Source organism: Ylistrum balloti, unplaced genomic scaffold, assembly GCF_031769215.1.
Source record: "Ylistrum balloti isolate Yb309-2 unplaced genomic scaffold, AGI_CSIRO_Ybal_v1 Utg370128, whole genome shotgun sequence".
Lineage (NCBI taxonomy): Eukaryota > Metazoa > Mollusca > Bivalvia > Pectinida > Pectinidae > Ylistrum > Ylistrum balloti.
Genome location: NW_026782141.1, coordinates 51,559 through 115,222, shown reverse-complemented (window position 1 = coordinate 115,222; position 63,664 = coordinate 51,559). Strand labels below are relative to the sequence as shown.

The 63,664-nt window shown below is 34.3% G+C and overlaps 3 protein-coding genes and 1 pseudogene across 3 annotated transcripts; 3 read left to right on the top strand and 1 right to left on the bottom strand.

The window, feature by feature from the left end:
• Nucleotides 1-14,633: 14,633 nt before the first annotated feature.
• Nucleotides 14,634-20,916, top strand: LOC132550554 (uncharacterized). Its single transcript, XM_060214642.1, has 7 exons — nucleotides 14,634-14,753; nucleotides 15,684-15,817; nucleotides 16,602-16,719; nucleotides 18,227-18,533; nucleotides 19,476-19,624; nucleotides 20,083-20,179; nucleotides 20,552-20,916. Exons 1-7 carry the CDS (start codon nucleotides 14,634-14,636, stop codon nucleotides 20,914-20,916), a joined length of 1,290 nt encoding a protein of 429 aa, XP_060070625.1.
• Nucleotides 20,917-22,676: 1,760 nt separating this feature from the next.
• Nucleotides 22,677-30,557, bottom strand: LOC132550560 (thialysine N-epsilon-acetyltransferase-like). The gene is made up of 5 exons (XM_060214649.1): nucleotides 30,492-30,557; nucleotides 29,787-29,838; nucleotides 26,091-26,150; nucleotides 23,686-23,837; nucleotides 22,677-22,841 (listed from the first exon to the last, which is right to left on the bottom strand). Exons 1-5 carry the CDS (start codon nucleotides 30,555-30,557, stop codon nucleotides 22,677-22,679), a joined length of 495 nt encoding a protein of 164 aa, XP_060070632.1.
• Nucleotides 30,558-30,907: 350 nt separating this feature from the next.
• LOC132550568 (1-deoxyxylulose-5-phosphate synthase YajO-like) lies at nucleotides 30,908-37,038 on the top strand (annotated as a pseudogene).
• A 4,296-nt stretch (nucleotides 37,039-41,334) lies between these two features.
• LOC132550553 (uncharacterized) lies at nucleotides 41,335-50,479 on the top strand. The gene is made up of 4 exons (XM_060214641.1): nucleotides 41,335-41,813; nucleotides 43,559-43,652; nucleotides 44,232-44,381; nucleotides 50,076-50,479. Exons 1-4 carry the CDS (start codon nucleotides 41,394-41,396, stop codon nucleotides 50,477-50,479), a joined length of 1,068 nt encoding a protein of 355 aa, XP_060070624.1. The 5' UTR covers nucleotides 41,335-41,393.
• The last annotated feature ends 13,185 nt before the right edge of the window (nucleotides 50,480-63,664 follow it).

The window sequence follows — 63,664 nt, the reverse complement described above, 5'->3', positions numbered from 1 at the left end:
ACGTTTCAAGCTGATGGAACAGTCTTTGCCTTCTTTGGCGGGGATGAGCTAGGACACTTCCATTGTTTGGACTCTGAATGAAGTGAAATGATGGACCCATGTTTCATTCTTAGTCACAAACTTCTGCAGAAAGTTAGCAGAATCTGCCTCTAAAAGGTTCAGATATGCACGCGACAAAGTCGGCTTGATATGCTTTCATTTTATTTTTCATTTCAACAAATTTCAACAAAAACAGGAAACATAAATTTTGTCAAAAGGATAGAACATGCAGAGCCTATTTAAGTTCTACTCGGAGATGACTAGAGTGAAGTAGATTATATAAAGAGAAATAACTCGTACAAAAATACACGCACTTTCACACATTACACCCACACATTTTACAGCTATAATTATTAGAATACATTATATAAACTATCATCATAACACCATATAGTTATTGGCAGACATTGACCTAGAATCCATGTGCAAACATATATAGACTGGTCATAGCTGACAATACTATTTAGTTATATATTGAAAATGCTGTAATTGAAGGCAGAGAGCTTATAAATACAATAAATTTCATTTCAATTTATTAAGATATATACTGCAAAAAAATCCACATCAGACAAGCATGCACAACTGGAAACTGATATGTCTTTAAAAGAATACAATTCGATCTATATTAACATACACAGAAGTACAAAGAGGCTTTTTCAGATGTTTTGATATTCAAACAACAATACAAAACGAAAGTAGAAAAGTGTCTTGAAAAGTATCATGGCATGGCTGTTTAGTTAATATAGAGATTAAAACGACTTGTCTGAACAATAAATAACTGAACATCATTCAGTAACATTCTGTTTGTATTTCTGTTACAGTCAGGATGTTTGTATCAATATGGTTATAATATCAACAGAAGTAAACAGAAAGAGTCCAATATCATTGTACATAGTACGTTCAAGTAAGTAATGGGAAACAGGCACAGGATGGACTATTAGTTAAATGGCCATTGAAGGAATCAATTTCAATTCAATCGCCCTTCTATCACATTCAGTCTTAAAATTAAAGTTGACACATTTTTAGTAATGATATTGAGTTTTTGTTTTAATTTGCCAGAGTTGTGGAGTTGAGGTCATTAGCAGTATTGTTAATAGTGTGACACATTAGGGGAAACAAACCGTCAAAGTAATTGTTAGTTCTGTATATTGTTGGATTGAATAGTCTTGGTTGTGTGAGGGAATGGTGGTTATCATTTAGATTGTTAATAAAAGGATATAGGACATCTTGTAAGTACTGCCCATCCAATATTGTATACATTGTTTTGTGTTTATGTTTGTTTCTTTAAACTTACAGAGTTTTCCAACAAAGTTTTAAGTTTATTGTGAGATGTTCCATATTGAAGACCTGTTATTATTCTTGCTGCTTCTAACTGAATAGATTCTAGAAGATATTTTGACTAGTTAGTGCAATTATTTAATAAGAGACTGAGAGGTAATACCAGGGAGTTGCTCAATTTGATTACAACGTTTGGAAGAATATCATAAAGACCACGTGGATTATTTATATTAAGAATATCAATCTGGTCAGTTACATCTTGTTCAGTAATATGAACATTAGCGGATAAGTATGGGGTATAAGGCTGTGCTGACTGAGGTAATTCAAGGTCAAGTGAAGATATAGAGATATTAGTAAATATTTTCCCCCATACATTTGATTTCGGGCAAGCGTTCTTATACTTAAAATTAGACTACTAAAATTATTATCTCCAAACTATCACTGGTTAACACTCTCTGTTGTGTCTACCGCCATTTGCTGTTTTGATAGGAGATAGCCGAGTTCATCATATGGCCTTTCGAAATCTCGTTTTAAGCCGCCTAAAATGTAATCCGAGGTAAGTGTAGACACTTGTCACTTATAGTCAGAATAAATGATTCATTTGAACACGCATGTATGATCTCTTGATTATCTTTCAACTGATGCTACCTGTTTGTCATATCCACAAGTATACCTTCGTCTTCGCATATTTCACGACATCTTTTTCCTTTATTTCCTACTTCCAGTTTAGTGAGATCTAGGACCTCTCCGCTTCGATTTGGAATCCATCATCTTTATTCCCGCATCAAGCATGCGCAAAGACATTGTTTATACTTACCGAACGTTCTATGATTTTGATGTTTTTCATAAAATGGCCCAGCAAGCTTTTACATATTGTAATTAACTGAAAGTGCTAAAATTTTAACATGTATTTAGATATTATAATGCTTTTTATCAGTTATGTAATGAAAATATAACCATTTAGTACAGTTAAGAAGGGCATTGATCATACTTTAAAAATCATATTCGTGATATTGTAGTATAGTTTCTTTTATGACATGTCTGACTGAATACAGTAAAGAAAATATGAGCATGAAATGATAAACGGTCACTAGAGAATGGTGGTGATACATAAGTGTTTGAAATTAAGTTTATGTTGTAAGTAAATGTAACATCAATGGAAGTGGTACTTTAAAGTGTTATTCTTGTAGGTTCATGTATAAGGCTTGTTAGGTTATGCTTAATAAGGAGTCTGGATAGATGATCTTGTGGTGGTATATTTAACATTTTGATATTAATATCACCTGTATCTTTTGTTTATGTTTCATCTACTTTATCCGAATAGTCAATATTGCTACCTGGTCTACATAGGCAGTCAAAGAGAAAGTTATGTTTCTGTATTAAAACCTCTAGCCAGAGTAATTCGATATCACCCCTTTCTAATTTCATCTTTCTTTTTATTACAATAGCATTTTATAATAGACCATAATCCCACCCCTCGGACCAGTGTTTCTATCGAGAGACATTTGCTTCAGTGATATGCAGTTGTACAAACAATATCGTTAATTTCCATCTCAGCTTCAGTCAGTGAGGTTTCATTTCTGAGAGATCGTAAATTGAGATAAACAGTGAAAAATAGACCCTCATTTACTTTTCTTTTAATTATGTAATGTCAGCTTATTAGGTTGTGTTTATAGGCAGCAGTGATTATGTGTGGATTACATGTAGATTTTGCAAATTTTACCAGTGGGCAGAATGCCAAGGTTGTGCAGCTTTAAATTAGTAAACGTCCTTGGTATTCCCAGTATCCAGTAAATATAACCTGGCATTCAGCCAAGTAACATCAATTCACGAGACGTTTATTTCCATGAAAACACCCAAAACCTCGTATCACGTTGAAATTCCCACAACAGTGGATGAAACGTATAGCATATTCAATTATGAATATCAATAAGATATTTTTGAGATACTGCCTTTAATATATTAGGCTTTGTAAATTTACAGTCAAGATCATTGTACAACATGACTCTTTATATGAATCTAGGAAATATTTCAATCATGTTATTCTGTATTATTGAAACTTTATGAAAAGAGATACCTCATTGTTATCATCATGGTTAAAGAAAAACCCTTCATACTTAAGTTTTATAAAGTGAAATTTCAGAACAGCACAGGAACATTGATCTTTTGGCACCAAACGCAGAAATGAGCAATATCACACCCAGTGGGAAAAATTATCTGGATTCTAAACATTTGAAAAATACCGAAAGAGATAGCGATTTTCTCAAAATAACACGTATATTTACATACTAACGTTTACTTCACGTCATCAGTATTATTCTGAACTGCGTGACTATTGAAATGGTTAAACCTTTGTGTAAAGTGTACAGCCAATCTCTTCGACTGAAAATCCAATAGCATTTTCTACCATCTGCAATCTCGAAGATTGTTTTAGAAAAGTGCTATACTTATACCCAGTGTACAGTAATCAATGATGGAATGCGGAATGATATTTAAATTATATGAACAGAGGAAAGTACAAAAAAAAAAGGGTAAATCCCAGTTATAGATAATATTGTCAAAATGTTTATAAATAAATATGTTTGTGAGCAATTGGTGTTTTTACTACAAAACGTGACAAGTGTTTTATTTATAATATCTAAGTCGATTCTATATATAGATCTAACGTAATTAAACATAAGGAAACCCCATATCTCTCATGCACGACAATGACAATACCCGTATCTCTACATCTAGTAAGGTACACTTTGTCATATCCAGAAATAGGCGGACTTTAGTGAACGGTTTTGGCTGAACGTAGTTTAAACTTTACATATAGCATTATTATATAAGCAAAGTAAAGCCAGAGAGTTATTCGTTATTGGATATTCGAAAAGACGAATGACTGTTTTAGATACATACACCTCTCTCTCTCTCACCACCACCACCGCTACCACCACAACCACCAACACACACAAACACACACACACCATCAACACCAATTATGTCAACCGAACTATAATTAAAACTCAAATAAAGAAAGTAAGTCAAAATGTGAACAAACGAAAGATTTAAACTAAAACTCCATGAAACAGATACTAAAAACAGAAGACTAGGTTTTTGTCCACACGAGAGCATGCATGATTACAGCAGAACTACAGGTATACTAACAAGAATTAATTTGCACCTATCAAAACCATGTGTTGTGAATCAAAAATGAAAACAGCATATGTTATATGACAACAAAAACAAGTCAGCCGGAAGAGACGCAGGTTGTTCGCATTGATTTCAGATAAGCTTTCCGGAAAGTTTTCCGGAAGAAGAAGCGTTTTCTGCTTTATCAAAGACACCCGCAATGTAAACCTTGGTCAATCCAAGTAAGTAATGTCACGTACTCAAATAAGAACAATGTATACAACAACAGAACCAACAGACAAACTAACAAGCATCAAACACATGCAGTTTTATATGGTACAGAGAGTTGAAAATTCAAATGATTTAAAAGAGGAATTATTTGTTAGAGAGTGTGTTCTCTTTTGAGCTCACACTATCAAATATGCAACCCCACTTTTTGAGTTATTACAATATTAATAAAATTAGAATGCAGCCCTGATTTGACAGTGCTAGGAATGATAAAGATTTGGTAGAGCAACAAGATTAACCTGTAATAAAATTTTGTTTATATGGCTACTTGTGAAGTAAGGAACACAACATTTTCGTTTTTAACTAAAGGTGGACAGTAATTTCTTATTTGCAGCAGCCTATTTTGATGCGTTTGATACAAGCAATCTTTTATATGAGGTATACATCTACAATATGATTTAGAATCATCATCTTAACAAATGTTTCATTCATTACCGTAATGTTTAAAATTAATCCAATGTGTTGATTGGGTATCATATAAACATGTGACAATTCAAATTTTTTTAATTCCTCTCTCCCTACCAATCCTAGTAGGCCATTTGAATAGTATTCTCGGAACGGCGATTCCAATGGACTGCATATAATCTGGTACATTTAAGTACAAAATAACCATGTACTACGTTGTAATTACAAGACAAAAAGGTTGACGTGGAACTTATATAGGCAAATTTGAACTTGTGGGTGTACCACATGGTCAATCCAAAACAATTTTTATTAAGTCCTTGACCCCGAGCAGGGATAGTGAAAAAAAAATGAAAATTCATTTTTCATGGATTTTAAAAGTCAAGACAGCATGACGATGCTCTTATTTGGAAAGGTACCACCTCCGCAGCATATAACCCACTTATGTCAAAACAAGGAATGTTTACCAAATTCAGTTTTCATAGTCACTTCTCACGGCCAAGGGACTTTTCGCTCTCTATAAAATTCGATTCGGATAGTCTATGCGGTGCCCTTACAAGTGGCACCTTTTGAAAGTAGAACCCACAAGATTTCTAAAATCCAAAGCTCATATCTGCCGAATAATTTTTCATAATCCATTGACAGATATTTCGATTTCACTGTAGTAGCTGTATTATCTATTTCATTTCAAAGTAACTTTTAACAATTTTACCCTTTCATAATTATCATTTTAAAAAGCGATTCTGTCGATTTCTAACATAATCATCATAAACCAGATTACTCGAGGAATTTGATGAGAATTTGAAGAAATTTGCCGCTTCCTTCGACTAGTTAATAGGCGCAAGGTAAACTATGTTTTAGGACGTCGTTAATCTCTTTACTTTTTAAACTATTCCATTTTTTTTGGAAACATATAATATATCAAATACTGATATCTATATATGATCAATAAAGAAATAGCAACAGTACGGACAAGCGAATTGTCAAATTTTCGAGGCAACCTGCCCCTTTACCAATACACAAATATAACATGAATTACATCACATACACAGACCATAAAACAAATACAAAGTTATAAATCTAAATCGAGAACGGTGACGTAAATTCAGGTGTCTTGAAAATCCCTTTGGCCGATGACCGATATTGCTATTACTTTATTGATCATACCCCAGTAATATATATTCTTTACAGATATTTCCAAATTCATAATCGTATAACCCGTCAAAAATACTAACATGTCATCATAATCCTAACATGAATATCCATAAAACTAATGAAAAATATGAGATATTTACACGGAGACTCCTGAAAAAGTTCAAGGAGAATAAGACCAGGTGTTCCAGAGGAGTAAGCATCTTCTGCTACATCGACGACACCCTCTATGTAAACCTTGGTCAATTCAAATAAGTATTACCACGATATCAAATAAGAACAATTTATACAAGAACGGAATCTACAGGAAACTAACGAGCATCAAACACATCCAGCTTCACATCAAAAAACAAAAATCAATGAGATCACCATGGCAACCAGAAATCTTCTCCATCATTTGCATCAACCTTCAATTTTCCAACTTAAGAATTTAAAGTTAATTTTTTTCGTAATTATCACATAACCAATATTTATTTCCTCAAATGACATTTTGGAATTATATTGTTATGCTATGAATTTGTCAATCAGTTGATAGCATCTTGCACAAACAACGTGATATTGGGAACAGGTCGTGGAGTATCGGAATCAACTGCGACATGTAAATACCATTGGTTGAAGATGTAGATTGTTGAGACTTTTTATTTAATTTGGACTTAAATTGCCCTATCATTACAGATAGGTTTTTGTGGACATGAAATAGTCAGAGTCGAATGTAAGATCACCATAAATCTGAAACTAATGCTTGCCAAGTTCTACGTTTTCAAAATACTATATGTTGATTAATTCGACCCTTATTAAAATACAACCAATTTTGAGATTGTTTAATGTCAAATTAAGATGATCATGAAATGTGATTAGTTATGACGTAATATGCTAAAATTCACCCTCTAGGAGAAAGAGGAGGGTAACTTCAATTTGTATTATTTTTCATGTCCCTTTGTCGTTTGCAGCTACAAAGGATTCGTATTGAAATTTGCATAAAATATGGGATTATAGCATCTCATCTCTTTATCATATCAATTCCGATCAATTTTCACTCCTCTTTGTGCATGTTTAGGCAATTAAACACAAACAACCTCGGGAGAAATATCGTGGGAATATTTGATACTCATGATATTGCATAATTATGTTTTAAACTACACCTGTGTTAACATGTATCGTTATGAGTAATGTTTTATTTATATATCTTATTCCGAAATAGGTCATGGAATTTTCCAAGTCGCGTAGTATATCATTACGGTGAAGGTTTTGACCAACTCAGTACATATTTTTCTACAACCAGACCATATCCTACATTTACCAGCAGCACACATGGAGGAAACAGTCGTAGCAAGGCGGGAGATACCAATCACGGGGGACGTGACGGATGTGACGGATGCACCTGATACTGGCGAAGTAAGTAGATTTTATAGAGAAATTTTCCTGTTTTGTTAACCAGCCAAATCAATAATACATGTACATTTTCTTCTCGAATGCGTCCCGGTTGATTCATTTGAGTAAGTTTAACTGAGGTCAGTATAATGTGTTGTGAAAAACGTTTTCAAGATTCAACACCTTAATAGTATTATTGATTATCTATTTGGTATCAATAATGGTCCTTTATCTATCTCTAGTCAACTATGTCATCAGCGAAAAATAGATACACATTGATAGTAAACTCAATTTCCTATATTTTCAGTATCTGGACTATATGTTATATGCTATCATTGAGGGGATGAATCACTTCAAGTGGATGACAGTAAAACAAAACGCACAAGACAGAAACGGAGGAATTTACATTTCTGAAGTACACACCAATAAGACATCAGAATTTAAGTGAGCACAATGTCCCTTCACATTTCTTTTATATAAAGTAGAAATAATTACTCCGTAGCGAAAACACACAAATACAATTCATTTCATTATTCGGTTCTACTTTATTTAATTCTTCATTTGTACTGAAAGGTGTTATTTGCTCGTCCTCTTCTCGTACAGTCCTGATATATTAACAACTGTGTACGTCGCACATTGCGTGTTAACGTCTCGTTATTGTATTGTTTTGCTGGATTCACTACTACGGGGTTTTAAAGAATTTTCATTTCTATATATAACTTAAGAAACTTCCATTTCGTAATGGCTATTTATGGTATCAAAGAATATAAGTACTATAGATGATAAACGTGTGCGTTTCATTTACATTCAAGGTTACCAAACTAACTGAATTATTTATAAACACTGTAAACTGGTTTAGAAACGCATATATTACGTTCTAACAGTAAATTATACAAAATATAAAAAAAATACTCCGTGCGGATTTTGAAAGTCACGGATTTCCAAAGTTATCATGTTTGAACTCTATATTCATAATCGTGTTTAAACTCGTGCACAAAAATTTCCAAAAATGTAGAGAACAAAATTGACCTACCTACATAAAGCATTCAAATGTCGTTATGTAACATAGCATTAGCAAATTTTACTAGGACAATTGTAATTCGCAATCAATCATGCGATCTTCATTTTGTGATATCGCACATTTATATACGTTGTCTGGTCACAGCTCGTAGGCTTTGCATGGTGTTAAGAAAATATTCATATTATCTCGCTCCGTCGAACAAAATTTTATCTATTGTGCTCGTGTATTAAATAATCATTACCTGTGCTCTTTTACCAGAACTGGCGATAAGCTGATGAAATCAGATGGTGAGCCTATCACCGATCTCACTGAACATAAACAGAGACTCTGTTCTTTCCACGCTGATGCAAATGGAAGACGATGCAAAGTTGTGGTGAGATATTCTTGTTATTATGTTTCAAAGATCAGTGAATGATTAGAGCTAAATGATACCAAACCCAATCTAGTAGCAGGAGAGAACACAACAACAAAAGCAATGTTCCCAAATCCTTCATGTATCATCCGTCCATCATTAGACTGTTCATAACCAACTCTAGTATTGCATAAATACATTTGATGTAAGACTCATTTCCACGTCTAACACTTTTCCAATTAAACAATTTTTCTAACTCGCCTTCTTGATTGACCCTAGGTTCTTGTTTTAATAATTCCTTAATACCTTTAGACAATACAACGGACAGAGTTATCGGAAAATGGAGCCAGAAAGATAATGGAAATGGATGTGGAACTCATCATTATTGCAGACGATCTCATGATGAGAGTTGATGTACCAAGAAGCTATGTATTTCGCCAACTCCAACAGTATCAGAAGCGACATGTCCAACGGGTGAATCGGATGCCTGATAGGGAAGAGAGAGTGTTCATCAAGACCAACAATGAAAAGTACTTGACAGTCAGGAATGCCGCCATCATAGGGGATACTCTGGGTTCATTTAACCAGGATGCATGTAAGTCGCTGTACCCTCACTTTCATGTGATATATTGTCATGGTTATTCATTGCTGAATTCGCGTAAAAAGAAACTGTTGATGGTGTACCTGGTAAGCTAGAAAAGATCATGCTGGATATATAAACATCAACTAAAAATTGTAGGAAACATTAGTTGATTCGCACTAACAGAGAGACAGCGATTTCTTTACTTATTAACCATGCAAATAAATAACAACTGCATTAAAATCTAAACGTACAACACAGCGAAATACACACGATGAAGTAATCTTCCAGAAAAGCACACTCTTCTGTACATCTCTACGTCTTCCGTTTGAATTCCCCTTTCCTCTTTTTTCGAACATTTTCTGTCTTAATTTATGAATATTCCATTTTAACTTTCCTTTTGGCAGAGTGTAGTACTAGCGCAGTAGATTACAGTATCCAGCAACTTCGAAATAAAATGTTGAATCTTTTTTAAAGAAAAGAGTCCGTTAATAAAGTTGAAATATTAGGATGTATTTGAAATTAGCTCTGGGTAGTTCATATTCTTATGACATGACACAAAACCGTTCGATTATTCAAACCATTCAAATGTCATTTATCTTGAAATACATGACATATGGAATTTGCTTAGCGTTCAAATGATTGTCTTTCAGTTATATTTCATCTGGTGCCAATGGTAGCAGCATACGGCAAAAAATATCGATGCTTTAGGCCAAAGGTAGTGATATGCTGCAAGATTCGATGGAATTCCTACTGGGTAAAAATGAGCAGAGGAAGAGGAGGGGAAATTTCTCTGGACTTGGTAAGACATGGCGTATTTTTCTCGTAAACACATAGGGACACTTAAATGCATGCGAGATATTTCTCTTGGTTTACAACATGGCGATATTTCTTTTACGAACATTTCTTAAATTAACATTTTATCCAGTTTTTGATCATTAGTGAATTCCAGATCAATAACTTGATAAATTGATATCTTAGAGTAGCACATTTTTCAACCCCTTTATGTCAACTATAACCCCTATGTAGAGCGAATATATATTGTTCGCAAACTACGTGTTGTGTATATTGACAAAACCAAAAAGCGTCCAAATAACAAAATTTCTTAAGCAACGAAACTTCGAGTGTTTTCTATAACAGGTTATTGGTGTATTGATAAAAAAAGCCTATATCATATTCAATATTTACCATTGTTTCTTGTTAGAATGGATGTTATATGTCATATTGTAAACGTCTATTGCCTTCCCCGACATGCACCACAAGAACTTATATACAATTAAAACGTCAGATTAACGCGCTCATGGTTGATGATCATTTATTAGCATGCAAAGGAATTGTGGTCATTTCAAGGAGAAAACAATTTCGATACAAAAAAAGTTATAAACGATCAAGTCATCAATACTAATCCTTCACATTTCCCGCTGTGATCTTGTTACTCATTTGAAAGAGTCCCTTTTATTACAAATTAAAAAGATACAAAAGAGTCAAATAACGTTTGAAGCCAGGAAGGCGACGAGGAAAATCCTAAGTGATCGAAAGAATAGTCAAAATCTAGACGGGAAGTTGCATTAGCCCCATGATTAGATAAATTTCCTTTATCAGATAATTTTAGAACAACGTTAATTAAACGTGTTGATTCAGTGCCCTTATACATACATAATACATATATGTTTGCAGAGTACAAATGACGCAGACGATCATACGACTGTGTTTAAACGTCGCAGGAACTCTAATGGAGACAATAGCACCCATTTTGAGAGTCTTTTGTTCAGAAGTAAGTATCTGGTTGATGTAAGCAATAATGAAAGTTCTATAACCAGTCCAGGTCTTTTTCCCATCCTAGTACTTTTAATTGTTGTGTAAGTTTTTGTAGATTTTAATGAAAAATTAGTAATTAGCCTTTTAACTCTCGGTTTTTACTATATGCCTCTCCGCAGTTTTATAATTTAAGAAAATATTGAAAACAAACAAAGCAAACCGTAGAATATAAACATCGAACAAACCATGCTCCTCTATAATAGTATCTATTAATAACTTGCTACTCCATGTATAACATGATAACAAATATAAATATGATAAATAGTAAATGTTAATATAAACAATGAACAATTCTACTTGCATATGAGGTAAATTAGCACCACACATTTCATCTGATTCATGTGAATTTTTAAGGATGATCGTATCTACTACTGAGAGAACGGGTCTACTTTAATAACAATTGTTTTTTGACAAATTTTACATTTACGTTCTGCTTGCTAGACCGGAACCATGTAATGCTATGTATTTTAATCTTTTCCAGATACGTACTTGCTGTTCGACCCTCAAAGTAACAAGGTGACCATCCGAGGACCCAACAATAATAAAAGAGCAACTGTGAAAAATGCTCCACCGTCTACAAAGTTCTATTTGCTGAACAACCCGTGAGCTATCTCGCCATACAAACATGTATCGCTAATCCCCTTATCATAAGATACATTAAAGCAGGTAGTCAGCATTCAAACACGACACAAGATGCCACGGGACTAATGGATATTAAATGTTTCTGATGAAGCTGTAAATAACTAATGTAACGATCCAAATATGTATGGCCTGTATAAAGTTGTATATGCGCCTATCCGCCTACCGTTGTGAACGGTGATCTTGGCTAATTCCTTATTACCGTACCCTTTCAATGTCGCACGTCAGAGAGGGAGATGTAAATTTAAGTGAAGTAACAATGTATCTATTTGCCCTGTACATTGTGAGAAGTGAGAAGTACACTTCGTGTGTATAGCGTTTGGATAACAGTGTGTTCCGAGTAATATGCACCATTCAAAATGATTCAAGTTGGTAGTGACCGGAAAAAATTACTTTGATTGGTAGTTTATTTGGTAATATACATGGTCGTATGCCAAATATAGAATATATTTCAATGCCGAAGTGGTGAACTTAACAACTGAATCAGATTAGTGTTATACGAGGAATTATTCGAATATGTATTTTTTGAAACAGGGAACGGTTCCAGCTCTACACACCGAAGCAACGTCTATCGAGTGATTAAGAACTTTTCAAATGTAGTTCAAGTGAAGTTCATTACGATGAAAACATACACAAATGCAGTTTTTGTACATTGTTACATAAGTGTTAATAAAATATTTTCTCCGACATCCATTTGACTTAGTTGTGAATTATAACCCAATTCTTGGCGGCAAAAGTGTCCTTACACCACAGTCCACAAAACATTGTCTCCTGTAATTGTGATTGATCATTGGTTATTTATGAATAGGGTTATTGCAAGATTGCAAGAAAGACATACACGTGAATAGCACCTTTTAATAATTTTGTTAGATATAGTAGAGCCACACAATGAAGTAATTTGCATCATATAGCTGGTTTGTGCTTCTAGGACTTATCCTTGATGCTAAGGGCCTAAATTTTGGAGCCTAGGAAAAGTGATCAACAGCAAAGTGAAAATCAAGATTGGGAGATGTAGCAGCCAATTATTTTAGACCAGTGCCAAGTACATGTGTATATACTGAACCGTGCAACTAGGCGAATAAATTGAAACGTGGTATGTAGGTTACAGCAAAACTTATCAAAAGAGTACCAACATGTCATCAAAATCATAATCCTATTTCCAATTCCATATAAATAGGGCAATTAAAAAACAGACTCTTGAAAACGTAGAAGGAGATTAAGACTAGGAAATCCAGAGAAAGTGTCTTCTGCTTCATCGACTACACCCGACATAAAAACCTTGGTCAATCCAAATAAGTAATGTCACGTTCTTAAATGAGAACAAGGTGTACAACACCGGAACCAACAGGCAAACTAACAAACATTAAACACATCCAGCTTCATATCACACAAAGAAATCAAATATTTCTCAATGAGATTACTATGGCGACAGTAAAAAGTTTGTCCGTCAGTTGATGACTTCTTGCTAAAATCGTGACAATGGGAAATGCCCCTTGAATATCGAATCAACTGTGACATATAAACACCATAGGTTGGGGAGGCAGGAATATTGCTATTCAGAAATTGAAAATTCACAATACTCGGGGACGTAGAGTTCACCAGCAGTGCCTGCCACATGTTGTATCAAAGACCGTACAAAAACACATACGTAAATAGCGCCTTTCAATAGGTTAGTTAGATACAGTAGAGCCGAATCAATATAGAGCTTACGTCATATATTATTTAATTAACTCATTTTCGTACTATTAGGTAGAAAGCACGATGTTACCTATATCATTTAGTCTTTTTAGGGAATAATCTGAATAAAGTCGAGGATACAGTGATATTTAAACTAGTGTGTTTGCAATTCGTTTTGCCGCGTTTCGTTGCCAAATACTAAGACATCCGATATAAATGTTATACTATTTAAAATTAAATTCAAAAACGGGTAAATCATGACTTAATATTAATAATGTAGTTCTAAACTGCTTAATAAGGGTGCAACTTTCTGTGTTGCGTCATACTATCGACATACACAGTATGTACATGTATTTATATATACATAAATGTTACCAAACGTTTAAAAATCAACCATGGATTACCCGAGTCTGGATTTAGCATAAATTTACCTAAACAAATAAAGAACTTACTTTATGATTTATACATAAAGCAGAAATCCCTATACCCGTCTACTCATCAGAATTTTTATCATAAGTGTAGATAAGTGTAGGTCGGTCGATAAGATTTTGCTGAGTGACATTTTTGTTGAGTACACCTTAAAGAAATTTCCAATAAACAGGTTCTTTGAAACCTTACCATGCAAGTTGTTGTTCTTTAATTTTATCAATAGTATTTGCACAATCATTTTAATATTCTCTCATATAAGATTTGATGCTACGAATGCCTACCTATGCATGACGATGTTACGTTGGTTATATGTATAGAGTACCTAATATAGTAACCGTACAACAAAGTAATGGGTATTTCCTTAAAGTTCTATACATAGTAACATCACATCATGATTAATTCTAGGGTACTTCCAAAACTAAGTTTATAAAAGAGGATTTTTCACTCATCGTAATATTGTTCAAAGCGATATCATGGACCTTCCAGACGCAAATGTTGTGGAGAGGGTGCTATCACGAAGACAGATACCATACAATGTGCCAGGTTCGCTAAGTAACAAAAGACGTGCCGACCTGTACAAAGTAAAGGGGGAAGTAGGTATATAATACTCTATGTTCAACCCTTATGTTAAGATGGATGGAAATGTTTTTTTTTTAATCTGCTACGCATACCTGTTAAATGATGTTTCTGTCTGAATCTGGTCTTACTAACATATTCAAAGAAGCCCTACTTTGTTTTAAATGCCAAATCGATGACGACACTGTCAGGGGTAATATCTTTCGGCTATTATCATTGTGCATCAGACCTGCACCTTGTAAGTAAAGCTGAAATCAAGGCGTATAGTGAAAGCTGATGTATTCTAAACAATACGGTAAAGAAAAACAAAAAACAACGATGAGGCTTATAGCAGCATCTCTTCATGTAAATTGAATCTCCACCGAGTCTTTCCATGAATTTACAAACATAACTTAATATTTCCAAGTAAATTGGATTTATCATCTAGATCAGACTGCATTATAGGACACATATTAAACGGAGGGATATTACAATAGCCAGTGAGTTTTATCCTATTCTCGAAGCAGAAATAAAGCTCCAGAATACAGGAAGTTTCAAGGATTTAATCTAAGCAAGGCTTGATGATTTAGGGCTTTAAAAAACATTTTATCATCCATGAATGAGTGAAGCCAGCATACTGTTTTATGACAACAGACGTAACAGTGTTATGAAATTCATACACACATTTAAGGTCGATGCTTGACATAATAATACTGTCATGTATCTGAATATTACCATGAACATATATATATATTAAATAGACAACACTTGATATTGACTAATTTGTAGTATTCTTTGCAATGGGAGATGTGTTGTCTACTATTATGATGTTCCATTTCCTCTTTTTTAACCCTGTTAATTGTTTAGTATTGCATCATCTCTGACATGTTCTGATACCACATTCTATTTGAAATAATTATTGACCTAATTTTCTACTCAATGCTATTTTATCTTTGTTATTACTTCAGTACCAAGAAGAGATGATACCAATATATATTGAGGAGATGGCACACTTCAATTTTTTGACAGTTAAAAACAGAAAGGATAAGGATGGGGATATCTACATAGAACAAATACACACCATAGAGCCATCTGTGTTCAGGTAAATACAATGCTTTTCATACTAGTCTTTAATCTTAGTCCTCTCGCTTTGCTTTTAAGGGTTTCATTTAGACATACTAGTAAGGAAACCTACTGATGTCAGCAGTGTATTCTGGATATGAAAACAATCTACCATGATTTAGATATACATTTCTGTGAATAAATCCATTTACACCTGACTGGCTCCTACTTTGTGATGTGGTTAGTTAAAAATAGTTTTAATGATAAATTTATCTCATTCATACCTTTAACGAATCATTTCCAATTAACAGCAGCCATTAATCCTATGTTTTAAAGTTTCCATGTCAGCCGGTTTGTCACACGAGGCCAATTCGAATGTTTTTTAATTTTCTTACATGCAAACACCTAAAAACCTTATACTGCACTGCATCTGTACAGGCACAACAAATCATGTAGTCTATTCACATACGATATCTCAACCAGTTACATTAAGTGTGGTTGATATGCATGCACGGTATTTAAACTATAATCACACCCTTCCCAAAACATCAGATACAAAAACGACCTAGCTACACAAATTATTGACAGCTTTCCAACGCAATGTATTATAAAAGCCTGTAAACCTATACGGTCCTGTCATGCTAACCAATAAGCTGTCCTCTGTCATATGTGTAGTCTGGTTACGGTTGGTATCATTTTCATTGTGTTTTACCAGGGTATAAACCTTGATACCATCTTTCCTCGTTCATTATAATTCTATTCGTTATTTACTACTTGTGTACTACATGTGTATCAAATAATCAAGAATTGGTGTGTTATTTCAGACCTGGAGATGAACTCGTTAAGTTAGACGGTCAGGTAATCACTGAATTCACTGCCGAAAACAAACTTAGGCTTTTTTCTTTCGAAGCGGATGCGACTGGAAGACGGGTTAAAACTGTGGTATGTTTTTGTATCATTATGTTTAATAGATAAGTATTGTAGTGAACTGAAGACTAACAACGATTATGCCTGTATATAGTTGATTTTATTGTTTGTATGTGTGTTATTATACAGTGTATATACCATGGTGTGCTTACATGGATAACTATACACGGTCTTTACTGATTATACCAAAGCAGCATGAGACTGATGGCATTACAATGATAATATCTATCGTTCTTAATATACATTTAGCTGAACTAACATATTATCAATGTATTCCCTAATATAGTTCAAACTATTCCACAGGACAAAGTTAATTTTTGTGCTGGTTTAGCTATCAGTACATCAGAACTAAACACACACGGGATTCTCCATAGCTGGAAATCAAAACAAATAAATATTAAACAATGAAACATTTATATTTAATCTTCTTGGACGTGTGAAAATCCCTATTATTTCAATCTCCACAAAGAATTTCTAATCCATGTTAATGGCAATACAAGAAAACTATTTTGAATTGCCCTTATGAATTCACATTTCAGATTTTGTAGATTACGGAATTGCTTGACACCAAACAACCCAGGTATTTTAGAATACAATTAATTGAGCTGCTACAGCTAGTTAATACCGTTGTATGTTTTTGTCTGAGTATGCAGCAGACTTTTGAAACTTTTATTCTATTCCTGTTCGTCTGCATTTTGTAAATGTGTTAAACTAGCCCTTAAAAAGTATTTTCTATCCCCTTTTATGCCGTTGATACATATATCCATACTTGAATCATTTTAGTGACGTGTCTAGATTGGATTGGAATCTACATCCATTAGTTTTGTAGCCACTTTGAGATGTTCGTCAAAAAAAATATTGCCTCTTTATTTTTTGTATTCATGCTGTTTTGGTAATTTATTATAGTCCGGGTGTTTGTACATTTATATCGTTGAGTGTAGAATACCATGAAAGATAATTTCGATAAAATGAACTAAACAAACAACTCTTTATGGTATACTTAAAAGAAGTGGAAAGATAGTCATATGCAAATTCGATGTCATGTTTCTTTCTTGCACAAAGTAATCAAATCACAAAACTAAATCTACACCGTTATATCACTGAAAATTACAGCTACCGATTATACTGACATTTAGTATCGGGATCCTAAGTAATGGCAATATGGAAATTTCTCATACATGTTCAAACGTACTCAGAAACTAACAAACAGATGTTCCTTGAATGCATGTTACGTAGATAGATATGATTATTGAGTAGTCAATGATAAAACAACAGGCAAGCATATAAAAATATTCTAGACTATCAAAACTTTGACAGCTTCAGGGAGATAACTCACTCTCTTCAGGTTTACTGTACTTGTGTAGCGACATTGAGTCAATATAATTTATGCAAATATATATCCAGTGTAAAATGGAAGCATTAATATCAGCTACTTTGGGGGTTATATAGATATGCGAAAAAAGTTAGATGATATTCACATTTCAGTCAGCATGTTTACTGGGTTTTAAAAACATTTCTTCAGACAATAAAAAGGACAGAGGGGGTAGAGAATGAAGCCAAAGAGACAGAGATTGACGTTGAGGTCGCCATCGTGACAGATATGAATTCGGTGAAGGATAAAGGACATGCAAGACGCATACAGACGAGATTTATATTACCGAGACGCCAAAGACTACAACCTAGACACCAAACACGAAATGTGCAGTGGGTAGTTCCAAAATCTGACCGAGTTGAAGAAGTGTTCATCCAGACCAACACTGGAAAGTTTCTAACGGTTAGAAATGGCAGCATCGTAGGGGAAATGATGGGAGAAGAAAACCAGGAAGATTGTAAGTTAATTAATTCAAACATAAATGCGTTAAGTCAGCTGACAATATTTTAAATGCTGCATGATATCAGGAAACTGGTTTGTTTTAAAAGGTTATCATGTATTGTTATTCTGATTATTCATTATTTTTCTCATCTCGTTTCTACATCAACATTCTGTATTTGTGAATTAAATTCGTTAAAAATTATGTAGAAATCTGAATGCTTTTATTGTTCTGCTTTTAATATATTATAATTATTTATTCATTTATTTATTTTATTTATTTATTATTTTTTTTTTTTTGCATCTCAGATTATATCAAAAGTATGCAAAAAAAAAATTTATGAGACTAATTGTTTTTAAAAATGAACGAATTTCTGGTGTACAACATCTTTGTTACGATTGGTGGTCTTCACCCAGATTAAATTGACATCCTTCTGGACCCCAACGATGCTTCTTTCTAGGCTCACTTATAGATGATATTATCAAAGTAATACACAAAATCCTAGTCATGAACTACGTGACCCGATCGGCGGCCATTAACTCTTTAGCCATAGCACCTTTTACTTATGTGAAATATATATACCTATATATATAGGATCTAGTAAATAATATCGACGGTATGGTCCAGTATTGGTTCTGGAGCCTAAAAAACCAATGTTCGTTGGATGCGTATTACTGGAATAGATATATGATCAATGCCTTCAGTATACTTATCTATATTCAAATAAATAACCAATTCCCTAACAGTAACAAAAAGGGGCTATTTACGTCGATCTGTAACATACTCAACAGCGAGCATTCGGAATTCGAATTCATGTTGTCTATTGTCATGTGTTATGGTTGTCGTCATGATTTTTACTGTGAAATATTGTTTTCACTTGTGCACTTTTTGCGTTTTTCCCCGTTTCATCGATTTTAAGTTCAGATTACGCATCTGTCATATTTCAAAATGCTTTTTCAGTTGTTTTCCAACTGGTGCCAATGACCGCAGCTTACTCTAGACGAACAGCACGTTTTAAACCAAAAGTGGTTGTGTGCTGCAAAATTCGTTGGGGATCGTACTGGGTGAAAACGAGAGTAGGAAGTGACGGGGAAGTTGAAATGGAACTGGTAAGATATTACTAACTTTACTACTTAATTTGCATGTGTGTTAGTGATTATTGATATACGAATGTATAAATTACTTCACGATATGTATATAGATCTGACTCCGGGGTTCGATTCCCGGAATGGATGTGAAATGGTATGGGGTCACCTGCCCGACCACGTGGGTTTTTCCCGGGTACTCCGGTTTCCTCCCACACTAAGACCCCTCGCGCGCTTCCATCCGAGCCAACAAGAGTGATTGGCATAAGTTGCAAAAACTTGCTTTGCAATTGCTGTAAAATAAATAAAGTTTATCATTATTATTACAGCTCTGATTTCATTTGTTATTCCTATCTATACATCTGAACATAAACATTAATCAAATTCTATATAATTACTGGTCTTCCGTTTCATGATTATCCCATTTAAAAGCTATCGATTCACATTTTGAAACAAAAGTTTTACCTATATACTATTTTTAGAATGATGACGATATGGATGACCACAATACTGTGTTCAAACGACGGGTGAAGTCTAACGGACGGTATGGAACAGGGTTTGAATGTCTGTTATACAAAAGTAAGTACATATTAAATGTGTATTTTATATATCACAATTAAATGCTAAGAACTTCATATTAACTATGACAGTTATAAAATGCACATAAAAAAATCAATTCAATATAAAAAAAAACACTTTAACAAATATCAGGGTTTTAAAAATAGAAATAAATATTCCTTCTGTCATTATCGATAAAAAATAAGGTTGTACAAAAGAAATAGTAATATGCAGGTAACAATGCAAAGACCTACAGTTTATTCAGGAAAGCTCTCAGTTCGATTCCGTATCCCAATTGTTAGAATGTTGGGTCCACTTTTACAATTTTGTTGCACGCATTTTGCAGACGTATTCAATCATCCAATTTAGTACGATCAAATGTTTTTGTTTCAGATGTCTACTTGCAATATAACCCTCGCATCAATGAAGTAGATGTAAAACCTTATAATCCGAGAATAGACATAGGAGCAACCCTTAAATCTGTTCCGGTTTCTACCCTATTCCGAGTGGTACAAACAACCGGAATGGTGCGACTATCAAACACAAATCTTCTTTCAACTAACGATAGGTCTCCGAGATTCAGTGAAAACATAGATGAATTTGAAGATGGAAAAACAACCAGTTGCTGTTTCAAATGTTTCGGCTTTTTCAAGAAAAAAAGTTCACATTCTGTTACCAATGAGTCCTTAGACAGTGATCCAACGTTTCCATCAAACGATACTGCTAGCAGGTTGGATACCGATGATGGCACAACCTGACATTTATAAAGGAAAAAGACTTTCCATTGGGACACAACTGAGTCCACAGATAGTGACTCAGCATTCCGATCACAAACCACTGCTAGCAGGGCGACACTGATGATGCAATATATATTTCTGACATTTGTATTGTAACAATTGTGTTCTCTTGTGGAACTTGATGAATATAAAGAGCATTTCAAACGCTTACTTTGAGATATTGGAATATAATGTGTAGCGAGGTACACACGAATTATTGATGTATTAGCATCGTTTGTTTAAAAATGAAATAGATAAACTGTATTTTAATAGCTTCACCAGCTAGATATCCACGATATCGATGTTAGTGTTAGTTCTTTCGCAATACATTCATTTATTATCTTTTTCATTTTGTTATTTTGTTTTCAAATTTAATCTAAAATCATTGTTTGTGATATAATATACCAGTCTTATTAACATTTCGATATTTTCCAGTGTTTAGTTCCAATTTGTTTTGGTTAGGATGAATACATATGAATATTATCCCTAATGAAAAGGGGTTGTTGAAAGTTTTTGGCTGCGTTTTATAATTCCGATGGCTTTAATTTAATATTTCGGGTAAGCAATACCTGGAATCGTATTTTTTCTTCGGGAAGTTTGTAATCCCTAGCTACATCCAGTCTTCGATATGCTAGTGTATAATCAACAAAACCCGCTTATTTCACGACTGTAATGGTAACGTTGTATCTCAAACATGGTTTTAGTTTATACTATAAAGTCACCTTAATCTTTTCTGTGTATTGAAAGCACCATGTTTTTAACATGTTTTGACTGGATGAACCTACGAGTGGTACTGGATTGTTTTTTCATGTTAAGTAATTTTTAACGAACAAAATATAGATCTACGATCAGAAATATTGATTTAAAATCAAAAACACATAGTGATGGTATTTGAAACTTCATCGCTTTGGTAAAGTTAATTTCTTGTTGGTAATTATAAATCACTAATTTAAGATAGAACTGAATTATCATACTTTCTCCTTCTACATTGTTTACATGTGATATTTCAAGGAAATGATTTCAATGTTTTATTACCTGTTCATATCATGATACACCAGCACGTAATCTCATATTTTGAGAAGATAATTGTTTCACGAAATTACCACAAGCAATCCTTAAGGACATGTGAAATTAGAAGTACTATCTACTTCTTTATCTCAAACTCAAATAACTCGAAAGACCCCGTTTAATTCGAAGCATTTACTTGGTCCCTGCCTGAATTTACAAAAGCATTCCTACTCACTTAAACAGATTACTGAGTTATCTCGAAGTTATCCCATGGTCTCGTCGAGTTCGAGAAAACGAGGTTCGACAGTATTTTGTATGTAACGCAATATATATCTTACCAAAATGGCCTTTGATAAGTATTGATATTTATTATTTTCGTCACATAAATGTTTGTCATGTATTTACCTACTGGAGTATTTGTGTAATAGTTGTTGTTGTCGAATGGGTTTGTTGTTAAAGTGAATAAAAATGAAAGTACATTAGAGACATGAATTATTTATTGTAACAAGAAATTAATTAGTGGTCTGAACATTTGTAAATGAGGTGTTGAGCGTGCAGATAGTTTCTTTAGATAATTCCACAATTCATCACTACATATGACCTCAACCCACATCCTTCATGGTATAGATATGAAAACATGGCGGAATTAAACCCACCTTTTGACGATCAAAATAGAAACAGATAACTGAATAAAATATTCTAGTTTAAAGTATAGATAATTTATATAATAATGTTTACTTTGCTAACTGTTTTAAACTAGAATTAGGCAATCTGTATAGATGGATACGGTCCGCTTCTGTCAGATCAAAGGCACCTTTCGATTTGTAAAACTCGATCGCGTCTATATTGTACTCGAGAACACACCATTCCATTAATATACATCCATTCTCGACGACATCCTAGAATGAACAAAAGTAAAACATATTTGAGTTAGGTAACCTGTTCAAATACAAACACATTCGTCTTAGTGTAATTAGAGTTTGTGGGTGATGTTAAAAGGTAATTTATCAATGATGTGTCGTTCAATAACAAAAATGCAAAGAAATTCCAACATGGGAACAAAATCATAATCCTAACTCAGATTTAATAAAACAAGGGGGAAGTAGAGACTGTTAGAAAAGTACACGGAGAACAAAACCATGTGTTCTGGAAGAGTAAGTGTCTTCGGCTTCACCGTTGATACCTGCTAAGGTAATATAGTGAATAGTTTTGAACCATACACACAGAACATTAGTAAAACACACTTTGTATATCATATAACTGCAACCAGATAAGGGGTGGGATTATAATGGGTGGGATTTAACATGTATGACTAATAGAGAGTAAAGGTGGTGAGTCACATGCAGAATTCATGCATCGTCTATCACAATTGACATGTTTCATTGATCACATCTGAGCTTTGTCTAGCTACTGAAACTGTTATGTTACTTGAGGAAAGCAGTGAACGACAAGTCTAGAATCTACATTATTAAAAGGAATGTTCCATTTTAAGGAGTACATTTTTTAATACTGAACATATTTTCAAATAAAATCACTGTTGTAAATAACAATAACTACTTGGAAATATTGCAGAATCTATTTTTGTTGTTGTTTCCCGTTCTGATTGGCGGAGAAAATAAATAGGAAAATGTTGTCGGAGAGAAAGATGACAATTAAGATTTAAAACTGTACCTTAAAAGCGGAATGAGTAAAATGGCATACATCTATCGTATTAATCATGTAGATGGAAAATAATGTCTTCACCTGGGCCACTTTCTTCAGAAGAGCGGAGCCTATCCCCTTGCCTCTGTGATTGGGAGACACGTAGATATCATTTAAGAATGCTGATCTCCCATTCCAGGAGGAATATGTGTAAGAGTACAAGGCATACCCAATCAATGGCTTGGGCTCAGAGTCTGTGGAGGACAAATTTAAACAGCTATGCGGAAACAACGTCAGAATAAACAAAGCTATCGATTTGTACGAAACGAATCAGAAAATATTTAACAATCACCTTGTAAATATGTCTGACCGAAAATCGTTTTAACAAAAAAAAAAACAAAAAAAAAAAAAAAAACAAAAAAAAAAAACAAAAAAAAAAAAAATAAAAAAAAAAAAAAAAAAAAAAAAAAAAAAAAAACAAAACAAAACAAAAAAAAACAAAAAAAAAACAAACAAAAAAAAAACAATCAAACAAACAAGAACAAAACAAAAAACTCTTCTATCATAATAGTTCGCCTTCATTTTAATAGAATTAATCTTATAATCGACCGCCGTTTGAATAGAAAATAAGTTAAACTTCCATTGCCATCAATTCCCCGCGAAGGTTATGTTGTAACTTTACTATCGCTTATTATAAAGCTACATTGTAGTTTCCTTGACTTGTAGTACCGCGCGAATAATAATGCAAGAATTTATTGAAAAACCAATTGTCAGTTGTCTTATAGACGTGACATACACAATTTAAGTCAAAATAAAATCATAAGATTCTACCAAAGCATTCTTACCATTCAAGAGCTCAAACATGGTACTATTTCCATGGATACTTTCAATAGATTCTGGAATGACATTGTTTACGCGATAAACACAAGATGCGGCAGATGTACAAAAGTAAATGATCATCATCAGTAGACACCATCTATATTGTAGCCAGATGGCTTATAGGGAAATGATGTTCCATCAAATTATAAAAAAAATATAGCAGAAACAAAATCAATTATTGGTTTCATTGATGTGGCAAGACATTGAACACTATAAGCAGGTGAAGTAGGATTGCTGTACAAACTGACCAGAAAGATTTCATTACATTAAATTACGCAGTATACAATTGTATGTGTATCTGTTTCTATATACGTATTATCTATGTAATATTCCTATATAAAGTTAGTATGTATTGATTTATTGATTGTGTTGGTCAGCAATAATTTAGCTAACATCAGTGTAAATTCATGATTCAAGATACATGGGTTAAGTGGGGTTTGATCAACGTTCATTTTTGGCAGTGGGGTTAAATAGCCGACAGAGATTGAGGTTTGTCGGAGAAGGCCGGGGAGCGCTGGAGAAAGGAACACCATCTCTCACAAACTATGACTCTGCTTGTACCAAATTAAACTACATGAAAGAAGAAACAACGCCTTTGTGCTTATACTCAATAAGGCCATATTATTTAACCTGTCGCGAGGAACTTTGACAAACAATATATGCAAAGTTATTATCAAAGGCGTTACATAGAGGATATGAGATAGTATAGTCAGTAAAAACAGGTCTATTTCACAAGCGTGTCTAACAGTTTAGTATCTTTCACGCGTGCGTAGACACACGAGTGGGATGTATTTGTAATTATTAAAGGAATATTATATGTATTACATATTCACAATCAAAATAGCCAAATTACTGGCATATTAAGAACAAATATAACGAAAGGAATCTAGAAAGGCTTTTTGCAGGCACTACTTACCCATTAAACCTTTGCAGTATGCTACAAAATTTAGTGGGTTTTTTTTTTTTACAAAATTATTGAAAATATGTTCAGACAAAAATATATTTCAATGAAAATTTATTTCTATGTTCACGCAGAAAATCAGAGAGAGAGAGAGAGAGAGAGAGAGAGAGAGAGAGAGAGAGAGAGAGAGAGAGAGAGAGAGAGAGAGAGAGAGTTCAATCTGTAACAAGTTACTAAGCGGCAAAAAATTATGATGGTAACCTATAGCTTTCGCTGTTGATGACACGGATCCTCTTAAAATGTCTAACGTGTTAGCTCCACATTTAAGAATTTCGTTTGGGGACTGGGTTTGATCTCTCACAAGGTAATTTGAGTTGCATTGTTTGCTGAAAGTATAACATGAAATTGAAGGTCGTGTTACTGGTAAATAATCGATCCAGGTTTCCGGTTTTGTGGGTTTTTTTTGTACCACGCTTTATGATTTGTCAATGCTATAAGATTATTTGTGTTCTCTCTTTTGATTGGTGTAAGTCCGCAAAAGAGTTATATTTCACACTAGTGAAAAATAACACTTATTCAATGAGATATTTCTTTTTGTGAATAACAAAAAATATTGTGAATTTGATTTTCTTGGCATAGCAGACTCATTATAAAGATTTTATCATTTCATGACTACTAATCACTTTAGGACCTTGATACTAGGACAATCAGTAATATGAGCACCTACCAGATGCTGACGATTCCTCCGCGACAAAGCATTCGTAATATTTTCTGTCACGCCTCAGAGCTGTGTTAAAAACGCATAATCACGTATAAACAAACATACAAAAAACATATACAAATTGATCGTTAGATTTTTAGTCATCGTACGTTAGAAAAAACAGTATCCGTCAATACGAACTTTGTGACAAATGTTGCATGCACCGGATAATGAACACAATCTATTATACGTTTTGTCATTCTAGGACACGTCATTGGGGCCTGAATTATGAAAAAACGTTGTGGGTAGATAAAGAACCCGACATACAAGCAAGCAGCCTGCATGCAGCGTGTTAAATTATTCAAACCGTGATACGATTTAAAATATACACATAAACTTGTCCTTGTTGCAAAATTATAAAAAAAAAAAAAAAAAAAAAAATATTGAATTATGGGGATAACGGTCCTCCCCATCTAGATTTTGACTTTTTTCGATCACTTTGGATTTTCGAAACAGCTGTATGATGCTGTTTAAATCATTGTTTAGCTCTGCTATATCTAACTCTTAATTTGTCTAAAAAAGTGGTGTTCTCTTGTGTGTGTTTTGTACAATCCTCATACATGTACATACAAAATGATTGATCAATATTTCCATTTGTATTTACATACGTCAAAGAAATCAATTTTCTTATTTATTGTTACTGGGAATTTAAATGTTGACTTCTTCACTGCCTCCAGCAACCATGTTATATTTGATATCATTAACTCCTTTTCACTATCTAACGTTATAAATGAACCTACTCGTATTGGAAGTACTAGATCTAGCTTGCTAGATCCTATACTATTATCTGACTCCATTTCTTGTATTGACTCTTCCGTAATTTCTATTGATAGATCAGTTAGTGACCATGATGGATGTACGGCTTCCATAAATCTTCCTTGTCTCCTTAAACCTGTGTATAAACGTAAGATCTGGCAGTACAAGAGGGCGAATTTTGAGAAATTTAATGACCTTATATCTAATCATAATTGGTTCGACATTTTTTCTAATTGTGATTCTGTTAATTTAGCCTGTGATCGGTTTACCGATATTTTTCTTATCTTTTGCTGATGAATATATTCCCAGTAAAGAAGTAAATATTAAACCTAATGATAAACCTTGGATGACCCCAGAACTAAGGAAAAACTTAAGAATAAGAGATAGGCTTCATAAAATAGCGAGGTCAACCAAACGTTTGGTAGATATTAACAAATTTAAATTTCAGCGAAACAAAGTAAATAATATGAAAAAAACATGCTACTTTTTATGAAAATGTTTTTGATATCATTGACGGGTTCTTTTCTTCAGATCCAAAATCTTATTGGAAATTGATTAAAAGGTTAATTAAAACGTCTGATAATTCACAACCTATTTCTTCCTTAATTGATCCTGTTAATAATCATATAGTTACTAGTGACGAAGACAAGGCTGAATTATTCAACAAATATTTTTGTAGGATTACTAGAGTTAAAGACAACAACACTGACGTTCCTATTATTGAGCCTAAAACAGACAAACACTTTAGTTCAATTAGATTAAATTCAACTGAAATACGTGATGTTCTACAGATATTGAAGCTCGGCAAGGCCTCGGGTGGGGATGGAATCAGTCACCATATGCTTAAAAATACAGCTCTCAGTTTGTGTTCCGCTCGAAATATTATTTAATATGTCCTTATCAACAGGGGTCTACCCAAATAAATGGAAATTAGCTAATATCATGCCATTGTTCAAAAAAGGTGACAGACATTCTCCTTCTAATTATAGACCAATTTCCCTTCTGTCTACTGTTGGTAAAGTTTTTGAAAGAGCGGTTTTTAAACATTTGTACAACTACTTTATAGATAACTCATTGTTTTACAAGTTTCAGTCTGGTTTTATGCATGGACATTCCACTGTGTATCAACTTATTGATATTTATCACTAAATTTGTATTGTCCTTGAAGAAAAAAAACATACTTGTATTGTATTCTGTGACATATCGAAAGCTTTTGATAGGGTTTGGCACAGGGGTCTGGTGGAGAAGTTAAAAGCCTATGGAATTTCATGTGAATTACTTATATGGCTAAAAAATTACTTAACGGGTAGATATCAGAAGGTTTTTCTTAACAGCACATTTTCTTCTCATGGTCTTATTGAGGCAGGGGTTCCACAATGCTCCATTCTTGGACCGCTCTTATTTCTTATTTTTATGATTGATGTAGCAGATATTTTTGAATCGACGTCCCGTCTCTTTGCGGATGATACATCCTTGCTCAAGTCATCTTCTTCTTGTCAAGAAATTCAAGTAACTCTAAATAGAGACTTGGAGATTTTAAATTCTTGGCCGAAAACTTGGTTGGTTAATTTTAATCCTGATAAAACAGATGCTCTATTTATTTCAAATTCCGCTGATATCGAAGAGCACATAGATTTAGAATTTGATGGGAAGGTTTTTAATTTTACTGATTGTCATAAACATTTAGGGGTAACATTTAATTCTAATGCTGTGGGGGGATCATGTAAATGGAATTTACTCTTCGGTTATGAAAAAAATTAATGTATTACGAAAACTGAAACATTTGTTAAGTAGGGATGCTCTTTCAAAAATTTATAAGACGTTTATCTTACCTATTTTGGAATATGCTTGTGAGTTGTGGGATGGTTGCAATGTTATTGAATCGGAAAAATTAGAAAAGGCCCAACGTGAGGCCATCCGTATTATTTTAGGGCTGCCTTCTTATACACCTATCAATTCCTTGTATTTTGAATCTGGTCTTGAAACTTTATCTTCTCGCAGGAAAAGAAAAAAACTTCAGCTATTGTATAAGATGCACAATAACTTAACTCCTGAATTTCTAAATAATCTTCTTCCACCGTTACTTTGTGAAAATAATCGTTATAATTTACGTAACAATAACAACTATAGGGTTCCTCTTTTCAGACTCTCTCATACTAACTCTTCTTTTCTTCCTTCTACTATCAACTATTGGAACAACTTAGAAAATTCTGTTCGACCCTACCCTCGCTTAATTCATTCAAATCATGTTTAAAATCTAACACTCAGTCTAGTCCTCCAACCTACTTTAAGATTGGAAATATTTTGCATACTAAGCTCCGACACAAGTGTAGTTCCCTTAACTATGACCTATTTAGAGTTAATCTAGTTGATAATGCATCCTGTAATTGTGGTCATCCTTGTGAGAATGCCTATCACTTTTTTTATTGAATGTCCCCTGTTCTTAATTGAAAGGCGTATTTTGGTACATAATCTAAATATTTTGAATGTTCCGTTTGATATTGAACTTCTTTTATATGGTAATTGTGATTTTTCTGTGGACCTTAATTCAACCATTTTTAGACATGTGCAAAATTTTATTAAAACCAGCAACAGATTTTGAGTAAATATATATCAACATTTGTATTATCAGTATTGTATTGTATTGTATTGTCAGTGTTGTATTATATTGTCATATTGTTTTGTATTGTCATATGTAATGTATCTTTGGAGAAGGCGTTGATAAGTTGTAATAACTTGTGCCTAATCCACTGTCTGTATTTGACAATAAATATGTTTAAACTAAAATCAATTTTCTAAAAAAGAACTTTGAGCACTGTAAAATCATGAAATACGATATATCATAAAGTATGTTTTTCAATGACGATTTCTTCTTCAAAAGCTGCTAAACAAACTAGGAAAACTTACTTTCCGGTGTTGTCTTCAGAGCTTCCACTTCGTCTGAACACGCAGCTAGTTCCTGTAACATTTATAATGATATATGTTTGCCAATATTTTTCAAAAATCTAATATTTTGAATAAAATTAAACAGACAGGTGGATCAGCACCTTTCAAATGCTTTCGACATGACCTGAGCTAACATGAGCTAACCAAACAGAATGTAGGTTAACGAATATTATTAGGTCTTTCAGTTGAAGACCTGTGTTCTTATATGAGACACGTGTTCTCCAGTGGATGAGATAGTAAACCTATTAAGCTGCATCGCTAGATGAGCAGAGCTCGCTTGATATCATGCACAAAGCATATCAAATTCCTCACCGTGCATTTTTTTAAACATTAGTGCTTCTTGCTGAAATCATGATGTGTAAACTCGTATGCTAATGTGATACTAGAATATATGCCAGTGTTGTAAACATGTTGTCTACGTTGTTCAACGGAGGATAATTCCAGTTAAGGAGGAAAACTATCTGGCTTTCGTATACAAAGATGTACATCAAAACGAAATTAGTACTTTCTGTAAACTTCATTGAACTAGGGAATTCGTTCTGCATTGAATCGATTCCTTTTTGGTTCGAAAACTTTTTGAAAAGTAACTCTGACATGACAAAATACCTCGAAAGTGGTATTATTTACCCGTTCAACGACTGATAAAAAAAAATCGAGAACACTTACTAAACACAATCGAAAGATTTCCTCCGTATCGTCATCCACTGCCCGTCTTAAAGTGAATTCCGACATGTTTGTGGGGTAGATGTGGTGCTATACTTTGTTGCACTGCCTATTGTGATAGGTTAAAGAGTGTGACGTCTCTCTGCGCGACCCATATATTGTTTGACCGACCAAATCGATCTTAGTTGTTTGAAAACATGTTAAGAGTGGTTTCGTGAAAATAAAATCGACTCTTAAAGAAAATATGCATGTGTTTTATTTATTGTTCATATCCTGTATTCTCCTAGCCTTAGTAGTTTTACATATAATCTAATATGACACGGTACATTCCAACAAGACTGTTATCACTTATATAAAGAGCTTTTGAGACGGTCCCTCCTATACCGACATTACGCATATGTGCGGTGGCAAAGTAGACCGCGTGCGCCGTAGTTTAGAGTTCAAGAAGGTCGGCCAGAACGCAGTATAAAATTTCCCACGACAATGGCAACCTCAACAAAGGGGAAGTACCGGTTCATAGGACGATCTGGACTAAAAGTATCAAATATATGTCTCGGAACTATGACATTTGGAAAAGCTGGGGGCGGTCATCCGGTAGGTATATGTGTGTAGAGGAAATCATGTACCCTTAAATTTTAGATCCGGCCTAGTTTTATCTGTAAAGTTACACTGGTTAAATGTATTTCTCTCCCTTTGATAGAGATCTGTCATTCTTCTACGTATAACGTGTACATCGCTGTTAATAAGAAAAGATATAAAGAGGATCAGTCAAAGTGACAGAGGGCTAAAGTAAGTTCTGTAAACACTGATGATCCTCTATATTTATATAAATCACCAACGGAATAACATGTTCTTTCATCAAAGTACATCTCAACAGAAATGGATAACTCCTAGACATATTTTGAATACGTTACAGTCGAATCTCGTTATCTCGAATTCTTATAATTCGAAAAACCTGTTAAATTGAAGCATTTTTCGGCCCCAACCTAATTTTACACAAAACATTTGAACTCACTTGAATACTCTGCTATCTCAAAATTTTCCATTGTCCCGCCGATTTTGAGAAAAGGTAATTCTTAAAAACCTATCAAAAAGTGAAAAAAGAACAAGCAAACTTATTAAGGCACCAACTGCTTGTATTTGACGGACAATAAGCATGATTTATTTGGAACAAAAGTTGTTTCCTTCACAGGATGTGAATGTATTAAGATTTGAAATATGGATATGGATTCATAATAATAAAATGTGATATCAGATTGTTTGGAAAATTTAGCACGCGACAAATTTAGCTACAATATGGTGTGACATTGTAATCATCTTTGATACTCTACATACGTACGCCGAGTGGAAACTGGCAATATATGTAATAGGAATATAACATTCTTCTTTTTTTCAGTTTATTATTATTATTGTTATTTTAATAATTATTTACGATTATCTCTTACATGTCTACAAACAGTTGTTTTCGTTACCAATCTTATTTGAATTACTAAGATGTTATGAAAATTTATTTTAGGCTTTTTCTAGTCCCACTCAACTTGACGAGGCGAAAGCTCACGAGATTTTAGATCGCTATGCTTCTCTGGGAGGAAATTTCATCGACACAGCTAATATGTACTGTTTCGGTCAGTCGGAGGAAATTATCGGAACTTGGCTGAAAAAGTAAGTGACTTTTTGAAACGAATTTACTAAAGAAAAAGCGATAACAACCCTTTTCATTTTTCGTAAAATTAAAAACATTTTGACTAGTCAGCTCCAGTAGGCGAAATGGTAAAATTGGAACTTTGTTTTTTTCTGCTGAAATATTCTGGTACAAATTTAGGTCTCATTCCTTATCACGTTATGTGTGTATGTTTTCTCATGGGGTGACGAAGAGTTCCGAAAGTGTTGATCTCCATCGCACCTCTAAGTAAACAGTGTAGTTTCGGTGTCATATTAGTTTTAATGGTGTATTATTGACCAACTATCGTCACGTTTGTATTAAGGCTGTAGTTTATCTATTAGAGATAGTTTGATATCTATGTGATACGTTAATCATTTAAAAGAGCTTACCTCTTTCAGACAAAACCGAAGTAATTTTGTCATTGCTACAAAACTTCGCGCCAAAATGGGAGATGGTCCGAACGATGTTGGTTTGGGCAGACGACATATTTTACAAATGTGTGACGATAGTCTGCGTCGACTACAAACGGATTACATAGACCTATATCAGGTAGATAGAATCCTTTGTGTTAGAGTACCGTGTTTATATACATAATATCATGTTATTAATGAGTAGGATTATACATGTACATAAGTCTTGAACGCAAAGGTTTTTCTTCTAATAAAAATAATGAGATCTGATTGGTCCTACATGTGTAGGTACCTACATGCCAAAAAGTCGAACACAATGTAGTTGAATACATGGTGAGAGATATTATATATAGTAGAAAATGACCCCTCATTTTTGAGAACTTCCTACGCCACTATAGGCATGGAATATTTAGGTAAAAGCTTTCTTAGTACAACTACACTATGGAAACGGAGACGGGTCTAAACTGTCGCTGCGTTTTACGAACAATACTTCTAGGCTGACACGATAGAGAACTGGTCAGTTCTCTCAGTAGAAATGTTTGATATACAGAAACTGGATTCCTGCTTTAAAGACAGGCTATCCATATAGAAAAAACTTAACGAATAATACTTTCAGAAGAAAAAATATTTTGTATACGTTGTGCTGTAGATAGACCATGGTATGCTGTTTTTGCAGAAACACTGACGTTTTTGTCGATCTGTCGATACAATTCACAGAAACACTACTGGGTCTATGTTGTTCCTTTAGAAGAAAATACTGACGAACATTACTTCCAGAAATACTGTTTGGTGTCTTATGTCTTTTTAGAAGAAAGAATGACTTTCAAAGAAACTCCCTATTCTTTGCTTTACGATAATAGAAATACGCCATGAAACAGCCTTACATGATTTTTGCACAATTTAGACACATTGCTGGGACTACGCTGTTCCTTTGGAAGAGACACTCAGAGCTTTTGACGATCTTGTTAAAGCTGGAAAGATAAGATACATAGGGGTCAGCAATGTCAATGGCTGGCAGACGCAGAAAATTGTGGACACTGCGAAAGCCCTGGGTCTAACAAATATCATCAGTCTTCAGGTATTTGACTATAGCTACACGATATTGTACTGGTTTGTTAATTATAACCCGTATCATTTGATGATATATGCTTTTGTACTAATTCTTTAAAAAGTAAAATATACATAAATGAATAATTTCACGAAACTTTATGAAGAAAATAAGAATGTTTATGTAATTCGTAAAACGAAATTAAGTAACCTAGAGAAAAATTATGTGCATTTGTGCATAAGTGTTATTTCGAGTGAAACTCTGCAATGATAAGATAGGACGCACTGCTAATGCGTCTTTATGTTCCACTTAACAAATCATTATTATATAAACAGTCATTGTTTTGTTCATTTTCACAATAAATCTTATATCGGTTTTCAGCAACAGTACAATCTGCTTTGTAGACATTCAGAGTGGGAGGAATTTCAAGTATGTCGAAATGAGGGACTAGGGGGTCATGGTTTGGAGCCCTCTTAAGGGGTGAGTAAAGTTAATGAGTGAAGGAACTTGTTTTCAGTGGGAGGAATTCAACATGAGCTGAAATGCAGGGTCCTGGTTTGGAGCCTTCTTGAAGAATGAGTGCTCAGGTACTTTAATAGATAACTGTGTAGGTGGTCGAGAGGCGCAGTGGTAACGTGTCCAGAGTTCAATACACGGAACTGATATAAAAAGGTATGGGGTCAACTGTCTGACCACGTGGATTTTCCACCGGGTACTCCTGTTTCCTTCCACACAAAGACCCTCGCGCATACATCTGGGCCAACAAGAGTGATTAAAATCAGCTGGAAAAACTTGTGTCGCAGTTGTTGTAAAAATAGATTTTAATTTAAAGATAACTGTATCGGATTCCTTGATATAAAACAAGTATTGATGAGTAAACAGGACAACATGACGTAGACATGAAGCATTGTACTTCCAATACATAATTCTGATTCCAATATGCACTGAATGGATCACAAGTACACAAGTTTCTGTTGTTTTGTATTATTAAACATAATGTACGTTTATAACGATTTGGCCACACATGTGCGACATGTACATGTATATTGATAAATTCATTGGAATCCATTGAGAACATTTTCTTATCTGAGGCTTGCTCTGAATCATCATTTTATGTTTAATTCCTGTGAAAAATAAAATATTTCAGATACAAAAAATCAATTAGTTCAATATATTGTATTTGTGACATTTCCCCATTCTGTGAGGATTTATTGCGCGTTCTGAAAAAAAAAAAATACATTATTAAGCAAATAGAGCAGAAAGTGAGATTATCCCTATTATATACATGTACTATATTACAAGGTCTGTTTGTAAAGATAATCCAGAGTCATGAGTTATTCCCCTTTACAAGGGTACAACGAAACACAGCGTAATAAGACAGATATTAAGCACACTAACATTGTATTTACTGATAATAAGAGAGCAGTTGATTTTTTTCAAATCAAATTTCCAGTGGTATGCTAACTGGGAAATTCGAACGCGGACAAAGCCCACAGAGCACCGATAGCAGGATTGGTCACGTGCACAAAAACGAGAAAACAGCGATATCCAGCTGTCCAGCATGGAGTTGGTATGCCGAGGACGAAGCTTATTGGAATCTAGTGGATTTGATGAAGAAAGCGGCGGCTAACCATGGTATACTTTACTTATATTGTACATAGTTGTTAGTTAGGTCTCTGATATTTCCATCAAACTTGCAGACATAAATCAGTATAGTTTATCTAAAATATGATTTATCATGATAAAGTACCTAATTGGTCGCGTGCAGATCGTGATATTTTTTAACCAGGGAATTCGTATTTTTATACCGATTTTTAAAGTAATTAAAGCTGGAAAAGAACAGAGAAATTTAGATATAGTGTGTTTGTCTACTAACAGTCATAACTTCATCGTGCAGACATACTCCGTAAACCGGAAGTAGAATATTAATGGTACGAGAAAACCTGAAAACGGAGAGGTGGAAATGAATCCGTAAACCGGAAGTGGAATACTAACGGTACGAGAAAAACTGAAAACGAAAAAGAGGAATTGAAACACAATATGACACAAAAGACTTGACAGTATGATATATCTGCCTTTTCAGGTAAATCTGTGCCCCAGGTGGCATTAAAGTGGTTACTACAGAAGAATGTAGTATCTTCAGTTATCATCGGAGTCACTTCTGTAAAACAGCTAGAAGACAACATGGCGGCTGGAGAAGACTGGTGGCTATCACAAGAAGAGGTAAAAATTGAAAATCTATCGACCTTTAGCAAATAATATATGTTTTTTTTAAATTTCAGTTTCATGTATTTTCAGTGCTAAATAGAACTTGTTAACCTGTCAGAATTTATTCGTATTTAGCACTGACATACAAATCACAGCCTCTCCGCAAACCTTCTGGTGAAGTTTATTTAGACAGAATTGCATCAACAGAGTGATATTCGAATTCAGTCATATTCATCTGCTTTAATAATCTACATTGTGATTTTGTAGATGACCAGTATGGACCAGGTCACAGCACTACCCAGTACATATCCCTACAACCAGCTAGAGCGTATGAATACAGGACGAAGTAATCCCTATCTTTCTCTACCGTTTGTTGAAAACGTTTTCGAATAATGGAAAAATTATGGAAGAAACATCAAATATATCACACAAATCCAGAAACGACAATTTCTAATCAAATATTAATCGTAACTAATTTAATTTAAACAGAACAGTGTGTTAGGGTCATTTGCTGTGTATTCCATAAAATGTTAAATCGAGTCCTGTCGAGTTCCTGATTTTGTGAAATTTTCTGATCTCTAATTTCCGTGATTATCAATGTGAAAATAAGTAGGCAGTGGTTGATTTTTCTTCCAATTTTTTACTTTGTATGAAATAAAATAATGAAAATTCATACCATAAAAATAAGGGAAATGCATGTTCCATCTCGTGACGTGCATGGAAAATACATTGTACATCCATTTTGACTCAGAGTTTTGGTAAAACAACAAAATTGTTAAGACAATAATTGTGTAGATACGGAAACTCCTCCCACCGACGAGTTGTTCTGGGAAAGATGTGAGATTTGTCAAGGAAAATATTTCCGTGTTTCTAGTAAGTGCAGAAACATCTAAAATAGATTACATGTTCAGTATGACCAGGAATAGAGCTACTGACCAATACCACAATAACATCGCTTAGAAGTCGTTAACCAGTACTTCTTTGGGACAATGCCAGTTTCAGTCTATAAACCGTACATTACGTAACGGTGTATTCAGGCTGCAAGGAACGACAACTCTAGTAGAGATTAAAAACTTCCCGTTGGTCTGGAATGAGTGTTTATGGAATACTTAGGAATATGCGGAAATTTCATTATTTTGATAAATCTATATTTATATGTTGTTTTGATTTATAATTAAGCATTTTTAAATGATGTTATTAAAAGAACAACTATAAATGCAATTATAATATTTTCATTTCTTACTTCATGGTCGTGCAAGTTTCCTGGTATCCTGCCAAATTGTAATTGTGCACTGGAATATCATACATAAGATATTAACATAGCTTCATTTTACGTGATTATAAAAAAATACATGAATGATATCATGTAGGTTAGATCACTATTCATTCATTTAATTGCTTGTAATAAATATGCTTCGATGACCTTCAGTAATAGGAATAAGGTTAGACAGAAACTGCACAGAACGCAGAGTCGACGTACGAATAAGACAAGTCTCCGACGGTCTAACAACGCCAGAACAACCTTGTATCTTGAACGGAACTTTGCCTTAAGAATTGCGTATTGTTTAAAACTGGTCTTTACTGAAATTCGGACCTGTGCAATACACAGAAAGATGTATATAGAAAACACATTCTTTGATAGGTGGTCCTTTCAGGAGTTTGTATCGGTGCCACATCTAAGAGGCAGTACTTTCTTCTGTATTGCAAGTGTTTTTGGCATGTTATAATGAGGCAGTGGTATTACAGGCCTGTTACTGTCACTATTAGAGAACAGATGGTCATAACTGAAATCTAAACTGTGATACAAAATATCAGTCCTACTGTAATATTGATTTATGAAAGCCTGACCTCACACAAGTTTCAGGAATAACTCATAATCATCGATAAACATGTATCATTTTTCTCTGGTTCTTTTCCGCAGACGTGAAACAGTATGATGAAGGATGATATTTATTTACACATATATACACATGTATTAACTAAATGATCCTTCACATCTAGTAAGTGCGGCCGCCGTCGCTGCCTCGCCGTTACGGAATTTCCGGGCACCACTTAGGTCGGCAACTATGCCGACGTCTCTTGCCTGACGTTCCTCGACGTATTCTGCTCCATGCCAATGCCTCAGCGGTATACTCGTCCCAGGTCCCCTGTTACGGCGGCAATTCCTTATCGGCAAGTGCAGCGAGGTCCAGATTACAAAAAAGATAAATTACGTGGTCAACCACTTCCTAGTGCAGCGAAATAGGAAAAGACCTTCGGCCAGATGATGGTGATAATGATGGTGGTTGTTTTTCGTCTCCATGACTCTGCCCGTTGCCGTGCATTGTCCAACCGACTGGAGTCGATTCTTTTGCGACGTTATCAGGGTGCTCTCCCCATGGGTGGAGTCGTCTGGGGATTGATTGGTCTGAAATTTGGAGACGACTCCTTGGCCAAGTGATTAATCTCTATGAGCTGTCTGGACTTCCGGTGGTGGATGGGGTCCTTGTCTTCCGTTTTTGTTAGTATGTGTTTAGAATGAGTGTATTTGTTTTTGGTGTTGTATATTTTTATTGGTAATTTACTGAACGGTATTGTTGTTGTTGTGCACTTTGTGGATTCTTGTTGTTGTTTCAGAGTCGTGGTTACTGGTGTACGGTTGTTGTTGTTGTTATAAACTGCCTTGTATAAAGATTTATCGAGAGCTGTGTATCCCCATTGTCCTACCTACCCGGGTGATCACCAGAACATGACCGTTGCACCCTGATGTTCCCATTTAAGTGTAACCTAATCAGGGCGTTGGGCCTTGTAGTTAAGTAGTTTGTAGGTGTTGTGTGTTTATTAACAAGAATTAACTTCCTTGTGATATTTGTTTTAAAAGTGGTCTATGTAGTCTGTTTGTGTGAGTTTTTTTTCAGTATCAATTTGTGGATTTTATGTTCTACTGGGCTAGGTGACCTTCGGCCAGTGACCGCAGGTCTTATATATGTGTGTAAACATAACCTGGAAAAGCATGGACGTTGATATCATTATCAACAGAAAATATAGGTGAAGGGTATAATACCACGATGAATACACACGGTAAAACTGCTCATGACCTGTACACTAAATATAGCACATCAAACACACTGTCAATACATAATGCTGTATTATATAAGATATATTCAAAACAAACACGCTAGGGCATTCACCAGCGCCTAAGCCATTGGTAATGTTATTTATCTATGGCATGTTTAATGGCCATTGATCTGCACAATCCTGATAAGGGTAAAGACCCCTGATGTGTTGCACGCGCTTGGTTGAGAGATTAGTGAACACAGATACACACACTATCTGATAACGATTGCAATTTTTGAATGATCAAAATACATGTATTTTCTAAGTATTTAACTACAGTTTCTTATTCAAGACCTCTTTATTTTGTTTGTGTTTACGTTCTTATCCCGTCTGTAAATTGTACTACAAACAAAGATACCCTCGAGCATTCAGACATGATTGTGCAGAGGCCAAGGACGAATATTTATGACATAATCATTATATTAACACACGAGGCCTGTACACGTCTACACACTGTTGTAGATATAACAAATAATCGGACTTGCACAATTTACTGTCGTTCGGGTTTCCGAGATCCGAATAAGATTAGCTAGAATTTATGTGTAAGTGAAAATAGCTATTTATCAAACAAATTTTGAACAAGACACAGCATGATTCGTTTTATGTGTGTATGTCAACACAAGAATTAAGAGCGGGAAAAATAGATCTAAAGATTATACGCTGTAAGATGCAAATATTCTGCGCTGGGATCTATTGTATTGATTTAAAGGGTCGTCGTCAAGATATCTTTTTTTAAATAAGTGTTCTTCAACACGGATGTGAAAGGCATAACGTTATTTTCATAAATGGTCAGATAGGACACAAAACAGAAAGTTCAAAGTTCGTTTGTAATGATTGGCTGTTATTCTAAACGTTGTTTTTTTAATCACGATATGATAAAAAGTTTATCAGGTGTTGATAATCGAGTCCATGTGTCTCGGTATTTCGAAACAGTGTAGAGGTGGAAGTCATGATCTGTAAAATAAATAAGGCCTAAGATGGGAATGGTAGAGTGCTTTAGTTACCCTCGGTAACCCTCAGTGCTGTACCTTTGCTGGGAGGCAATATAGCTATATATATATATATATATCAAACGGAGATGAGCATTGTCCATATTGACACATAGACAGGTAGATAATTATGACATCCGGCATAAATAAACACATACACTAAACCAATTACAGATGACGTAATTGCCCCGGGTAGATAATTCAGTGTCATTTTTAAAAAATATGTTTTGAGGACAAGAGAAGTGATAGATTTGCTACACATCAAAGCAATGCTTACAATTGAAGACATGGAAAGGTTAACTACCTAATACAAAGAAATGAAACATACCAGAATAGTTCCTTATGATATTATCATTTGACTGAAAACATATGACTTTTAGATACAAGACCTTTTGCAATATCTGACTTTCATATGTGGAGAGGGAATACTTTAAATTTTTTTATCATATTGGAGTGTGAAATTTGGAGAGATCAGAATTGAATATGCATTCATTCCTTTATCATTTTTTTTTTGTTTTTATCAACTATTATATTTGTGTTTTCTTCATGAAGAAATATTGATCATTAGTTGTCAAATTGTGCCCATCCCCATCAAATGTTTGATTATTTATACTACCTCATGAGCCTCTTTGCCCAGGAAATTTAAAAGATATTGGTTATCACACACACACACACACACACACACACCTCCCATCCCCCCACACACAATTGTTGGAGGAGGAATAATTGTAAGTATACTTGTAATAACAAGTTTCATGCACACCTCACAGACACCATTAATTAGGTATTCGTTACCTGCAACAAAGTGGTATCACTCACTATTTGCATAGATAATGTGAAAAGAATTTAAATTGAAAACACGTCCTGTCGGGTAGAAAAATGGATTACGAGTCTTCATGTTATTCGTGTGATTGGCCAGTTTCGGCAATACAATACAATATATAACAAAGTCAATATTAGCTTAGAGGAGCTATTATTACGACAAAACATATCAATATAAAAGAAAAAAAAAAAAAAAAACACACAATGTGAAACATACGTGTATGGACATAAAACATGCACAGAGTAGTAACTCGAGATGTTAATTACGGGATTTCCATTGATTAAAATGTACATAAAGACACAGCATAACTGAACTGAAATTATTTGCCATTTTCATCTAACTTCCATGACACAACTAACTTTTAATTCAAGTTTGTCAAAGTTTTATCAATTTGTTGGAATTTTTATCTACAAAACGATAAAACTATTTTTTTTTCTGAAATGCCGGTATAAAATCTCTAGTTAAAAAATTGTTCACTCGAGCGGAGCGGTATAAAATCTCAAGTTAAAATGTAGTTCACTGCGCATGCGCATGTAACGTTCTCAAAATTGGGGAAACACCTAATCTGGAAAGTCCGTAGCATCGGTAGCTAACAACAAACGCTGCCAGAAAACTTATGCAAGTACACAGCGGTAGATGGTCTGAATTATCCTGCCATATACTAAATAATGAGTACACGACAGGAATTTAAATTTGATGACGGACAAATTAAATACGACTCTTTAAGCGAAGATGCCAGGAAACATCTTTTGCTTTGCAACAAACCTAGGAAAAATGTGTATCTCGTACTACTTCTAAGTGTTGCATTAATTCAATTTGGTATCATCTGCATTTTAATTGTGCGGTCTACACAATGTCAGAGTTCTGACCAGGATATAGCCGGCTCGAGTCAGCAGATGTCAGCTCAGCATGTTGCTCAGAAAAGCACTGTTATTGAACCTGAACCTATAAATTCTCTGTGCTTCCCGTGTGCAGAGATCGGTAGAAACATTACAGAGAATGACTTCGGCGATATCATAAAACTGGACAAGAAAACAAACATGTGTTGCATGCAAGACGTGGGCAATCTGAAGAAACTGTTCTTGTTGGTAAGTGTATGTTTTGTTAAAGGCGATTACCCAGATTGTTGTTTTGTATTACTAACTAGGTCACGGTATGAATGTGTGTGTGTATATATAAACGGCGCCAGTTTTAAACGAGTTTACAACGGATAGATCCTCGTCATTCACATATCGGATCTATGTAAAACTAAAATCTTTACGAATACTTTCAAAAATACATACAGGTGTAACCTTTTAATATCTTTCCTGTTTGCATCAGTTTATGATTCTTTTCTAGCATAAAATAGAATCTTTATAAATCATTTTTTGGTTTTCCTAATTTTTTCTTCCCTATTGCGCTGTAATCTCACCTTAAACTCGTCTTTGTCTTTTGTATACAAAAGAATTGGCCAGTGAACTTAGAAGAAGTTATGTTAATTAACAATGCTAGTATATAACGATTAATCAGCTATATTACTAAAGGCACAACTGATTAGCAAATATTTAGACAGTCACTGTTTTAAATTTGACAATAAAACTGACGTATGTTTTTATATTTGACAATTATCTACATGAACTTATGTAGATATTTACGAGAACTAACACTAACAGTACTGTCTTTTACTGGGTTTACCGAGCGGGCTTTATAACCCCTACCTGCTGGTTAGACCATGTCTGAAGTTAGCTTTGCATATGTTTCGATTAATGTTAATTGAAAATCAAGGTATGTATCACTTAACACTAAAAAGTTTTCCCTGTAACGTTACTTACTGTTACAGGAATGATCTGTTCACATACCCATTTTAACAAAGTGATGTTAACAATGAATTAATCATTCGCTGAAAATTTTCAGAGAGCTAAAAATATTAATCATGTCCGACAGATGCGGTGTACAATCGATATATCAGATGTTGTCATATCATATCATATATCTGCATCATATACGCTACGTCAGCCTATCGTAGTATAAACATTACATGATAACAATATCAAAACTATTTTTTTTTAATTTTCTGTAAGGTGATTACATACACACATCGCTTGACAATTATATGAAAGCAGGTTAAAAAATCAATGAAATATTCAAACAGACGTCCTGGTTGACAGCTGCACGTTTTCGTTTTGACCAATCAGCGTTACACATTTCAGTTAGTATTTAACATGAACCTTTGCTAGCACCCAGGTGAAGACAATAAAAATAGCATGGGCTGATGTAATATCATCTTTTGTTTGATTTGGTCATAAAACCATTAGAAATCATGAAATATTCACTCATGCCATAACATGGGACATCCACCAGGAAATGTTTGAGTATTTGTATTCATATTCAAAACATTCTAAAATTTCCTTGTCAGGGAAGTTCGATGTTTTGAAAATTTCAGTGCAGGACTCTTAGAGTTGGATTTGTTCAAATTTCTGCAGTGTACATTAAATCCACACTTGCTACAAACAGTAATCTGCAGACTTAAATCTGTATGCTATATATTAAATAAGACATTTTTGTTGAGTTTGTGCTTGTCCTTTACGATAAAGTTCAACTCAGGTGACCGTGAAGGACTCAGGGCCTCTTGTAACTGTAGAACTGTGTGAAATGTAATAGGGCGTATCAGATTAAATGATTCCCTGCTTCAGGATGCGTGTTGAACGTTTAAATAGAATACATACTAACCAGTGTCTACACAAATGTCCTTTGTTATGCTTCAGTAGGTGTTTAACATTTTATAAAGGTATATCTATGTATTTGTGTTTTTATGTGTATATATGGTAATTCATTCTCTTGTGCCGTATTGCAGATAGTCAACGAATATTACAGAAACGTGAAGAATATTTCAACCAATACAGATACGAATTCAGAAGCAAATGACGAAGAAAAAGATTCGGACGAAGGTAGCATTGAAATATTAAACTTTCAATTTGCAAAACACCATATATAAGCCGTTTTGCCTTTTCATAACAAAACAAAAAATCACAGCTCACAAAAATCATAAAGACTTTATGGAGAATATTGAGTAAATATTTCCGCATATAAATAATGTAAACATTCAATTGATTATTAATTTCCTCTTCACGATATGCATGCAAGTATTAAGGACACAGTTACGCACGCCTAATCCTCTAATGCCCGGTGCTATAGATACTACAGTGAAGTATTAAAGGTACGACAGGAAACATATGCTTTTCAAGTTGGTTTAAAAATTAAGTAAAATACAGTGAACGTTATGATTGTGTTAATTCGTATAAAAAGTTCGAAAAATAACATTCCCAATTACAATCATTCAAAGTATATTTTAATCAGGACATGAACAAATGTTATTAACAAAAAAGTCATTACGACTTAAACAATATCACCTATATGTATATATGTATATATGAAGCAAATTCATGAAGACCCTATATGGTATGACAACATGGCAGATACATTCAAAGGTTCGAACTCACCGGAGCCTATTTTTACTTTGTTAATAGCTGTTGGACCGGTTGCTGGTTATGTTGGAGGTTCAGAACAGACGACAAAGGCCCCGTCCAAGCCTAAGCCACTATCATTTTGGAAAAAGAGAGAAATTGCTGCGCACTTGTTCCTTGACAACGACATTCTGAAACACTCCAATGAAACTGGTAGGTCGATCATTTATAATCACATAAATGACAAATCGATATCCACTCGTGACGCTATCGATTTTTCGTCATACCAAATGAAAATTAACTATGAAATTTCCATCTCATTTCTTATAAAGTCTTAACTGTTTTAGGACTTCACTAATTACATTCTGTAAAATGTATTTTTGATATAATTTTTACAGCATTGAATATATATATGTATTATATATATACAGGATCTGAGGTAAATTTTCATTTTCTGTGAGATTTTATGAAACAAGCCCGAGAAGGTTTGATTTTGAGCTTAATGTTCCAGGAATTTTGCGTTACAGAACTTGGCCAGACTGTTCCTTTATAAAAAACAGTTGGTAAAACGAGGAGTTTCTTTAAGGGAACTGAGTCATTAAATCCACTTATTATGCTTCAAAATTTTCACTTTTAAGAGCTGTTTCTATTGTCTATAAGTTACTCCTCTCGGCAACAGAGATGAGCCCCGTACCTTCCGTCCGAGCTTTATTTTGTGGAATACACGTTTCCACATAAATTGACGATACCTGTATTTGATTTATTGTTTTCAAGGCCTATTTAGGCGGTGAGTAAATCATACACCTGGACTTAAGGTGCTAGATGACGGAGCCAAAATTCTTTTTTTTTCTTACACATTTTTCTTTCTTCAGTTTTGGAAATGGGGAATGAAAATGGTACTTTATCAAATACTTTGTACATGCATTAATAGTAGAAAACAATTGATAAGGTTATTTCCTGCTATCTGCTTTATATAATATCTTTATCATGGATATTAAAACACATTTTAAAGAATCTATATTAGTCGTGAACATTAATGGACAGAATCAATCAAGGAATCTGAATTCTAGTGTCCAACTGAAAACTGTCAACGATAAATAACCATAATAGTACATTTTCCGTATTATTGCCGTAACCAGTTCCATCGTTCCATCGATGAGTTAAATCGTCTTTTAAAACAAATCATGAAAACTGTTCAGATGGATGGTACTTTTTGAATGATTTAGACAATGTTATTTCTTGCAATATAAATTTGGTATCACATGGATATCACTTTTTGAAATTCGATGTTGATGTTAATTTTGCCATGTGCGTGTGAACTTAAAACATTACTTTGATGTCTGGTGCGATACGTATTAACTATATCACTGTCTATTATGAGTCCTGCACCGCGTAGGGCATAATGGGATTAAGACATCGATTAGAAGATAGTAAAAGAGTAAGATTCTAAAATATAACATTAATGGTGATGCGGACTGGATCTTAATTAACTATAAATAAATCCTTCAATTCTTTTGTTAATTAAAGACACGTTTCACACTCTCGAAGCTCGCAAACAAAGCTATGAATGAAACATATAGAGGTTACACAACAAGTGATTGTTGTGTATGGTACTTCCTCCTCTCGAGTTGGCGATTTTTCTATAGTTACAAAAGGAGGCGCTTTATCAAACGTTTTTTGAAGTAGTGATAAAATGCTTTCGAAAATTGTCGATGCCAAAAATCACGAACACTTAAGTTATTTCGCGGTCAGTAATATGTATAAAGTTAACACGTGTGTTTATTTAGATGTCTGATTATGTAATTATTATTGTTTGTTTCTAGGTTCCACCAATTTTGCAATGTTAAAATGGCTCCTTATTTTGGGGTAAATTTCAGTGATACAAAAAAAGTCCTGAATTATAATTTACTGTTTTGCCTACTCCGGACAACATTTTCTAATATATGGCTTATTAACCCTACGTCCGTTATCAAAATGATTGAAATGTGACTATCATGATGTTTGCCAGCTAAATTATTCTGCTATTTCTGCAAAGGAATGTTCAAATTTCGTATCTATTAGAGAAACAACAGAGGAGAGAAGATAAAAAAAGGGAAAAGATCAAACTTTTAAAGAACAAATAGAAATCAAGTAATTGTCGGAACCAAGATCCCTGTGGGATCTCTTTTACAATCAGCATGGTTAACTTATATGGTCAGTATCGAAAAAGGGAGCCATTTTAGTAAGTAAAAATAGAAGGAAATGTGCTCTCGAACCGAACATAATCATTAGTTTAAACAATATTTATTCAATAATTAGTATTTAAACACAGACAGGTACATTTAATCTTTTGGGATGGGAAAACAAGCTTTAAGCTTATATTAATTCCTTTCCCATGTACATAAAAAGACAAATATAAATCGGAACTGGAACACCTAACATCGACATTGGACGAAAAAGTAATATTTACACATAACAATAATATCTATAAACTTACGCACATGTGGTGGATAGAATTACAAAATGTAATTTGTAACTTAAGTAGTGGCACCTTAATTCATTGGTATGTAAAAAAGGTTACCTTAGAAAGCTGCTTTCAGATCTATGAAACAATACATGATGTGCAGTATGGTATTAAGAACTAAAGGACCAAAAACATTAGGTAAAACGTTTACTGAGCTTGAATAATTTTGCACGGTCAAGAATATTTGTTCTTTTTTCTGTTTAGAGTAAACATCGTTTCCCCATAATAGAGTTTTTTCAGTTAGAGTAATATCTAGCTGACGTAAAGTTTTTGTCGAATTATGTTATAATTAGCACAAGACAATAAAAATGGTGGGTACTTTCTACAAACCCGCATGAACAAAATGGACTTTCTTCCAGATATCTTAAGTATAAATATTGTTTGAGATTACTTCATTTCAGCCGCAATCGTGTATGCAAAATTTGAAGGTTTCTACTGCCAATATTAAAATAGTGAGGAATAATTACATTATATTTTTGTAAAAATCTTTTAATTATCCTGACAGACGGATTTTCGCGAATATTGATTGGTAAAAAATTCCATAAATGTACTGCAGAATTAAAAAATGATGTTTTATAAAACTGAGTCCTGCAATTAATTAATAGTAAATGGGTATCTGATACCTTACTTGGAATTAGATTGGACAGGTAAAATGGAGTTTTCGTATGATACATTGATCTCGTCTTTTAGAAAGTTTTTCCCAACCCACATTTTTTAACAATAAACTAATACTTGACAATTTAGTAGCACCTGTAACTATTCTTGCAGCTTCTATTTGGATCATTGCGTTGACGGTCACGTATGCTGGACGCTCCATGATCCATTTTCTGCAATGAGCACGTGGATGTATCCTTCGCCATTAGCGAAAGCTACACAAAAAGACCGTTTATTGTCTTCAGCGTTATTCTATGCTGAGACGGCTGTTCATTTAGTTTTTTAGAATTTCCCCTAAAAAGTCTTGCACATGGGTAAGGTACATTATTTTACGCCTGAAGATGAGCGAATAGCATTCCATGTGGAATCTTCTATATCGCTTCATTTAAATGTTACCTTCAATTTGGTGAAGCTAGTGAATACCAGAGAAACAAGAGATTTCTTAACCAAGTCACGCACGATCAAATTACTAATAGATCTAATTAATGAAAAGTATTGAACGACGTCATCGTATTTTGTTAATTAGAATTTTTTAGATGGATACACAGCGGTGTTCCCAATACGTTGCCTGTAATTGCGTTGGCTTTACATGGATGATCTGCAGTCGTAAACCAAGATCGTTTTAAGCAGTTCAAAATCCTTAAAAAAGGTAAATAAACATTGTTCAAAGATTTTTTTTAATATTTTCAAGTTACTTTATACAGTGTATGACAGTAATGGATGTTATAGTGGAACTAACAATAATGATTATAATGAAACAATTAAAGACAAATATAATTATAAATCTTAAACTTTAATTTATGTGAAGTTTTACACACTCAGTGACTCAAGAGTATTAATTGGAATATTGAAATGATAGGTTTTGTTTATGTTTTTACAATTATGGCTGAAAATGTCTTTTCCATACACTGATTTATTGACAGTTCGCATATCATTTGAAGTTTTCTTTATATGTTCTTACTAACATGTTCTTTATAAGTTATGTAATACATGTATTCTTTACTTCCATCTGTTCTCGACACATCAATAAACTGTCATGATATGATAGTGTTCAGGGATAAACGGGATTATATTAATCAGGTGTTGGCACCAAATCACTCTCACCAATCTACGCGTTAGTAATCTTCTACGAATGGATATTGGACTCCTCTAACATTTACTTTACAGATAAATGCATTCTTAATCAGTCGGAAAAGAATGACAGTTGATGAGTAAAAAAATAAAGAGACAAACTTACACAACTCTGCATTATTTGATTCACACAAGGTCTTAAAGTGCACAGGAGGTCTAGACACACAACTACCATTCTTTATACCGTTTAATGGTGACACGTTAATGCCTTACGGATATAAGATATTTTCATAGCAACAAGCCGTTTTATTTTGTGACCTTTACGCGACAATTAATGCGTAGCTGTATGTCACTGCTAAGAGAGAAAGTAAATATAAACCTTGGTATTAATAAATATTTTAAAATGTAAAATCTAAACATAAAAATGATACAATAGCACAATGTTTTCTTACATTCTTCAAAACACATTTTCCTACACTGTCGTATATTCTTATACATAACACTTTTGAAAAGTAGTTCCTGAACAAAAGTTGATTTAACTCGCTATCGTGATTTTTCAGATACACGAGACAAAGCACTGTGGATGGGAAACAAGAGAAGCAGAATACTTTGTCTGAGTGGAAAATTACTAACCTATACGTTATGACTTTATATTTGATATCTAGTCATTGTCGACACAATGCACAAATATATATATAATAACAGGTATATATATATAAACACAAAAGGCCAACACGGCAAATAAACTTGATTATCGCGTTTTCAAGCCGTGTCTCTGGCTATCTTCAGGCGATTACTTTAATGTTTTGGTAACAACATTATGACGTAATACAATCAATAACATATACCTGTCGTCAGCTTCCTCAGAATGTTGTGCAACAACCAATTATTGAATTTCAATATGAGCACTACGACAATGCAAAGCCTATTGCTCGCCATATTTGGAGGGTAAAATATGTGCATGAGTGCACATATCATATTGCTTTGTATTGTGCTGGACTCTGTTAATGTATGTTCCATTGAGGTTCTTCTAATTGACCAAGCATTGTCGTATACACAAACACTAATTAATTTTGAATAGGTAATATATGTTTTGTGAACACTGTTCTTTGCAATATGATAATTTCTTGTATATATATTGAGAGTATGCAGTATATTTCCGAAGTTAATTGTTTCTAAAGATGTAATATCATACAGGTGATTTTATTTATTTTATTTATTACATGACTAATAAAGAAATGAAATATTCAAAGTATTGAATTATTTATCAATTACTTATCAAACCCCAGAACCTTTCTAATTCAGATAGGTAAGTGGGAACAACAGAGCATACCAATAATATATTTTCAATTATTATGCATATACAGTCTGTATATCCAATGTAGTGACATTACCCCTAAGGATATGAACTGAACATTTCATAGATCAAAAATGCATGACTCTCACAACACATGTACTTAAACATACCAGTGCTCCTTTCATAAATCGAATCGAAACTTAATATCCAAGCTTATCCTTTTTTATCATACATCCGCTGCGTTTAATTAGAGTGAGCGTTAAGATGGTTTCCAGTCTTATCTATATATCATTTGTATAGATGTATATCAATACATGTTTTCTATTATATTTCATATGAAATACCTCAATTGATCTTATCTTTTTATCTTGTCCACCACTAGCTCCCAGGATTCCTTGGGATGGACGTGACTACCACAACTTGTCAATGACTAGTCACCTGTTGACTTACGACCCGGAAAAACGGAGCATCAAAGTCATTGAACACGGTCTGTACTTCATCTACTCTTCAGTGACATTACAAGCACCTGCATCGGATCTGAATGCTCAAGTGTACCATATGCTATTACGTGAGCATTACTTGCTTCCGGAAACCGGAGCAACCATTATGATGATGAATAAATACGGTGGAGGAAAGCAGTCAAGTGGCTTCTACACCAGCTTCTTGTGTGGCACATTCAAACTCCGCAGAGGTGATGAACTGTTCGTCAAGGTGTCCAACAGTTCTTTCATGTATCACCTGTATTATTCGAACTATTTTGGCTTGTACAGGCTGTCCAGTTTTTAACTTTCAGTTAAAAAACAAAAAACAAAACAAAACAAAAAGTTAATAAAAAAAACAAACAGAAAAAAAAAAAAAAAAAACAAACAGAAAAAAAAAAAAAAAAAAAAGAGAAAGCAAAAACAAAATGAGCATAATAATAAGATAGTAAAATAGAAAACAAAACCTTAACAAAAATCAAACCAAAAAATATTAAAATAAATAATGAAAGACACAAGACAAAAAAGGATAATAGGGAAAAAAAACAAAAAATCAAATATAAGAGAAAAAAACCACAAAAAACAAAACAAAAATAAGGGGAAAAAAAGAAAAAAAAAAAGAAAAAACACAAACAAGTAAAATAAAAAAAAAAACAAAGGAAAAAAATGATAAAAATAAACACGTTTCAACTGACTGGTCTTTTTAATAGATGAATAACAATTAAAAATTATAGACATTATTTCTTTTTATATACAAAATGTAAACATATTACGCAATAAAAAAGTCAGTTATCTGTGATATTTTTAATTGAGATTTTAACGACCACTCTTCATTCACATAACATCTTCTATACCATATCATTTAATATATCCAGTAATATTTAGTGGCTTAACGTCCTGACAACATCCAGGGTCATATATAAAGTGGAGGCAAGCAATGTTGCAACATGCCATGTTGGTTCTTCAGTGTTCATTTAGCAGAGAACGAAGACGAAATTACCTGCTTTGTAATGTGTTTAATGAACATGGATGGAACTTTCCTGTAATATGGACCTGGCTACAATATAAATATTATACTTTATTTGTTAACACTATATGACAATCCTATATCCCCACTTCTGCTCTCCAACCCCGATGTTTATGGTATTTATAATTATGAAATGCTAAGCTATTATTTTTTTTTATGTTTTTATCATTATTTGTTTTGTTGATTATTTCTTTACTGCTAATCTACTGCAGTTACAATTGTTAAGTTTTTTATTCGTTTTGATAAAGTTAATCCATCACTCGTATTGTGATTAATTTTTTTATAATAAAAGTTATTGATCTATACTCTCATCACCTTGATATACTTGAGGTGATGCTTTAAGTATTCACATCAGGTAATACACACGCGGTAATATGTATTATACTATACTTATCATCATATGTATATTTGTGTTAGCATGGTAACCCAGTTCAGAGACTGCAGCTTGTTATTTGTTGTACATGTCTTAGGTAGCAGTACACAGTTTCTCGGTGTGGCCATGGGTGATTTTTTTGCTCATTAGATTACCCCATTATAAAGGTTTTAATTAAAAATGAAAAAAAAAATCCTTGCTAAAATTGGTCCTGTCATGTTAAAGTGGACAATGTGGGGTTTCATTTTTTTCAGGATAATATTTTAGCTTTGTGTTGGAGATTACTAGTTACTTTACAGGAAGTGAAATTTTCATAGTGTTTACATGTGGTCATGTTATGAAGAATTTCCGAGTTGGAATTTGCTGAAATGTAAGTACTTTGTTACCATGACAGTGTTTTTGATTGTAAGATAGGTGTTTAGAATTAAATTTCTCCTAGAAAGTTGTAGTGTTGGGTTGGAATTAGCAGTATTTTTGCATTTTTAGCATTTTTTCAGTAGGTAACCATGACAATCAAATGTCAGAAATCAGAGGAATTTTTTTTTTACACAAATTTCATCTCTCTACTGTTAATGTAATTGTTATACAGTTTATAAATATATATACATGTAATGATGTATTTTTCATAACCAATCTGCAATACCTGTATATCTCAAACATGACAAATAATTTCAGGAAAAATGCAAATTAACTGTTTACTGCTACCTTATCAACGAAAAACAACAGGGAAAAGAAATGTTGTCAAATGGTCATTTATTAAATGACAGGAACATTTCAAATACAACCATAATATCAATCACTGTTGTTATATAACATATAGATCTGAACGACATTTACTTCAGTCTATATGTACAACGAAAAGATGGGGTACAAATTATTGGCACCGATGAGAGGCGCAAGATACATATGCATGGAGGGATACATGATATGTAGAAAATTGCACCTCATCACCCCTTATATGTACATATTTTGGTTATTCAAGCAGCCTTAAGATGTCATTTTGTAGAAGTAATACGCTAATGTGAATATAAATAAATGTCTTTGTTTATCGAGACAATGTTATAAAGTGTTTTTGTATGAAGCGAGTGTTCAATTTTTTTTATTTCAGAGAAAAAAATATTTATTTAACCAAAGGCAAATGAAAAGTTAACATATGTGTCCTAATACAAGAGGACTTTCATTCGACATATGTTCACACACTCCTTTCATTCCTAGTTAGAGTTATCTCCCTTGGGACCATAAAAAAACTGTCCAAGTCGAATATAAACATAAAATTTACAAAAACAAACACTCCGCCGTGTCAATGTCCATTGGTTGTGGGGAGACTGTAGTTCCGCCTATTAATGTTACGAAAATCAATAATAGCATATACCTTGGAAAACATGTAGCATTTTATTGGTTCTACTGCTTATCTCAACACTACTCTAATGTAATTGGTCACTTTAACAGACACACGGTCAACAAGAAAACTCGATACTTAGCTGCAGAAGACAGTGGAGTCCGTCTACGTAAGACTCCTGACTGTAAATACGGAGACGGAGACCAATTGCTTGAACACTGATTCTGGTGCAAGATTTCTAGATGTAACTATACGATGACGTCAATTTCAGATGTCTTATCACAAATATTAAGCGTTTACGTCGATTTCTGGTTGAGGAGTGACGCTGGCGTAAGAGTTTTAGTATATACAGTGACGTCAACGTATATTGATTTGGGTGCTTGGACAGTAACGCCGACGTTTCCTTCACGTATAAAATAATATCCCGAGACTTTGCTTGGAAAGGCAACTGCAGTGACGATGGTTCAATTTAACCGAACGTTCCTGTTACTGGTAAAGCATCGACAAGGCATAGTTTCTCAGTAATATGACAGCACTCTGTCCAATATTCCAATGACCTCCCTCTCCGTTCAACATTTTATTTATTTTCAATCTTTTCTTGAAATTTCATTATACATTTTCTGTACCTTGCAAAAGTGGCTAATTTCATTCTTTAATATTGACAAACAGTTTGACCATTTAACTGCCTCCAGGCATGATTCATTGTCCATCAAGCGTCTTGTGGAAACGCCGTATGCTTTTCCTGTGGCATGTTACTATTTTATTCATGGAGGGTGTTGACATGCAATTCAGAACCATGTCATTCATTGGTTCTATAAAAAGTTTTCTGTACATATATTGATCATGGGTATAAATGAAACAATTTCAATTAAAGGATTCTTTCGTCCATTAATAGATCTGTCGACTTATATATCTAGGCCAAGATGACGTTTATAGCAGTGTTTGGAAATCTTTCAACAAAAACATATAATGTATGCTTTCTTATGAAAACAAAAATTCAGTTACAACATCCTTCAGTTATTGACATGCGTTGCTATTGATAATGATTATTCTTCATTTGCCACATCGAAATTAAATCATTTATTGTATGGTAATAATGAAACAATTTTTCCAACCCAAACTGCATTCAACCACGTTATGAGTTATACATGTATATACTCTATTCAATGGGGTTTCCTCTTCGTTGAAGTCGAAACATATATTTAATTTTGAAAAGCGTGGCGTGCATATGTAGATCAATCGCAGTATATCCTGGTCGATTCTAAAGACTTGTTATTGTGTCGAAATGTGGCAAGCAACTTCTAAAAAGACCTTTAGTTGTGGCAGTTCCCAGGGTAGATTAGACCATTGATCAATAGATAATACCATATGATTTTCTGGACCAGAAACCTTTGAGATGTTAAAAAATGTATATAGATCTGCTATGCCTTGATATGAACATGATATATTTATTATATATCGAACACAGAGTCAGATGGTACACACGTAAATTTCGTTGTATATGTAGCCATAGACCAATCGTGCATATAATCTTCAACGAAAAAAATCATATAACATGATTATTTAAATAAACAAGGTTTCCCATGACTGTTTTAGGTCACCAGAGACAAAGTCTTATGGTGACCTATTCTAATACCCTTCATGCCTCGTCTCTAAATCAACTGACCGATTTCAATGAAATTTTGCAGAAACCTTCCCTGGCCCAAGATGAACCAATTTGACTCACAGGGCCTAATGGGAGGGGCCAAAGGGAGTCAAGTTAACTTTAATTTCAAAACTCTTCTCAAGACTCAGATATGGTATAATCAAATACTCTTCGTGAATGGAAGCATCACAAAGTACTTTATCAAAGTCATGAATTTCATGGCCCCAGAGTCTCACATTTCCCCGTGGGGAGGGAGTAAAATTTACTAAAGTTTATAAAGGAAAAACCAGGTTTTTGAGACAAATTTGTTTAATATCCATTGGAAATATTTCAATCGTGGTTAGAATTGAAGTGAACGGTGACTGTCTGATTGCTATGCCCATTTTGATCCTGACTGACCCCCAGTTGCTGATGGGGTGGGGGAACAATGGGAATCAAATTGACTCTAATTTCAAAACTCCTCTCCTCAAGACATAGAAATGGTATCATCAAATGCTCTTAATGAATGGAAGCATCTTAAAATGCTTTAATTACCGAAATAAGTCTCACATATCTTCCTGAGGAGGAATATGTTTTTTTAGACTTTACTGTAATTTCATAGAAAATTGCATTATTTAGCATAACGTTGGTTATTCCCACTGGAAATGACTTTATAAAACTTTTTAGTATAGGATGACAGTTTTGATGGTATGCATGTATTGACACTGGCTTAATATATTCAACGTAACAATTTCTGTCTCATGACACTTGCTAACTATCCTTTAACGTTTTTATTCAATATAGCTTATCTCAAGTAATCGACAAGGCCGCTAGGCCTCTTGTTTAGATATTGAATTGATGAGTTTAAAGAGAGTAATGTAGTACCTTTCGATTTAACTTGTATTGTATATAATAATTTATAATTGTAATAAATCATAGGGTCACGCATATTATTCTTATGCAAATTGAACGTCCTACCATTGATTATTTTTTCCGAAATCGATTTGAAATTCATATTTTGAACAAGCTTTCAAAAACCATTTATTAGCTTACCTTGCCCATAGCGCGGCGTCCGTCGTCCGTCCTGCGTCCGTCAACTTTTTATTTAAACAAATTCTTCTGAGATACCGAAAGTTATCATATTTGGCTGGTAGGTTCCTTTGATGAAGCCCAACAAAGTTTGCGAAAAAAATAACCTTAACCCATATTCAAGGTCACAAAGTTTGCTAAAAGAAATGATTGTGACAATCTTCAAGGTCCCAGGGGTCAAATGTGTTAAAACGTTTAAACAATTTCTTCTAAAATATCGAAAAGCTTAGAATAATTATATTTGGCCAGTATGTTCCTTTTATGAAGTCGAAGAATGTTTGCAAAAAGAAATTACCTTGACCCATACTCAAGGTCACATGGGTCAAATGTGTTAAACATTTTCTGATTATCGCAAACATCTAGAATAGTGATATTATTCTAAAATAGGTTCTCAATAGTGCCCGGTAACATTTGAGAACAGAAATTACCTTGGTCACAACAATCAAATGTGTTAAACCTTTGAACAACTTCTGATTAACCTAAAGGTCTAGGATCATAATATTTGACCAAAAGGTTCATATAGTGTGTGAAAAAATAGCTTGACCCATAATGATATTTAAGGTCATTGGGGTTAAATTTGGTAAAATTGTTAAACAACTTCTTCTGATTAACCAAAAAGCCATCATATACTAAACAAAAAAAGAAAGGTAACACTACTTTATTCTGTGATTAATTAATTAACCCCTTCATAAATCCTTACCAATCATGTACGAATAAAGTAAGTGATCAATTCTGATAAAACTGCAGTCATGGTTTATTATAAAACTTTGCGTTCAGTTGATTTTATTCGACTGTAAAGGACGTTGGAGTCAATTTCAAAGGTAACACCATTAGTAACGGGTATGGCCACCGTTTGCGAAGTAAACAGAAATGCAGCGTCGTCGCATGGAACTCGTAAGCCGGCGGATAATTCGAGGAGAGATGTTGTTCCATTCAGCAATCAAGGCTTGGGCCAGCTCCTGCAAGTTTGACGGCTGATTTTGACGTTCTCTCATGCGTCGCCCAAGAACGTCCCAGACATGCTCAATCGGTGACAAATCAGGTGATTTAGATGGCGAATTTAACACCTGTACGTTACTCTGCTGCAAGAAAGCTCTGCTGACGCGACTGGTGTGCGCTGGTGCGTTATTCTGTTGAAAAATGGCGCCAACGCCATGGCGTCTTAAGAATGGCAGAACCACTGGTCGTAAAATTTCGTCCCGATATCGAATGCCGGTTAAATTGCCATTCAACACAACAAGCCTTGTACGAGTCCCCCCACAAATACCACCCCAAACCATTACACTTCCGCCGCCAAAGCGGTCCCGTTCTGCGACGCAGCAGTTCGCAAAACGCTCCCCTCGTCGCCTCCACACTCTGCGCCTTCCATCACCGTCTGAAAACAGAACATTGTTCCATTGTCGTAAGGCCCAACGACGGTGAACACGGGTCCAGTTACGCCGATTATTACGGTGACGTCGCAACAAATTTGGTCCAGTGTAACACTGCAACCAAAATGCCGTGCAACTCGACGGCGAGACTCCCCAGCCTGGATCATGCCTACAGCCCTTTCTCTCTGTACTTGTGACAGCCGGGGCATAATGATAAAGGATCTAAGGAACAGTTGTCAGTTTGAATGTTTATGAAATTCAAGCGAAGATACAAGTTCGTCGCAGAAAACCTTCTGCAGCTCTTTCGCTAATACAGACTTTCACGCTTGAATGATTTTGGCAACCCCATTGGATTTTGTAATGTAAAACAGTACCATTTTCTAATATTGCACAAACGTCGTTTTGTTTTCACTCATTTACAGGTATTCGCCAAGGAAACATGTTAACCTTTCTTGTTTTGTTGAGTATATTTGGCCTGTAAAGGCTTATATACAAATATGTAGAACCTTCCTGACTTAATGAATGGGACATACTTGGCTGGGAGTTTTCTTGGCATGATTTGAACAAAATTATAAAGACGTTTCACAGTGGCGTCACACTGTTCCCAAAAAATAGATTAGGCCAAGTCTCCTGGAGGTCTGAGAGGATTGAGCTAAGTAATGTGAAAAACTACATGTTAGCCGATTACTTATGTTCTATTCACAACATTGAAATACAGGAAACATGATCGGAAAGAGAATTGCAAGAGCTTTATTTTGAATGAAGATTCTTCATAATTACAGCATAAATATATAGTTCTAAGTTGATCCCATTTGCTATGCAGTGTTTATAGGCCTACAGTAAACAGCTATCTGTATACCTCCAGTAACCGGGGCTTAACTGACCATGGTGACATCACTAATGATATGCATGATACGTTTTATTGGTTTTGAGTTAGGATTATGTTCCTTTGCATTGTTGACCTATGCAAGTCTCAAATATGTTGTATCTGTGTTTGTAAACGATGATCTAAGGGGTAATTAAGCTTCTGCTGGCCTCGGTCATCCGTCCAGCTATAACTAAGGGTTTTTCTGTTATATTGTTTGACCATCTTGTTTCCTTGATTTAAAAGAAAGCTATCAATTATATTTAACCGGAAACATCATAAGAAAGTCTCAATTTAACATTGCACAAATGAGGGGGCAGACTACTAAGGGACAGAACCCATATGGAGTAATTTGTCATATTACTTTAAGCATCTACTGTGGAACATATACACATATATAGTACTGGTGGTCATAAAGATCCAGGTGAACGATACAGGCCCTCTTGGCCTCTTGTTAATCATACTCGACAGAGCGTATCTTGACCTATCTAATTTTACAAAAGATTCACGCTTTATCAATGGCTTTCATATTATCAGTAATGATAAGGTAGATATGATCATAAGGCCTAGCCTTCAACAAAGAACGGACTCACTATGTATTGACGTATCTGAAAGTTTGTTTACAGTATGGACATTGTTGGTGATGCCCTATCCTTAGCTACAGAAGACAGTGAGTCCATCTACGTTAGACTCCTGACTGCAAATACGGAGACAGAGACTAATAGCGTGAACTCTGATTCTGGTGTAAGATTTCTAAATGTAACTCTAAGATGACGTCAATTACAAATGTCTTATCACAAATATTAAGCAATCTTGCCTGTTTAAGGGAGATAACTCGTACTGCACCTTAAATCCCAATCGGGGTCAAGTCGGGATAATCATGTTACCTGTACATTCTTTACATAGGACCAAAGTCAGACTGTGATAAACATACTTGACCTTTTATTTCCTTTACAGAATAACAACATTAAATCATTATTATTATTGTATATATTTTATTTTTATTTCTGTCATATCAAGAAATATTTTATCATTGGTACAATGCTAACAATGAAGTTGAAATACATACATGAAAATAAATAGAGCTTTAAGAATACAATACAAAATGTACACATAAATCAAAGTTTCAAATTTATGTCGGTGGCGATTAAAAAGTGTAATAAATATAACGACACAGCAAAAAAATTCATTGTGATCCTGAAACCGTAGTGTGTATTTCAGTCAATATGACTCCGTTCATTCTCCAAGAATAAATCTATCAGTTTTTCTTTTTTTCGAAGTTTTGTTTTGATGCCTAAGTCTGCTAATTTAGCCTTAATTTCCGAAACAGACATTTCATTTAATTCGTCAAGAGTACTTTTTTCCCATTTCTCGGTGATGTTTGTTTTGCTTTGAATTTCTTCCAAAATTTTGGTTTTTTTCTTTCTTCTCCTGTCAAAAATATCCCTTTCCCAGTAATCAGCGTTCCTTTTCTCATAACATCTGGGCAACCTTTGCATTTCGCTACACATTTCCATACGTTTTCTAACTTTAAGGGCATCTACAGTGGGGTCAACTTTGTTTGTTTTTTGATGATAAATTCGTTTGATGTCGTCATTTGTTTTTTCGACACTTTGTCCGCTAAATTTTTTTAATGACCCGAATTTTGACACGAAATGGGGGACGTGGTACAGCAAACAATGCATATAGGGGGTGATGTTTTCTGGTTGGTACCCTTTTCTAACTCTGCTTAAAGCGAGGAAGGAGTCTGCCCATGCTTTGCATTTGCTAAAGGTGTAGTCAGCTGTCTTAAGTTCACATTCTTTCGAACAAAGATAGCTCAGCAGTTCCGAAAACCCACGCCAAATACAAATGGTTTTGTCCAGTGTATTGTTATGAACAACAAAGCAAAGTTTCTCTGGTATATGTTGAACAACTTTTCTCACATCCACCCCAGTTAGTGACAACCACTCTAATTCCCCTTTCCCGTATTTTGTTGACCATACATTAAAACTGACCCCACATGACCTTATTTGTGACACTAACGTCATCTATAAGATTTCTTAATAGGACGTCAAATACTCTCATAAGCAGATGGAGCTCATCGGGAATGATGTGATGTTGCTCAATTTCTAGCAGCGGATGGTTTTTTACCCCGAACAGTTTTTTTGAAGATTTTGAATATATTTTGGTTTCTTCAATGGTCCGAAACATTGTTGCAGAATGGTAGAAATCACATGGTTTCGTTGTATCCCCCCGTTCAGATTTTGAAACTTTGCACCATGGACAGGCGTACTCACTGGTCGATGCCCCCAACCCTGTCAATAAGTTGATAAACTTCATATCGCTCCCAAAAAATAACTCTAAATCATACCTTTTTTCATCAACAATAATTCCCTCTGAATTTAACTCATTGATCTCCTGAAAAATCGGACCACACGTTGCTTTCAAATTATCGTACGTTTCATTGCAGTTTATGATTCCTACGGTTTTCTGATCTGAGGGACATGAAGAATTTGGAAAGGAAAGTGACAAAATCAAAAAATTTGTGACCCGCCCGACTTTAGCTCCATCCCCTGAAAATTTAACAGTCAACTTCGAATCATTGTGTAAACCACGCCTTATGGCCCCTTCTATTTCTTGCTTAACGCTTACACGAGCACCAGGGATGTTGCCAGGAGTTCTGTCGATCTCTACTTCACCATTCATTGTGTTTCTACAGGATTTAATTTCATGTTTGCTAGGGAGATCTTCTGAAAGGAGACGTATCTCATGATAAGCCTCGTCACTAATGGCAAATCTGTCCAAAATATATACAAGTTTTCTAATGTTGTCTTTGTCGCCCAAACTAAGAGAGTCATAGCTAGGTTCTGTCTGATCAAAGTTTATTGAATATTGCTGACCTGTCAACGATCTAAATTTCAGAACAGACGGTGTCAGGCCAAATGACTCCGCAAACCAGAGAGCTTTTGAAGAACTGGTTTTGATAGTCTCTAGTTTTTTTTGTTTGTTTGTGGGGCTTTTAATTTCATCTAAAGTCTTACCTATGTTTTTTGATACTCTGTGGTTTTCTAACAAACCAATCTGTTCTTTTAATTGGCAATTTTCTAATTCTTTGCTATCCAATCTTTTTGTGAGTTTTGAGCGTGATTCTATTTCATCTTGGAGTTGTTCAAATAAACATCTACATTTAGTTTCTAACTGAACTTTATCTTTTTCTAATTTTGAGAGTGTGAAATTCAATGTTTTGAAATCTTTTAGTTCAGATTGAAATATGGAAACTTGCACTTTCTTTTCATTGAATTTTTGCCTTAAGCTACCACTCTTACATGCTGTTTTGTACTGGCTGCATGTTTTATGCGCCAGTGAGTGAAACCTTTCTTCAAGTCTATTTGAATACAGCTGAAAAGTGCTAATCTGAGAATTCAAAATTGCTAAATATGGTAATTCTGGGTTTTGCAATTTTTGATTTTGGAGTTCTCTGATGAAACTATTTGATACTTCAATTGTAAAAGCAACTTGACCTTTACCATGAAAAGATCTTGTGAGAGACGGTGAAACGCAACCAACCTCTAAACTATTTACAAATTTATGTTTTTGGTACGAATCAAAAACGTCAGACATCTTGATGTTAGTACAAGCAAAACAGTTTTTTTTCTTCAATAATAAGAAAAAATAAGCAAACGCATGACTAGCTACTATTTAGACTAACTAAATCAAAGTTGTAAAGTTGCTGGTGCACACCAGTCACAGCTATTAGCAATTTTCAAATATTAACTACAAAAATGAAACTAGCTACTATTGAGATTTTCCTCGCTAAGCTACCAAAGTTACATAATGTACATGTAATATATAAAAGCTAAATACTATGTGATAAGCAATAGTACTATGTGATAAACAATAAACACCACTTAAAAACTATGTGTAAGCCTTTGACAACCAAGATGTCAAATATTAACTAAAAACATGTAACTAGCTACTATTTTTGCTGTAGTCATTTTCACTGTCACAAACAGGAAACGTCACATACTTGAGTTGCAGCAAATATTGTTAGTCTTTCAACGGGCACATTCAGCTTGTTTAAATGTCCCAGGTCAGAAACATATACTTTCCTAAATCGCAAACGAGGAACAACGCGCATAGGATATTTGATTTTTGTACCGCGGCCATATTTGTTTAACGTATAACACCAGTGTTGTACCATAGGTAATTTTGACAACTGATCAGCATTTTCTACCGTGACAGGTTTGTCAGAACCAAAACAATATCGATAGATGTCAAGGTCAAAATCTAATGATAATTTGTTAATTCGTGAACAGAGCCGTTGCTTAATTGCAATTTCAAAGGCGTTTGTAGCATGTCGTAGACGACTGTTGTCTATAGACGGATTGTTGAATGATTTAATCAGATGACATGGTAGGTGACTTTCGGGCTCCCAGGTTGATTCCCATAGAGGATAGTTTAGCCATTTGACCAGGTACTGGGTATTCTGAAAAAAATAAGGGTAAATATGTAAGCAACAACCACACGATGTGACTTATATCTCCAAAATAATGTTTCATATGTATATTCTAATCAAATTCCATTTGATATATACAGTGTTTCGTTAGCGAAATTAATGACTGGGTACAGATACATGTTAAGATTTTTTATGCATTCTATGTATTAATACGGGACACTTCAATAAAGATATATGTATAGGTATCTATGTGACTTTTATTCAGATGATTACAAGTATTAAACGGTGAAGCAAACAATTCGATATCACAAAGCAATCTCTGCGGCAGACATGTACCCTGTCGAGATAGCCCGGGGACAAAGAATTAGCTGTCGATAGTCATCACCATAAAAGAAATATACGAACAAAAATGTTTGATTAAATTGAACGTTGATCAATTTTGATATTGACACTGTTATAAATATTACATTTGAAAAAAAAACTTGAGCGACCAGATCGTACCAACAATTATGATTGTAATAGTTCATTGATGGTGATATACTAGCTAATATTGATGATATTAGATAATGCGTATTTTCAAAGTTGTTAATAAGAGTAGATACCTCCAAATAAGGTGTTTACTTTTACGTCTGATATCGACAAGGAATTGTCTGTTGTGTTTATTTCTGGAAATTTTACTTACAGATGTAAAACTAATATAGCATCGCTTACAAGGGGAGGCCAAGTCAACTAGGTCACAGTGTCACGTGACCTCGTAGCTCATGAAAAATTTGATATAGGGACTAGGTAACGGGTCATATAGGCCAGGGACGTAGATAACAGTTATCTAGGTACCTGTATAGGCGCTAGCGACTACCCGCTGTGTAAAACGTTAAATTAGTGTTTCAGAACGTGTCCTTTACAACATACTAATAAACAAAGATTATGCGAAAATTGGAATATTAAACAGTAACATTCTAAGCAAAGTGAGCGGGGGCTCACATAGATATACCCTCCCCCACCCCCTGATTATGGAGGCCCGTGATACCTTCGATGTGTATACTGGTGGCCGAGGGATAGGCTACCAGGAGAGCAGGGGAGACGCAGTCAGGCGTAAAGGTGTGATACCTGGGCGCGTTTAGACAAAGAAGAAGAAATAGAGGATGACATTTAGGGATTAAGTGACACCGGAATCGAAGTTCATTTTGTATTGATCTATTGGGATCTATTGCTATAAATTGAAGAGCCTCCATGATTGGTACTAGAGGAATCTTTTCTCAAAAATTTAGTTTTATTATTTAATAACTGCACAGGGATTTCAGAATTTTATTTATGAGCAAAAATAAGAGGAATGACATACTACGACAGAAAAAACATAGATTTTAGGA

Bases quoted from the DNA above. Each gene is read 5' to 3' on its own strand.
- LOC132550554 (XM_060214642.1), top strand. From the start codon at position 14,634: ATGGACCTTCCAGACGCAAATGTTGTGGAGAGGGTGCTATCACGAAGA. The intron at 15,818-16,601 runs GTAAATACAATG...GTGTTATTTCAG, and splicing joins ATAGAGCCATCTGTGTTCAG to ACCTGGAGATGAACTCGTTA. The intron at 20,180-20,551 runs GTAAGTACATAT...TTTTTGTTTCAG, and splicing joins TGAATGTCTGTTATACAAAA to ATGTCTACTTGCAATATAAC.
- LOC132550553 (XM_060214641.1), top strand. From the start codon at position 41,394: ATGAGTACACGACAGGAATTTAAATTTGATGACGGACAAATTAAATAC. The intron at 43,653-44,231 runs GTAGCATTGAAA...CTTTGTTAATAG, and splicing joins AGAAAAAGATTCGGACGAAG to CTGTTGGACCGGTTGCTGGT. The intron at 44,382-50,075 runs GTAGGTCGATCA...GTCCACCACTAG, and splicing joins GAAACACTCCAATGAAACTG to CTCCCAGGATTCCTTGGGAT.
- LOC132550560 (XM_060214649.1), bottom strand. From the start codon at position 30,557: ATGTCGGAATTCACTTTAAGACGGGCAGTGGATGACGATACGGAGGAA. The intron at 29,839-30,491 runs GTAAGTGTTCTC...TAAATGTTACAG, and splicing joins AAATCTTTCGATTGTGTTTA to GAACTAGCTGCGTGTTCAGA. The intron at 26,151-29,786 runs GTAAGTTTTCCT...TTTTTAACACAG, and splicing joins TCTGAAGACAACACCGGAAA to CTCTGAGGCGTGACAGAAAA.